We start from the raw sequence: 72,089 nt of genomic DNA on the forward strand, positions 1-72,089 counted from the left end.
CGCATAATTAGGACTAAATTGTATTCAATTTCCTATTCAATGTATATAAAAATAACCAAAATATTATTATAAAGAATTAATAAACATTTTTATTATTGTGTAGTATTTCAATGAGGAGCCATGATTTATGTTCATTCCATTCCTACTATGGTGATGAAAGTCTTTGAGCATAAGATGAATCACGGCATGATAGAAAAAGCACTAGCCCTGGAATTAGACAAATACAATTTCAAATTTTGTTCACTTCTTTGAAAGACTCTGTGATCTAGGATAAGTTAGTTTAGCCTTTCATAATCTCAGATAGCTTACACTTCAAATGGATGTTATTTCTACCTGGTCAGGCTATTGTGATAGTTAATTAAGACAATATTTTTAGAATATCTAGAAAAATTCCTGATATTTATTATTGTGGTTAAAGTATTTTATTTATTGCTATTAGCATCTTCATTGTCATAAAGACCTAGGATAGATTCCATAGAGTAAGCATCACTGAAGGATATTTTTAGTAATTTACCATTCCTATCTGCTATGTCCTTGGAACCCTTTTTATAAACTTGATCTGAAATGTTGATTTCTCCTTGTATTTCTACCTGTTGTTGTTTTATATATTTTAAGATAATTAATATTATATTTTAATATGACATTTGACACACTGGAGTTAATTTTGGTTAAGGCTTCAAAATGGATTATCAATTTATAGTGAATATTCTACTTAATGTTTTGGTCTTGGAAATGTATCTGGGACACTTCTACCAGTATTTGCCAAATAGATCTTTACCTTATGTCTTTATTTGCAACCATGCTGTGCCACATGTCTTAATTATTCACTGTGTATGGCTAAGTTTTGTTCTTTAATTCATACGAGTGTTCTTATCTTTTAGTGAGTTTTATTTTACATTTAGTTTCATAACTTTTTATAATATTTTAACTGCCATGGAGTAAGTAGGAAAACAGTTATGGGCATTGATGTTTCAGAGGGCTCTAGGAGTCGGGCCACACAATGCTGAGACACCATTGCTGTTATCATGGTTGATGTCTCCAGGTGGGGAGACTAGGGCAAAAAAGGTAACACTATGAAGGAGACATGAAGTGAGATGTAGAGATGGATGGAAAAAATGAAGAGCAGGGCCAAAGGATGCGTGTGATGAGGAAAACTCCCATTCTATTTTGGACTAAGTCTGAAAATATGTAATAAACAGGATTCCCCTTTTACACTGCTCCTCATATATAATTTGGAGAGCAGTAACGTTTAAAGGGCTTGTTTTCATTTGGACATTATTGTCTTCGTGTAGGGTATATTTCTTAAAGACCACTTCCCCCCTCGAAGTCTATTTGGGGGAGGGGGAGGGGTTGTACAAACTAAATCTATTTTGTCTATAACTTCTGCATTAACTTAGATGGCCCGCATTCAATTTTTAATTTTATTAGTAGGTATCTTGTGTTTTTAAGTGCTCAAAATTATATTTATCTAATTTTGAAATAAAATAATAAGCAGATTTTTAAAGTTTATAATTATTTAAGGAGACTCTCAGGGCTTTTATTTTCTTTCTATATCCATCTGGTCATCATTTCTCACTCCCCTGTAATTTTCCTGGTTTTCTGTAATGTAATTTAGGGTGTTAAATCTGTATTTTTAAAAAACTCTTTCCAAACACAGGGGTTTTTTTTTCCCACATAATTTTTATGTACTTAATTTGAAACCAAATTCTATAAATATTTAAGTAATTCTATTGGCTTATCTGGCTTAAATATTTATCATTAGTCTCTTATCTACAACCTCCCATTCTTAGATTCTAATCTTTGACTCAGTAATTGAAAGGCATCTATGTAAGAAGGATAACTTGATAGAAATTCTGCTTTTATTTCTATAAACATCTAAAATATCTTGCTGTACATTTCACCCATGAAAATTAATTTGGCTACCCAAAGATAGTAGAGGTAGAAATTTTTATTTTATTGTTATCTGGAAGCTAATCCTGTGGAAAGAGGTCTAATGTCAATGTAAGTTATACTCACTTTCTAATTTACTTGGATATTTACAAGGTATTTTTAAATATATTCCAAATATGGCTAGATAATCAAGCTTTTCACAGATTTCTTGAACCATGTTATTTTCAGGTCAGGAACTATTTCTGCTATTCTTTTTTGTTATAGGTTGTGTTCATGAGCTCTGTTATTGCCTTTTTTAAAAATCTCTTTTGAATTTTTTAAATTTAAATTCAATTAATTAACACAGTGTATTATTACTTTCAGAGGTAGAGTTCAGTGATTCATCAATCTTATATAATACCCAGTGCTCATTACATCACATGGGCTCCCTAATGCCCATCACCCAGTTACCCCATCCCCCCACCTCCCTCCCCTCCAGCAACCCTCAGTTTGTTTCTTATGATTAAGAGTCTCTTGGCATCAGGGAAATATAAATAAAAGCCACAATGAGATACCACCTCACACCAGTCAGAATGGCTAAAAGTAACAAATCAGGAAACAATAAATGTTGGAGAGGATGCAGAAAAAAGGGAACCCTCTTACACTGTTGGTGGGAATGCAAGCTGGTACAGCCACGCTGTAAAACAGTATGGAGGTTCCTCAAGAAGTTAAAAATAGAGCTACCCTGTGACCCAGCAATTGCACTACTAGTTATTTACCCCAAATATACAAATGTAATGATCCGAAGGGGCACATGCACCCCTACGTTCATAGCAGCAATGTCTACAATAGCCAAACTGTGGAAAGAGCCAAGATGTCCATCGACAGAGAGTGGATAAAGAAGATGTGGTATATATACAATGGAATATTACTCAACCATCAGAAAAGATGAATATTTACCATTTACATCAACATGGATGGAACTGTAGGGTATTATGCTGAGCAAAATAAGTGAATCAGAGAAAAACAATTATCATATGGTTTCACTCATATGTGGAACATAAGAAACAGGGCAGAGGATCATAGAGGAAGGGAGGGAAGACTGAATGGGAAGTCATCAGAGAGGGAGAAAAACCAGGAAAAACTCTTAACTACAGGAAACAAACTAAGGATTGCTGGAGGGGAGGTAGGTGGTGGGGTAGTTGAGTGACGGTCATTAAGGAGGACACGTGATGCGATGAGCACTGGGTGTTACACAAAACTGATAAATTATTGAACACTACATCTGAAGCTAATGATAATACTGTAAGTTGGCTAATTGAATTAAAAAAAAAAGAAGAGTCGCTTATGGTTTGTCTCCCTCTCTGATTTCGTCTTGTTTTATTTTTCCCTCCCTTCCCCAATGATCCTGTTTTGCTTCTTAAATTCCACATATGAGTGAGATCATATGATAATTGTCTTTCTCTGATTGACTTATTTCACTTAGCTTGGATGGAACTAGAGGGTACTATGGTAAGCGAAATAAGTCAATCTGAGCTCTGTTATCTCTTTAAAAGAGACCTATTACCTTTGACTCATTTTCTCCCTATTTATTATCATCAATTTTATCTGTTTAAACTTTTTGTCTGTGATCCAGAGAGGTATCTCCAGTTAGTCTGTTACATCATGAATTGGAATTTAATGTTTCTGATTTACTGAACCTGGATATACTATACATTCACAAGTAAATTTTGCTCCTAGTACCCTGTTCTGATGATCTACTACTATTCATAGAGTTGGTATTTCTTTATACTGTGTCATTCAGAATCTAAAATGTTCTTATTTTGCTTGCAGTAAATTTATTTCAGAAAGAGAAGATTAACACTAGGACAATGAATCTTGCCTCTTACGTTGCAATCCCTGTAATTTCATTTGTTGTCTACCATTCCCCTCTAATTCCACACTTCATTTCTGTACTGAAAAGGAAGGTTCTATTTAATCAAGGTTTTGGCATATGGGCAACAATAGAAGCTGTAAAGATTGCTCTGGGCTCCTCAAGAGTTTTAAATGGGGCTTTATACAAATTCTCTAACTCAGCAACTCAATCTAGCACATTATAAGATCAGAGATGAAGTATTAAGAGAGTGTTCTGGAATTGGATAAGCAAGTCATGTCTCATCACCAATTCCCATTGGATGGTCTAGATAAGGGGTCACCAAACTACAGTCTGCAAGACAAATATAGCTCATCTGCTTTTTAAATAAAGTTTTATTGAAACATACCCATACTTCCTCATTAATATATTGTCTATGGCAGCTTTCAAGTTGCAATAACAGAGAGGAATGGTTACAGCAAAGACAGTAAGGCCCGCAGAGCCTAAACTATTTACTATCTGGCTCTTTATATTAAAAATATTGCCAACACGTAATCTAAATTCCCTACCCCCGGTATAAACAGGAGTGCTAAGGAATCTGACTCGCTTTTCTTCTGCACTGTCATCCATAAGTAATATGGTCTTTTCCAGTAAGCAGCCAGAATAACCTAGGGCATCAAAAATATCTATTTATACCTTATCACCAAGGTATCATTGTTAGGGTTGCCAGATAAAATATGGCTGCCCAGGGGCACCTGGGTGGCTCAGTCGTTGGGCGTCTGCCTTCGGCTCAGGTCATGATCCCAGGGTCCTGGGATCGAGCCCTGCATCGGGCTCCCTGCTCCGCGGGAAGCCTGCTTCTCCCTCTCCCACTCCCCCTGCTTGTGTTCCCTCTCTCACTGTATCTCGCTGTCAAATATAAAATCTTAAAAAAAAAAAATATGGCTGCCCAGTTAAATTTAAATTTCAGTATATGTCCCATGAAATATTTGTCCATCTGAAATTCCAATTTAACTGAGTATCCTGTATTTTTACTTGTTAAACCTGGCAACTCTATTTCTGATGTATACCCAGTGGATATATGCAGATCAAATAAAACACTAGGTCTCACTGTATTAAGGGAACCAAAATAGCCCGTGTATAACCTATTCATGAGCTAGTATTTTTTTTTACTTCAAATAAGAAAAGAGCCAATTCCAGTTGGATTAAACAATAATGAAATATATTATTTTACAACATGGAGTCCACAGTCAGAGACTCCAAATTTACATTTCTATGATTCCTGTTGATCTCCCTCCTCTTTGTGCTGGATTAATCCTCGAAGTGTTGCAAGATCGCTGCAGAAATTTCATGTGTTACATACAACCAGAACTACAACTTCCAGAGTCAGCAATGAAGCCATATAATTTTTGCATATCTTTTGAAGAAGCAGGCAACCATTTTCCAGAAGCACCATAGTAATATTACACTGAAGTTTCATTGCCTAGGATTGACAACGGAAATGAGACATCATGATTATCTTGTGCCAATCATTTGGAGTGGGATATTGAGAAGTCAACCTTGATGACTCTTACAGTTCACCTCTGGCTGCCCAATATCTACACATATTTTTAGAAATGCTGATACCTTCATAAACATTTTTATATCCTTTGTGAAGAAAGTCTAAAATCTCTTCTGTGCCCAGATCCAAGTACAAAATCTCCAGCTATGCACAGTCCTCAGGTGCAGATATGGCTTCTTCCAAACTTGGACTAAGAGATTAGGGATCCAAACCGAAAATAATGAACACAAAAAGGGCAGAAAGGACAGGTTAACAATAATAAAATTCCCACTTGGGTAAAAGGGAGAATAGGAAATTAAACATAAGAGGTATTAGCCCATACTGTGTATATTCTGTTGGGAAGAAAAGAGGAGATTCCCTGCCCCAGGAAAAGAATATTGTCTTGATCAGCCGGTCTGACAGCATTGTTCTGTTCTGTGTAAATATAGCCCTGTACATTTTTCTCTATGATCACACCTGAGGTGAATGGTATAAAAACAGACCTTGCAGAATATCCCAATGCTTTGGCAGACCACTTTAAGTGGCTGAGATTTTAGTGGCCAGGATATTTCCAAAGGAGAATACAGTTCTCCTAACAATTTATTAAGCTTCTGGTATTTTTGCTTCCAGGCCATAAAGATCTTCATTTAGATATGACCTTTGATTATAAAAATATTTGGTTTCTAGCCCTATATTTCTGTCTCCTTCTCTTCCCTCTTGGTCTCAGATCAACCTCTGCCTTGAAGGAGTGTGAAACAGTTGCCTTTTCAGTGGGGAGGCATCATGAAGAATCTGATCTTTTACCCAGGATTGGCCTTTTTCCAGGCAGAGTGACTAATAAGAGACACTCAATGAAACCCAAATATTGTGACCTGCTAAATTTCTGCCTCTCTGTTGCTATTTAAACTAAGGTTAGCTAAGATAGAGTATGTGGCTATACTAACCATCAGTGGACTTGGTTATAAATCAAAGGCACAAATGACCTCTTTTTGAAAAACCATGTTTCTTTTCTTATATGTATTTGGTTAGACCACTTCATCCAAATCTTTTCTTTTAGGAATTTACCAACAGCATTAGGAAGAATTAAATCATCTCAAATCTTAAACCTCCCTTGTGGTTTTCCTTACACTAGAACTTGTATAGGAATTGACCTATGTCCCAGGGTACAACAAGCAACAGTTTAAAGGACAGTGGGTGAATGCTTAACTTGGATTAGCCACTGCCTGGGTATTCTCACTTAGCACCACTACTGTCTCCCCTCAGCAGATACTCCCTTTAGGGTATGTTCTTTGTAGCACTCCACTTCATTTTACCACTTTCTGTGTCACTTAGGAAGATTTCAACACCAAGAAACAGAAAATGCTCTATGCTCATTTTGTTATTTTATACCTATCACTTCAATGAAACAAAAATCTGCAATATTAAATTCAAATAGAGATGCACATTTTTTTTTGGTGGCAAAACAACTCAAACATGTAGAAAACATTTGCAAAATCTGTCTTTTGAGATTTCGAGGAAAGAAAGAAATATTCAACATCAGAAGTTATAGTTTTCATTATATAGAAAGAATGAAGAGGGACACAGAAGGGACCTTCTCATTCATAAAGGTAATTATTTTCTCTGGTCAACAATGGTCACTACTGTGAGGTACATGAAATGTTTCTCTCAGATTTTATTCTAACCTTTTTCTATTTCCTATTATTTTCCTTGATTTCCACAAGCCCCCACATGCTGCCTGTCAATTCAAGACACTGGAAACATTTATACTTAATATGGGGGAGACAGAGCCTCCAGATTTCCGGTGGTAGGACGAATATCTGAGTCACAGAGGCCTCTCAAGTGTGTAGGGTTACATATGCCCACAGGGAGACACCTCATGAGCTGGTAATGAGCATCCTTGGATAATAATGCCAATTAGACATTCCATACATCTAAAGTCACTTTTTATAAAAAGGCAAAACCTTAATGGGCCCATCACACACAGTTTTCTTTCCCTGCTTTCCAGGGCCATTTTTAGACCAGCCTGAGAAGGCTGCCTTGCTTTCCCACAAAGCCTTGTTATGTGAGTAATACACCTTTTCATACCCTCTTGCTGTATGTATGGCATCATCATTCTTGAATTCAGTGTGGCTGTGGGTCTGTCCTGTTTCTGCAGAATGTTTACATCAGGTATAAATAGCAGGAGATGGGGATCCATGGCAGTCACCCTAGGATCTATTCATCACCACAGCTTTAATGTTGCCACAATGAGAAAAAATGCATAGTCTCTCTACTTGAAGCCTTTTTTAGCCCTTCTGTCGTGGGAGGCATAGAAACCATGCTATCAGGAAATTCTGCCTTGCTGCTATGAAAATATGTTGGATTACTATAGATATGAGAAAAACAACATTTCTAAGATTTCATATTTTCAGACATCAGTAAGAAAAATCACAAACTCAATTATATGTGCTATTGACAAAGAATATTTTGAAAATGAAAAGTTAATGAGAAATGTTTAAATCTTGAAATAGCATGAAATATACATATAAATGTGTCACAGGTAAAAATAGAATGTAGGCTCAACAAAGCAATAAATATATGGTTACATAGGGTTACTGCTATAAAAATTATATGTGGTGTTACATGTTCCCAGCTGCACCTGCATAGGAAAAGTCCAAATGGATTCCACCGGCTCCACCTTGGTCAGCAAGTGAGGAGCTTTTTATATTCTCATCTCCATATAAGGTTTCCAAGACCTTTTCAATTGGTGAAACTTACAGTCTCCAGGATTGTGGAACTGTAGTTTGTCCCCAGGCAATGGGTGACCAGGCAGGAGGAATATATATATATTGGAGAATAGCCAATAATAAGCCTCTTTAGCTTTGCTCCCCAATGCTTGTAATAGAAAAATCCAACCTTTTCCCCCCCCCACACCTTTGCGGAATGAGGCCCCTCTACTCCTCCTTTCTAGGTGGAATCCCACTTTCCCACTACCTTTGCCTTATGAATCTTTGATTATTAAAAACATACCTCCATGTGTGAGTGTCTTTCTTTTTTTAATCTTTTTTTTCATTTCAGTGTTGGCTTAGGAGGTAAAAATAGCCCCAAGCATACCAATAGAAAGAAGAGAGGGGCAAAAACTGAGAAAAAAAGCAGAGATTAATATTTTGAGCTATACCTCTGCCCCCAAAACAGATTTGTTTGTTTTAAGTTAGGTGCTTTTCCTAAATCAATGATAAGATAGATACTCGTTAAAAATACATGAACACAATTTTTTGAATATAGCAGCTGTATGGGGAGCTTATTGTATGCAGGGACTGTTTTCTTCCTTATAATTACAGTGTTCTTAATGATGCCTGGGACTGAAGGCACTTAATTAATATGGATACAATTGAATTTTGTATGGTATATTTAATAGTAAATAGTTTAATAAGAACAGAGGTTCTTATTTATATTAACATACTATTATTTTTTATCCTTTGACTTATAAAATATAGTCATTATACAAATCTTAAAACTGAATTTCTTTTCACAGAAAAAATTTTAAAATATATTCTTTTGGTAGGGTCTAGGAACTGGAATAGTTTAATTTTTTATCTTTTGGTTGGTAATTGGTTAACATGGTATACTGACTTGTGACTCTGTCACCCAACGTTCCTTTTTTCTTTGTTACAAGATTGTATTAGTTTTAGCAATTCCTGCATAACAAACCACCTCAAGACTTAGTTATATAAAATCATTTATTATGAAATCTCATAAGCCACAAAGCTAAGTGTTAGTTATCTTGATGAGCTGGCTCATATTTCTGCAAGTTAATTTTATTCCATGGGTCTTTCATTCTCCTCCTAAGACCTGAGGGCCAGTCTAGGCATGTCCTTCTTGCAGGATGACAGAGTCTATAAAGAGCACAGTTTCTCAACTTCAACACTATTGATAGTTGAGACTGAATAATTTTTTCTTTTGGGGAGTTGTCATGTCTGTTACAGGCTTTTCAGCAGCATCCCTGGCCTCTCCTCACTAGGTCCAGTAGAATTCCCCAAGTTGTGACAACTAATAATGTTTCCAGATATTGCCAAAATTGCCCCCAGTTGAGAACCACTTCTCTAGAGCATAAGCAGAAATGTGCAAGGCTTCATGAGTCTTCTGCTTGGAGTTGACACACTGTCACTTCTACTTATTCCATTGGCCAAACGAGTCACATGGAGAATGAGTCAAGAGGAGGGGCAGGCCAACCTGCTCATGACAAAGTTATACAAGAAGGGATATGAATACAAGGAGGTAAGAAGAACCAGACTATTAAAACAATAAATTTACTTCAACAGTTACGAGTTCAAGAACCTCACTCTGATATTTCATCCAAAGCTATAATAACATTCCCATTAATTGCAATCTTATTAGAACAAAATTCCAGGACTTAGGACTTGTACTATGACTACTTTCCTTTTGGTCTGATTGTTTACAGCAGCTTCTAGACATAATAAGTATCACATAGATAAAATAACATTAGCGCCTTTATACTTTATATATTAGGTTTTTCCGTTATAACACACAAAAATACCCAATCTAAAAATTCTTTATACTGTAATTTTAAGTTCTAGAAATGATCATTGTTATTTCTCACCTTTAAAAAGGCATATTCATATAAAATATTTATAGAGCAACATGGAATAGCCTGCTTGAGGTAAAGCGAGATAAATGCAGTGTTACGCTCTATGAATCAGAACTCTATGCATGTGCAATGGACGTTAAATAGCACAATTTAAGATCTCATTGTTTTCAATTTAGGGAAAAAAAAGGAAAACAGGTTTCAGATATTGGTAAATACTTTTTTTTTTAAAGAGAAACAACTATGGTTTAGGGGAAAGAGCACATTGAAACTAATTCTGTCTTTTACATTTAGGTGACCTTGAGCAAAGTCACTTATTCTGTCTGAAGTTCAGTTTATTCAGCCACCAAGTATATTATTAGGCTGGATCACACGAAATAGCTAGTATTCAACTATTTTTTTTTTCACCTTCAAACACAGCAATATTATGCAATTCAGTACAACAGAAAGCCACGTCAGCCCCACAATGTTTTAGAGAGGGTCAATAGTAGTTGATTAGTAGTGGATTTTCAATCAAACTAAGACATATACAATGGTAAATAATCAGATAAATACAGAAATCCATGATGCTAATACGGAACAATCTCTAAAAGAAAGACACAACAGCGTTTTCCAAGAAGCATCTTCTCCTTTTTTAATAGCTTTGATCAAATTCCAAATTATAAAAGTGAGATCACATAAAAATTAAAGTGCCTGAAAAAGTTGGAGATGGTGAGGAGAGGGAAAGGGAATAAGAGGGAGAAGAAAATTTTCTTTACAAATAGAACAAAGAATAGCATAAGAGAGAATAAAAATGAAATCGGGGTCTGTTATTCTGAAATATTCCTGTGGGGGAAAAATGAATCTATTGTTTTTTGATTCTCTAAAGCAATCAAAACTTACCCTGGAAATGAAACAAAGACTTAAACGTTTCTTCTGAAGCTGAATAAAAGATGAGTCATGCTTCAAGGCAAGTTTCCTAAACAGAGAATTTTAAAAGAATGAGGTGATAGAGAGACAGTATGAGCACAAGATTTTATTAAATTCCTTCTTAATTATAAGACAAGATGGCTCAGATGTGAGTCACTTTGACCACCATGCATTGTTATGCTCATCTTAAGAAGAATGGACAATAAACAATGTCTTTCTTTAAAAAAACAATAAAAAGTAAGCACTATAATACTTAAATTAGTGGTTCCAAAACCCAATTAATCATCGGAATTACTTGGGATGCTTTTTTAAAATAAAGCGCAGAGACCCTACTCCCAGTTGACAAAATTAGACTCTCTAGCCTTGAGGTTCAAGAGTTTGATTTTTTCAGAAGCTCCACAATTTAATCACTTAAGTTTGAAAAACAAAAAAAAAACCCTGATAAAACTTACATCCTATTGTTAGTTTCATTTATCTAAATTGATCTTACTTCCACACATCAGAGGTCAAGTCTTTTTTTAGATTCTTACATGTATCCTTGCTTTGGTGTTCAACGAGTCAACCTTTGTCCCCTGTGCTCTGAGCTCCTAACATTAGGTTAATACGATTAATCTGCTCAGGTTGCCATAACAAAATACAACAGAGTTAACGGCTTAAATAACAGAAATTTATTTCCTCACAGGTCTGGAAGCTGGACGTCTGAGATCAGGGCGGCAGCATAGCGGGTTCCTGGTTAAAGCTCTCTTCCTGGCTGGTAGACAGCTTCTCGCTATGTCGTCATGGACCTTTTCTCTGTGCCAGTGGAGAAAGAGAGACAGCAAGCCTCTTTGGTGTCTCTTCTTGTAAGAACACTAATCCTATAGGATTGGAGTCTCACCTTAATGATCTCATTAAACCTTAATTACTTCTTTAGAGGCCCTATCTCTGAATAAGGCACACTGGGGGTTAAGACTTCAACATGTGAATTTTGGGGATCGAGGGGCACATAAACATTCAAGCTATAACAACCAACTACCTCATTCAAAAGAATCAAATTTGTTGATTTTGATAGGTGTTTAAAAGTACCACTTGTGATGGAGAAAAGAACCTTAAACCAAAATGAACTATCTTTATATCTTTTGTCCAAAATGTACAAGTATCCAGAACATTGAGCACTGCCTAAAACATTAAATAAGTGTTTGTGTATTGAATAATTTTATTCACCTTAAAGGACCAAGGAGAATATTTATGATGTCTCCCCCCGCCCAAAACGCTAGCCCCATTCTCAGGCCTCATATGCTTTAGAACCCTAAACATCCTTCATAGGCAGGAGGTGGGAGTTATTGTGTTCCTTATGGAGGAATCTGAAGAAAGAGCATGTGGAGATGCATATGCATTTGGAGAAGTCTCCAATTTACAAAGACAAGTTTTTTTTACAAGTAAGTTACAAAGACAAGCTATTGAATTTTTTTTGGACAAAGAAAAGCTATAGTAAAAAGGTCTGCTGGATTTAAGCCATCCATGCTCTCTTCCTGATTAATCCCAGAGCAGACTAGATAAAGAAGATTGAATCTTGGTTGAAGAAAAGGAAAAAAATCCCAACTTTAGTCACAGCAATTTCTAGGATTTTATCTGAAGAAAATAATCAAACATAAGATCAAAGATATAGGTAAAGGATGTTCATCAAAGAGTAAGCTCCTCCATCATTTATTTTCCTTTCTCAGCTTCTCTCCTAGTGCTGGCAGATCTCAGAGTTTGGTTCTTTGCCTTGTCCTCTCATCTGATAGGCTTTAAAAGTAGAAAAATGAAATTGGAAATATCGAAAGTACCAACAAAGAGAGAATAAAGAGATAAATTATTTATATCCAGACCATGGGACACACTGCAGTCACTGTAAGTGGTAATTATAGGAAATTTTAATGAAATAAAAATATTCCCTATATAATATTAAGTAAAAACAGCAAAAACATTACGTTTATAGTCGGGACAAAATTTTTATAAGGAACAAAAATAAAACAGAACATATGAGTCATAGTGTTACTCCTTCCAACACTTGGGCAGATAGGATGAATTTTATACCTACCTGGGTCTATTGACCTTCCTATGGTAAATTAACACTTAACTTTCATAAATCTGAATTTCCTACATTCTAAATTCTTCATCTTTCTTGGTGATTTCTTCCTCTTGAAGCAAAAGAATTGACCTGAAGTGTTAAGAATATAAAAATAACAGCTTTCCATCTCCCATTTCTGTAAGTCAGCTTTGAACACCTTTAGTCTGAGGTACCTGCAGGAGAGATCAGTGGCTCCATTAAAGAATCAATATTCTTCAAGACAGATGTTAGGACTAGAGATGCAGCAGTAGGGACCATTGACTGGAGGCGGTAGTTGAGAATAAGAAACAAGTAGGATCAAACAAAGAAAACCCACCAGACAAGAGGACAGGACAAAGGACCTTGAGGACTGCCAACACTCAGAGAGGGGTTGAAAAAGGAAAATAAAATGATAAAATAAAATAAAATAAATAAAAAGATTGCAAAATTGACAGAGTACGAGGCAAAAAAAAAGGTACAGTGGTGACTGAAGAGGAGAAAAGGCTTTGCTCAGGAGGGAAATGGGAGCAGATGAGGCAGGTGCAGAGAGAAGGGCATTTAAGTGTAGGTAAGTGATACTAGCAAGAATAAAGAGATGGAAGTCTTTTTGGACACAGAGACTTTGAAAATGGAAAGATAGGTTGGAAATCAAATTGTGAAAGATGTTGAATTCTAGGTTAAAAAGACGAAACTTCATTCTCCAGGCTGGAAGAGCTGGAGTGTTTAATTAGTGAGTCTTGAAAGCATGGAATTGATGAGAGAGAGAGAACAAAAAGTATCCTAAATCCCACAGCTTCCTTTTATGCATTAAGAATAAAGCTTGGGAGTCTAAGAATATAATGACTATAAGTTCTACTCTACAGAGGAGATGTTGAGACATGCCCTTGGTGTGAATTTTATACCTACCTGGGTCTATTGACTTTCCTATGGTAAATTAACACTTAACTTTCAACAACTCCTTCCCTTCCTGCCTCTTCCAATATGGCATAAGAAGATGGTACCTAGGGGATTCTGTGTGAGGCAACGCATCCTGGCCCATTGCCTGTGTGTAGGTATTGGAATGAAGCCCCCATGATACCCAAGTGGGGTGCAGAGGCTTGAAGGGACTGGTGAGTGCCATGAAGCCAGGGAGTGGGGACATCAACTAGAAGACTGATGCAGGGACCACAACTTTCAGCAATGGATGTCAGCACAGTGTCTAGAATGACAAAAGGATGGGGCCACATCTCCAGCAGACTGCAGTAGAAGATGCCCAAGGACGGGGAGGAATGGAGGCATTCTGTAACCCTGAGTTTGGTGCAGTCCCAAAGGACAGAAGGAGGACAAAAGGCCTCCTTCCACACCACCATAAAGAGAAGTGAGCTTCCACCAAAACCCAGCTGCACTCTTGGAAAGAAGGGAAAGACCAAACCCTGGAGGAAAAAATAGTCTTCAGAAGGAGCTTAAATTAACTAAATATTTACCATGAGGAGACACTTCTAAATGAGACGGATTTCTTTTTAAATGATAAAGATGAAAGTTTCCTGCTTTTGGAAGGAGAGAAGGCTTATGAACAAGGTGAGCTCAGCTGTAGAAAACACGGACAGTGGCAATTTCAGTAGTCTGATGTGAAATGATCATGACACGGACCAGACAAAAGTCAAAGGGAAGTAAGTATTTTTATGGAAAAAAAGAAGAGTTTTGAAGACCGAGGAAGTGATACTTGGAATGAGGGAGTCTATTTAGAAGAACTATATTTTTCTACTAAATATTATACATAGTCTCAAGCTGCTCAGTGTCTTTTAGCCACGTGACCTTTTGAAAGTTCCTTACAGATTTCTTGGAAGGATGAAATTACTTTATATAAAGCATTTGGAATAATAACTATAATATAGTAAGCACTCAATAAAAGTAAGCTTCCATTAATATGATAATTATATCTTGATCACTTTTTGATGTGAATGCAATTTAGTCAAAATGTTGGGCTCTGAGGAAGTAAAACTGAAGCTACAGAGGTGTGTAGCCTGATGTCAGGCATTTAACTTCTCTGTTTCCCATTTCCACAATGCACAAAAAAGAGCACAGTAAATTCCATTACCAAGGAGCTGGAATACCCATTAATATCCCCAGAGGAATAGTCTGAGTGATGAGGCCATTAAATAAAACCAGGGAATCTTCATGCTTAAACCATTATGTATAGGAAACATTCTAAATGCTTCCATTTGCACGTAACTGGGAACAAAATAGAAAGCTTTTCAGGAGTTGACTTTGCCAACAAAATCCCAGGCCTGGCTGCAAGAGCTTGTGATTTTTGAAACCCTAAATCCACCTCTAGGTCTCCTAAATTGCACCCATGGAAGAAGCCTTAGAAAGCTGATCAACCCAGGAAAAGGCAGCCTCCCCTAAACCCTCCTCAGAAGAAGCAATAGAAGAAATGAGCAAGCAGGAACAAACCCCTCCTCCACCCACCCCCAACACACACATAGGCTGAAGAAGCCAAAGAAAACAAAAGACGAGACTTTCAGGGGCGCCTGGTGGCTCAGTCGGTTAAGCGTCTGCCTTCAGCTCAGGTCATGATCCCGGGGTCCTGGGATCGAGCCCCACATTGGGCTCCCTGCTCAGTGGGGAGTCTGCATCTGCCTCTCCCCCAGCTTATGCTCTCTTTTGCTCTCTCTCGCTCTCAAAGAAATAAATAAAATTAAATTAAAAAACACCACAAAAACAAAAGATGAGACTTTTTTTAAAGAAAAGAACCGGAAGTTGTCAGAATAGCTACATGATGCTGTTTGGTACCCACCCACGTCTCCTTTGTGAGACACAGCTCTGTGCTGTTGGTTGTTAACGGCTGACACAGCTGCTCCCTCCCCCAGCAACTAGTTCGCCAGCCAGAGCCAACGGACTCCGAGATGTCTGGGTGGCTGCACAAAACCCTGCAACTGAGTGGTGGTCAGCAGCTAAGGGCTCACTGATACAGGTATAAAAGCCTAAGCCCCTTGCTCAAGGCGGGACAGCTCTGTGGTGCCATTTTTACTCCAGAACTCGGCTGGGGATGAACATGAGGCAAGAGTTCAAGGTAGAGTTCATACATCATACAGTAAGAATCCTCTGGTTCTTTCAGGACTACACTTATAATTCCAATTCAGAAAAGGGGACAAAGGGAAACACACAGTGGTTACCTTTTAATAACAAATATCAAACCCTTCAGGGCAGCATAGCAAGGACTTGATGGATGTGTTGGAGGCTGGTAACTCATCTTTTAGATTGTAGGTCACCAGACCATGAAAGGGTTTACGGGGAGCACTTCCTTGGAATAATGGTAAATAGATTCTATGTATGAAAAGATGCGTATCAGTGTTAGGGAACCAAACTGGTGTACACCGGAAGATTTTGAGGCTGCTTCTGCACTCCACCCTTCCATAGTCCCTTATCTACAGAACTCTGATTTTGTTTGAAGTGGCAAGAATGCTGTCTATAGCTACATTCTTTGCTTCAGAGAAGCGAGGGGTCACTGCATGACCTAGTTCTGAACAGCGAGATACAAGCAGAGGTTGCAGGACAAACAAAGCTTCCAGAAATACTTTTAAACTAGGGAAGGCATAGCTGGTATAAGCCTTTACCCCATCTCCTTCTTGCTGCTGGAGGTAGAATAGCCATCTTATACCAGAAAGTGACAATTATTAGATGAAAGCCACATGTTAAGAATGTCATAATTGTGGAGTCACAGTATCAGTCTTTACCTATTTGCATCACTCTGTGCCAGATTTCTTATACATCAAATACAATCTTAATTCATAACTTATGTGAAAAGAAAAATGATCAAAGGAAACAAATCAATTTACCAAAAAACTCCAATGCAAATGTATAACAAATTTCCATTGCAAATTTCCAATAATCAATACAATTTTTTAAAGTTTTATTCTTGAAGAAGAGACTGGCAAAGGTTAACATGGAGAAGTATATAGTAGCAGAAAAACTATGGCAAAGCAGCTACTCGTGCACTGTTAGAAAGATACACTGATATAACATTTCTGAGGGAAGGGTTAGGGAAGTATCTCTATGTAAAATGTGCTCACCAGATTTCTGGTGCAAGAAGTCTAAGTAAATGCATTTATGTTTTCATATGTTTTATGAAAAGCTTCATAAAATAATTATAAAAATCACTATTCACAAACAAACTGTATCGGTAGAAAATTCAAAAGAATGTACAGATAAACTACTAGAATGCATAAATGAGTTATAGAGTCCCTATTGATAAAGGCCAAAAACTGAAAAAATGTACATTAACAATAGAGAATTAAATTATGGCATTTCATGCCATGTGATAACATAACAAAGAGATTAATCACAAATGTTGCAGCATGATTGGCTCTCATAAACATAATGTCGAGCAAAAAGAGCCAGACTCAGAGTACATACAGCATGATGATTACATTAAAATTAATTCAAAAGCAAACAAAATTAATCTGTGGTGTGTGAAGTTAGGATAGTGGAGAGCGGCTTCTCAGGAGATACCAAAATTGGGGGCTTTTGCAGTGCTGCTAATGTTTTTATTTTTTTTTCCTTTATAGTTTTTCTTTTTTTCTTAAATTCAATTAGCCAACATATAGTACATCATTAGTTTTTGGTGTAGTGTTCAATGATTCATTAGTTGCTTATAACACCCAGTGCTTGTCACATCACATCCTTTTTTTTTAATTTAATTTAATTTTATTATGTTGTTAGTCACCATACAATACATCATTATTTTGATGTAGTGATTCATGATTCATTGTTTTCATATATCACGTGGCCTCCTTAATGCCCATTACCCGGTTACCCCATCTCCCCACCCCCTTCCCTTTCCACAACCCTCATTTTGTTTCCCGGGGCCCAGAGTCTCTCATGGTTTGTCTCCCTCTCTGATTTCTTTGCATTCAGTTTTCCCTCCCTTCCCCTATGATCCTTTGTGCTCTTTCTTATATTCCCTATTGATCTAGGTACCAGTTACATGGGTGTTTTCACTTAGGAAAATGCATTGATTTGAAAGGTCTACATACATTTCTGCAACTATATTATGTTTCCTTAAAATGTTTACTTGAAAAAACACGACAGCAAAGACATATTCAAAAGGCTTAATATAAATTCACCACACAATGGAAGCTGAGAGAATCCACAAATTTCTGAAGAAGGAAATCAGCTGGAGTTCCAGCCACAGGAAGCCGCCACATGGAGACACGCCAGCTGACAGCCTCCAACAGAGCTCCCAGCTGACGGCCAGCATCAGCTGCCACCTTACGGATGAGTTACTTCGAACGTCCAGCCTAGCTGATCAGATAATGACAAACCCAGCTAAAATCTGGCTGCATCTGCATTAGAACCCCCGAGTGAGACCTGCCTAAGGTCTTTCCAAAAATCCTAATTTTTCGGGTGCCTGGGTGGTGCAGTCGGTCAAGTGTCCGACTCTTGGTTTCAGCTCAGGTCCTGATCTCAGGGTTGTGAGATCCAACCCCATGTAGGGCACCGTGCTCAGCGTGGGGTCTGCTTAAGACTGTCTCTCCCTCTCCCTCTGCCCCACCCCGCCCCACTCTCTCTCAAATAAATACATCTTAAAAAAAATCCTAATTTAGAAAATCATGAACAAAATTAGAAGGTTGTTTTAAGGAACTAAATTTTGGGGAAATCTGTTGCATGAATAGAGTAACTGAAGAAAAAAAAAAGAGTATCTAAGTTCTGATTAATAGGGCTCCCATAAAGAGAAAAGAAAGAAAACGGTGAAATTGTTTTTAAGATAAGGACAATAAGGGGGGCGCCTGGGTGGCTCAGTCGTTAAGTGTCTGCCTTTGGCTCAGGTCATGATCCCAGGGTCCTGGGATCGAGCCCCACATCGGGCTCCCTGCTCAGCAGGGAAGCCTGCTTCTCCCTCCCACTCCCCCTGCTTGTGTTCCCTCTCTCGCTGTGTCTCTGTCAAATAAATACGGCACACTTCAAAGCTATTAATGTGGATTGGTTTGACCGATAACCACTGCTTGCTCTTTACAATTAAATTTTATAACTAAAAAAAAAAAGAAAGATAAGGACAATAAGAAGGAAATCTTGCCATTTGTGACAACATGGGTGGGCCTTGAGGGCATAATGCTAAGTGAAGTAAGTCAGACAGAGAAAGACAAATACTGTATAATCTCACTTATATGTGGACTCTAACAATAAAAACAAAACAAAACAGAAATAAGCTCATAGATACAAATAACAGATTGGTGGTTGCTAGAGGTGGAGGGTGAGGGGTAGGTGAAATGAGTTAAGATGTAAAAAGGTACAAACTTCCAGTTATTAAATAACTAATTCATGGGGATGTAAGTTATAGCATGGCGACTATAGTTAACAATACTGAATTGTATATTTGAATGTTGCTAAGAGAGTAAATCCTGAAAGTTCTCACCACAAGAAAAAAAAATTGTGATTATGTGTAGTGATGAATGGTAACTAGAGTTATTGTGATCATTTCGCAATATATACAAATAGAAAATCATTATGTTATATGCCTGAAACTAATATATCATTTGTCGATTATTATATATCAGATTTTTAAAATGAAAAAAATTACAGTATTATAATAAAATTACCCAGTGCTCAAGGAAAACAATAGTTATTAAATTGAAAGGGACCACCGAATACTAAGTAAGTTAAGTGAAAACAAATACTTTCTTGGATATATAGGTGGGAAATTTCAGAACATCAATATTTCCGCCCCTGGATCAATCATCTAGGCCAGGGACCAGAGAGCAGAGAACATTCTGGCAGTCACTCCCATCCTCCTGTTCTGAGAAGCAACTGGTTAATTTCAAAAATATTCTACACACTTATATATCAGAGACTATACATTGGTTAAAAATGACAATTTAGCCCTATATTTCTTGTCTGGGCAAAATGGCCACAAAATATTAAGAGAAAAAAAAAAAAAGATTACAGAAGACCCTGTGAAAAAGTTGTTAGATAGTTTGCAGAATAGAAATCAACATTTTTTAGAGAAGGTGATAAAATAAGGAGCAAATAGGCTTAGTGGTAAAAGAAAACAGTAGTGATTAGGGGTGCAACAATTTTCTAGATTAGAACTGACAATTGAGTATAGTGACAAGAGAGTTGGATCAAGAGGCAGGAGACCTTGGATGTAATATGTGAGTTTTCCATTAGTTATTTGTATGTAAGCAAGTCAGAAAAACCCCTCGGACACGGGAGTCCCTTGTTTGTAAAACAACAGAGTTGCACTAATGAGTCCCCAGGAATGAGATTCTGAAATCCTGTACCTGCAAGAAGTCATAGGGGTTTCCCCAACATTGGCAATATCGAGGAGTTCTTGGAGGAATAGACTTCTCTAATCGACCAAGAAATTCGCATCTACCAGCTACAGTATCCTGAAACACTATTACAACCGTAGCTACCCAGATGAGGTAGGGTTGAAAACTGACGTAGTTACTTGGGTAAATCAAGCCACTCCCTTATAACTGCTTGTTAGAAACAAACATAAATTGGCTTAATTCTTTACTCTTTTCAGCCATACATTGAGAATTCTAGATTTACCTTTTTTAACACACAAATGCAAATTACTTTCATAACATTATACTACCTTGTGTTGGGGATGAAATTGTTGATAATGCAAAAAGTTTCTTATTCTCTCATTTATGCTCTTGAGTCTTTCTCTCTATAAGGAGTTCCTGGTACACACCATAATTTAAGTGAAATAAAGGAAAGTAGAACAGAAATTAAAGGTTAAAAAAGCAATTGAAGATCAGGTATTGTGAGTTAAAATACTGCACACCACTTAAAGTTTGTGCACTGTATCAAAGTATGGAGGGCAATCCCTCCAAATCTTATCTTCTTCATCAGTTACTGCAGAAGCTCTCCTAGCCATCCACAATTTAATTAATTTGTTTTATTAGCTAACACTTTCCATTCCATGCATAAAACTTAAATATAGATGCGTACAGCACATAAAATGCTCTCCAATCCTAAAATGTCCATTTGTATGCTTGAATGCTTCCTATTACAAGTGAATTGTACGCCTATTAAGAACTTATCATATTCAGTCCCAAACCTTTTTATGTCTGTTATATTTGTATTAGGATTACATTATTCAAGGGAATCGTATATATGCACATGAGTACAAAAATAAGGGGAGGAATCTAGAAGGATCCTGTGCTGAGACTGATTATGCTCCATTTCTGAGAAATCATAACTGTATATGAGATAATGAATTATGGGGTTGATTTATTCAAGAAAGATGGCACAGACCTGTAACCACTGACTCCACACTCAAAGAAAATGCCTATTGAAATACAGGTAAATAAAGTTACTTTTCTATGCTTTCGGTCAAAGCCAAAGGTTTTATTTTTGTGTGTTTATCAATCAAATGTCTAGGTTATGCTGGAGTGACAATCTTCAAATTCCAGTCATTCAAACAACAACAGTTTATTGCACACACTATATATCTACTACAATATGCCTAGAAGAAGGAGACTTTAAGTATTTATGGATATTGCTAATTAACACCTGGGTTGAGTTTATGAGTTTAGCCAACTGTTATATTAGAAGGAACACAGTGTACAAAGGATTACTCTCACTTCTAACACCACCTTCAAATTTGGTAAGGGTGAAGGGGAGTCCCAAACCACTCAGGTAAAATAATTCACTAGAAGGATTCACAGAACTCACTAAAAGCTGCTATATTCATAGTTATGATTTACGACAGGGAAAGGTTATGGGCCAAAATAAGCTAAGGGAAGAAAGCATAGGAAGGAGAGAAAAGAACCACGTGTGGAGTTTCTGTTGTCCTCTCCCCATGAAAAGATGAACGTGTTACTTCCCCAGCTTTGATGTATGACGGTATGCACAGAGTATTGCCCCCCAGGGAAGTCCACCAAAGCCTTTGGTGTTCAGAGTTTTTATTGGGACTCTATCACACACTGCCGACATGGCTGTCCATTAGTCTCCAGCACCTACCAGAGTTCAAGCTAACATCTTTAGTCTTCAGTTTCTTCCCCAAAGCAAACAAAGACACTCCTCCTGGGAAGCACACCCCAGGGGACTAGAAATCACCTCCCAGTAGCCAAAGGCCAAGGCCAGAACTCTCTGGAGTTAATTCTTCACTGCACAAAACTGTATTATTATTTCACATTTGACAGACTTTTGGGTTAATTAGCCAAATATATGACCCAATTTCCTTGGAGAAGAGGACTCCTGCTAAAATCAATTTATCCTAATTAACCTTTTAGTGTCAGTTGCGTGCTAATGATCTCAAATATACATTGTCCACACAAAATGAATACAAAACATGCTTCTCTATCCCAAATAGGGTGGGTTGTTTAGAAAAGTAGAGTAATTTCTACACAGTGAAGAGAGTATCTAATCTGGTAGCTGTCTTTTCTTTTCTAAATAGTATCTAATCTGGTAGTTGTCTTTTCACACTAAAAGCCATGATCATTTTTGTTACAATTCATACTTCTTGACTTCAATTCAGAAAGCACATTGTGGGAAAAGTAAAGCCACTCCTGAGTAAGAGGCATTTCAAAGATAATGCATCGAAAGAAAAGAAACCTTTTAAATTGAGCATTGCATGAATCTGTGAAGAAGCAAATTGGGGACCATAAAGAATTATGGTTAATGACAACTCAGCATTCAACATGTGAGCAATTGCAGATAGAAAAACTGAGACCTCTTTGCAATTCAAATAAAAGCCTTGATAAAGGCATAGCCAGATTGTCCACATGCCAATGAATATATAGCTGTCATTTCCAGGAGTTATGATTGGGGTATTTGGAGAAAGCTTTATAAACCATGTGTGATATGCGCATGGATTTTGAAAGAGATTTATAATTAGACATACAGAAAGGAAAGGACAAGATACTCCAAACTAGAGGAGCATTATGGTCCAAGACAAACAGGTAAGCTGTGTCCAAGTACCTGTAAAAAATCTAATAGATCTATTTGGGTAAAAGGGAGAATCTTGCCTGTGGATGGGGAGGGAACTTAGAGTTAGGGTCGGAGAGAATTACACAGAAACCCAATTGTGGAAGGTTAGCATGAAGTCGGGATCTTATCTATAAACAAAGGGAAACCCTGAAGTTTGGGCAGATTAAGTGATGTGTGCAAAGAATCATTTTCTAAATATTCTCTAGATCGTAGTTTAAGGGATAGGTTGCAGTAGAGACAGACTGCAAGCCAGGATATCACATGCCTTTCTTGTGAAAATGTTAATTTCCACTCCTCATTTGTGTCTTGCATAGATACATTTAGCATAATTGGAGTGTCAAAAACATAAAAGTCTGGAGTTCACAAATGTGAATTTATTTTCCCTAACCAAACTATTTCCATCATAAGTCTCCATTATACTGTTGGAGGAATATTTCACCTCAATTAGGGTGTCTTTAGTCCTTTCACTTGTTAACTCTCAAAATCAGGATTCTCCAACTCCCTTCCTCTCCACAGGGCTGGCTTCCTGTTCCCAGATAGCCTGATTCATTCATATGCCAGGGCTGGGACAAGTGATTGGTGTTTTACACTGCACAGTTCGGCTCTGGTCCTTAAAAGATGTTGTCTTTGTCAGCATCAATCCTTGTTGCCGTCTACTGCTGCTGGCCTAGCTTCTTTATGGTGTGGGGTCCGTACACCACATTCATAGCTGCCATCACCTCGCCATTATCATGATGCGTCTCCTAGCCTGCTGAACTTTCTCGGAAACTTGTATGGTCTTCTAAGGGCAATTGAAAAATTCTGTACACGCCTCTCTGAGATTAAGGTGGCCCACTTTAGGAAGTGGAGCAGTGGGGACGTCTCAGCAACATCCTCTGCCAAACACCCCCTGAGGTAAGCAGAGTCTCAGCCTCGATTGTCCATCCTGACCTACCAAACCGGTGTGCAAATTTCTGTGTGAAGCTCCTCCCCAGGCTGGTGAAATATAGGTTCACTCTGTTCTCAGATATCCCCAAACCCATCTAAGATTTCTATCTCCATTCTTCTCACCTGGACCTCTCTCTTTCTACCTGTCTATTTTATTGTTTTCCCTAGGCCATCAAAAACCATCTCCTTTACGATTGGACAACAGGCTCTTACACCATCATTCAGTTCTCCCAATCATTCTCTTGATGGTATAAACTTCATTTTCTGAGGACTCCAGGCCTTTTGCAAATCCCTTCCAAACACTTTTCTCTCTCTGTGAGACTCTTGCAATTGAAAGTCTTGGAAGCTGGCCAGAGTGGTCGGGTAAGTAAATTCTGGAATTAGATCTCCAAGGGTTGAGATCTGGCTCCACCACTTGCTGTCTGTAAGAATTGATGCAAACTGCTTTACCTCATCATTATAGAATGAAAATTATAATTACCTATATTCATTGGATTGTTCTGAAGATAAATTCATATATATGTGTATATATGTATATTCTTCAACCAGCACATGGCACATAATATGCACTCAATAAAATCAAGCCATCTTGGGCGCCTGGGTGGCTCAGTTGGTTAAGCGACTGCCTTCAGCTCAGGTCGTGATCCTGGAGTCCCGGGATCGAGTCCCACATCGGGCTCCCTGCTCGGCAGGGGGTCTGCTTCTCCCTCTGACCCTCTTCCCTCTCGTGCTCTCTGTCTCTCATTCTCTCTCAAATAAATAAATAAAAAATCTTTAAAAAAAATAAAATAAAATAAAATAAAATCAAGCCATCTTCTTTCATCAAAGAGTACTTTGTCAACTCTGGGTTTTTCAAATATCTCTAGATCAGAGTTTCTTAACCTCACCACTATTAACATTTGGGGTCAGATAATTCTTTCTGTGGGAAGCTGCCCTGGGCTTGGGGGGTGTTTAGCATCTAACCACTAGGTTCCAATAGCATTCCCTTCCCTGATGTGACAACCAAACATGTCTCTACACTTGCCAAACATCTTGTGGGGGCAAATCACCCCTGGTTGAGAACCACTACATTACATGGAAGTCAAAAGCCAATGATTTTTAATCTTTTTCTTCTCCTTTTAGCCTTTCTTTTAGGTGATAAGCCTCATACTTGCAATCTAATTTCAGTGGGTGGCCTGAGGGCTATTATGGAATCACAGAGAAAAATCAGTTAATATCTCAATATTATAAGCCTCCACTCAATAAATTTTTAAATTATAATCATACTGGAGGGCAGTAAATAGACAGGAGAGCACTAAATTCTCCCAGTTTTGCTTTCTTTGGTTGATTCAATGTGAAGGTAATTGTAATATTTCTGGGTGATGGTGGGCATTTAAAAAATGAATAACATCAGTGCTGTCCAAGATACAGTATTATAAGGCATTAACCCATTTTTTAGAGTTCAACTCATTGTAATGACCACCGGAATTAATTAGAAATGTGTCGTCTACATGCATATTAAACAGCCCATCCATATTTCATGGCCAAACAAGACCCCTGCTTAATAATATCATTTGTACTGCAATAACATAAAATCAGTTCCTTTTTTTAAAGATTTATTTATTTATTTGAGAGAGAGAGAAAGAAAGAGCATGAGCACAAGCAGGAGGGGCAGAGGGAGGAGAGAGAATCTCAAGCAGACTCCGTGCCAAGCGTGGAGCCCAACACAGGGCTCAATCCCAGGACCCCGAGATCACGACCTGAGCTGAAACCAAGAGTCAGACACTTAACTGACTACAGCACCCAGGAACCCCTAAAATCAATTTCTAAATGTTACTGATGGTTTATAACTTAATTTGCTAGTAATGTTTTTCTTGATGTATTATTCATTGCTCAAAGTATTTTGAACACAAGTTTCTTTCAATAGTTGTTTTCAGTGTACAAATTATTGGGGCTTGAAATCTGTTTTTGTTGTTGTTGTTTTTTTTCCTAAAAAAGACTGTGGCTTAATGATTTCTTTCAAAATGACTTTTTATTCTACTTTTTGATAATTTTCTATTCATTTTTCCTTTTGAAGCCTTCTATTTCTTTTAGCTTACTATTATATTATCACCTGCAATACAGAGTATCCCTACAATAATAAATCAAGTGTTCAAAAGTTGAGATGAAGAGTGACGGGAGGGGCACCTGGGTGGCTCAGTCTGCTAAGAGTCTGCCTTCGGCTCAGGTCATGATCCCAGGGTCCTGGGATCAAGCCCCACGTTGGGTGCTCTATGGGGAGCCTGCTTCTCCCTCTGCCTGCCACTCCCCCTGCTTGTGTTCTCTCTCTCTCTGTCAAATAAATAAATAAAATCTTTAAAAAAAAAAAAAAAAAGAGTGAGGTGAGAATAACTTGGTCTGTGTGACATTAGTCATGTCCTTAAACTCTCATTGTTTCAGTTTTCTCATTTATAAAACAGGGGAACCCAAAAAACAAATAATCAAGTCAAAAAGTGGGCAGAAGAGATGAACAGACACTTCTCTGAAGAAGACATACAAATGGCTAACAGACACATGAAAAAATGTTCATCATCATTAGCCATCAGGGAAATCCAAATCAAAACCACACTGAGATACCACCTTACACCAGTTAGAATGGCAAAAATGGACAGGGAAAGAAACAACAAATGTTGGAGAGATTGTGGAGAAAGGGGAACCCTCTTACACTGTTGGTGGGAATGCAAGTTGGTACAGCCACTTTGGAAAACAGTGTGGAGGTTCCTCAAAAATTTAAAAATAGAGCTACCCTATGACCCAGCAATTGCACTCCTGGGTATTTACCCCAAAGACACAGATGTAGTGAAAAGAAGGGCCATATGCACCCCAGTGTTCATAGCAGCAATGTCTGCAATAGCCAAACTGTGGAAAGAGCCGAGATGCCCTTCAACAGATGAATGGATAAAGAAGATGTGGTCCGTATATACAATGGAATATTACTCAGCCATCAGAAAGGATGAATACCCAACTTTTCCATCAACATGGTTGGGACTGGAGGAGATTATGCTAAGTGAAATAAGTCAAGCAGAGAAAGTCAATTATCATATGGTTTCACATATTTGTGGAACATAAGGAATAGCATGGAGGACATTAGGAGAAGGAAGGGAAAAATGGGGGGGGGATTGGAGGGAGAGATGAACCATGAGAGACTAGGGACTCTGAGAAACAAACAGGGTTTTAGAGGGGAGGGGGGAGGGGGGATTGGTTACCCCGGTGATGGGTATTAAGGAGGGCACGTACTGCATGGAGCACTGGGTGTTATACAAAAACAATGGATTGTGGATCACTATATCAAAAACCAATGATGTATTGTATGGTGACTAACATAACATAATAAAATTTAAAAAATAAATAAATAAATAATAAAACAGGGGGAATAACAATGCTTACCTCAGCATTGTTATGAAGATTGATTCTATGAGCTAGCATATGTAAAGTGATTTAGAGTAACACCTGGCCTATAATGTGTATGATATGGGTTAGTTATTAAAAGTAAGAAGAGCAAAACAACAAAATTCTAACAGTTAAACACATTGAGTTATAAAGCCTTTATTCTAAGACTAATCCAAAACAGTACTACTCACCTCTGGCTACCCATTCAAATCAATCAGGAGGCTTTAAAATATACCAGGGCATATTACCAGGCCCTCCAGCACGGAGCTTTCAAAACTCCTTCAGATTATTACAATGTGAAAACGTTGATTGAAAACCAGGATCAGGGCAATAATTACCAAACCCCTCTCTTATGCCATCACTCCATGCATTTCCACAGAGTGATTCCTATTTGAAGACAGGTTAAGTGGTATAGACATCAGTATTTTTACAAGAGGAGATTCTCCCACTCAAACTTCAGTGATACTACTTCCCCAGGATAATTTTTCCTGCACTTTCAGGAGCAATATAAAGAAAAGACATTTTCCACCAGCTCCATTTGCTACCATCAAAACCAGTGGCTGGAAATCCAAAGACAATTTCCATAAGATATTCATCCCATATGTGACCCCAAATAATATAATGAATTTTGTATATTTCATAATTCACGTTCACACAAAAATAGTTTATTGAATCTTCAAAAATCCCTGTAAGATAAGAATAATTCTTATTGTTATCTGTCATATATAGCTCAAAGGGGACTAAAGAACCATTTTTTAAATTGCATTACTTCTTACCAAAGAACTAGAAATCATCTCCAAATGCTATGACACCTACTCCCATAGATTTCCCAACCACACACAGCCCCATATGCCCTCCTCATGATGCTGATGATGAAATAAAGTGAAAAGTCACCTCATGGATATTGAGTGTAACCAGTGCCTAAATAATTAAAATGTAAAAATGTCAATCCCACTATTTAAAATAATAGACACACAATTTTGTGTGTGTGTGTGTTTATTATGTTATGTTAATCACCATACATTACATCTAGTTTTTGATGTAGTGTTCCATGATTCATTGTTTGCGTATAACACCCAGTGCTCCATTCGGTACGTACCCTCTTTAATACCCATCACTAGGCTAACCCATCCCCCCACCACCCTCCCCTCTAGAACCCTCAGTTTGTTTCTCAGAGTCCATAGCCTCTCATGGTTCATCTCCCCCTCGGATTTCCCTCCCTTCATTTTTCCCTTCCTGCTATCTTCTTCTTCTTCTTTTTTTTTTTTTAACATATAATGTATTATTTGTTTCAGAGGTACAGGTCGGTGATTCAACAGTCTTACACAATTCACAGCGCTCACCATAGCACACACCCTCCCCAATGTCTACAGTTTTATGGGTGAATGGGTTCAACGTTAAAAAAATATTTAGGCAAGCTCATTTTTATGGTTTGTCTAGGTGAAAGTTTTTGGTGTAATGTATATGACCTCTATCGGAACTGCCCTGGGTTTTTCTTAAAATGTAGATGTGACTTAACACGTTGTATTGTCTTTTCATGTCCACTTATCTCACTTTAGCATCTGCAAGAAAATATTAATGAAGAGTACACCAAAGAGGACAAATGTCAGATTGAAGACAGGACTGGGGTAAGATTTTATACATCCTTCTGTGTCAAAAACAAAAACAAAAACAACACAACCCTCATTTTTACCTGTAGGAACTTAACATTGAAAATTTTAATTCAACACAATTAGTGAAATATTTATTGAGCACTCACTTGATGGAAGGCATTGTAAGATATTCCTTAAGGAATACAAGTAGGAGTGAGACATGACAGACTTAATATCCAGCAAGACAAGATGAGTAGATAAGTACACACTGATAACCATGGTACAAGATGGCATGTGAACCATTTCTCAAGAGTTTGTAAATAGAATTTTTCAAGCCTTTTAGAGATTAGAAAAGGCTTTATGAAGGAGCTAACATTTGTTTGGTCCATTTATAGGTAGGATCTTGAGAGGGAATGGAGGAAGGGTATGTCATACATAGGGAGCTTCCTGGAAAGAGCAGCCATAAAAGCACAGGAATTGAGGACAATGGCCCAGGATGAGTGCTGGGTTTCCTAAATGGGACCTAGGTGTAGGTTTTTGAAGTAGCTGGTATTGAGACTAAAGAATAAGATTTTATAAGACACAAGAGCAAAGACAGGAACTTATCACCAAGGATAGTAGTAGGAAATATACTGTTCCATTATTGAAGTAAGAGAAAGATAGGGCTAAGAAGGAGGCTTGTTAAAAACTCATGCCATTGGGGCACCTGGGTGGCTCAGTCGGTTAAGCAACTGCCTTCAGCTCAGGTCATGATCTCAGGGTCCTGGGATTGAACCCTGGGTTGGGCTCTCTGCTCAGTGGAGAGCCTGCTCCTCCCCCTCTCTCTGCCCCCCTTCCCCCCACCCCCGTTCTCTCTCCCTCTTTCTCTCTCTCTCTCACTTGTGGTCTCTCTATCTCAAGTAAATAAATAAAAATATTTTTTTAAAAAAACTCATGCCATTTAAGCAGTGTGGCTCGAGGTTTTACTTGGTGGTTAACCACTGGGAGGTCTAACCTGGTCTTAAAAAAATGTAAAATGTTCCAGTTTCTCTGAGATAGTGGCTTATTCTCATTGGTCCAAATTTCCCTCAGATCTTTGAGGATACAGAACTGTTTTCAAATGGTTAATAAGTTTTGGAGGAAATGAAGTAGAAACAAAAGTCTACCAGTGTGCTGAGTCCAGTCTCTCTCATGAAGTCCCAACTGAGGTTCCTACAGAGTGTTCATCTAGGGCCATAGACAGGAACAACCTGAGGGAAAGATAGCAGGAAACCTTTGGACAAACTCAGAGAACAGCATGTGGTTTTGTGTGTCTGCAAATTAGGGAAATGTAGCTTGAGGTTGAACTAGGGAAAGACATTAAGGCAAAGGGGTTTTAAATTTGATTTGGTGGATAGTGGGTAGAAATCGGAGTTTTGTTTATTTTATATTTGTTTGTTTGGGTAGGTAAGTGATATCAGAATCATCCATTTTCAAAAGCTGAAATACTAACTAAAATGTTCAGCTTTTATTTGGAGCTTTGACGCATTGAGTCATAACCTGGGAAACCATGAAGAATCTTCTAAACATAATATTATTAAGTAATAGAAATATTTATAGAAAAAGAATAACCATAATAATTAACATTTCTAGGGTAATAGTGATAATAATAAACCTTTGAGCACTAGATATATGCCAAATGTTTTATTAAGTCCTTTATATTCATTATTTCAGTCACTATTCACAAGGAGTCTGTGAATAGGTGTTGTGAGCCCCATTTTCCAGATTGGAAAAATGAAACTCAAAGGTTAAATAATTTGCCTTGGATGAGACAAAGAAGTGGGACTGAATAAGCTCTCAGTAGCCTTCTACCTACTGAAATCTATGAATTCTAACCAAAAAGCAAACCCTTTGCCCTTACAAATCTTTTATATTTGTTTGATCAGTCCTCAGATATACTTTATAGTTCCCCAAACTTAAAGATGCTTTCAGAGTTGATAAATTTTGCTATATTAAGTTTGGTATAGTTTATAAGTTATTTATCTTCTAAAGATTAGAGGTGAACAAATGATCTCATGGACAATGATTCAAACAATGTCAATGGCGAAACAAGAGCAAATACAAGATCCAAATGATTGAGTTCTTGTAAAAACAGAATCCAGTTTACAAGTAAGACATATATATTCTACAGTGTGTGTGTGTATGTATTACTTATGATCAAGTCCTTTTTTTTGGCTAATAACTTTTGATTATGGCATGTTTGAAATTTAAGCTCCCCTTTCATCTTATTATGTGTTTTAAGAATTTTTAAAGAATTATTTCAGGAAAAATAACAAAAAAAATCTCTTCTTTCTAAGATCTTGAAAGTTTTTGAAATCCCCTATTCCAGGACTAAAATTTTCATTTCCTGTCTTTGAAAATCACCAAGGGGTGCCTGGGTGGCTCAGTCAGTAGAGCAAGCAACTCTTGATCTCAGGGTCAGGAGTTCAAGCCCCGCATTAGGCATGGAGCCTACTTAAAAAAAAAAAAAATGACCAAAAATAGCCAGAAATGAAGTATGTTATAAAATGATTAAGTTAAATTCTTTACATATTGTGTATGAATAAACTTTTTTTAAAATTGAAATTTTAAATTGAATCCTCAAAGATAAATTTATTTACAATAGCAACAAAAGAGAAGTTGTTTTACCTGGTTATAAAATAAATAATACATATTAGAACTTCCTTGCATTCTACAAGGATTATTCATGAGTGTAAAACACTTAAAAGATAAGCTTTATGTATTTTGGAAATATTTTTATTTTTCATTTGCGGAAAAAGAGGAAAATTCATTGTTCAGTTGGTTTTCTTAAATTTAAAAAAAATCAAGCTGATATTTTTTCAAATATTTATTAAAAACTAAACTAAAAATAATATTTTAGCCAGGAAAATCCATCATATAAAGTCAAAATTCTTTTTGTAGATATTTACTGATTTATGTCATAATAAACATGTCTCTCAGAATAGCTAGCATAAAAGAGCATAAATTTTCCAAAGGACAGTCTTGCTAGGTCATTCTTTAGGGACTGCTATTCCCAGGAGATTGCCCACTTTGCTTGCATTGGCTTCCTATTGCTGCTTTTAACACATTATCACAAATTTAATGGCTTAAAACAACACAAATTTGTCTTCCAGATCTGTAGGTAAAAAATCCTAAATGGGTTTCATTGAGCTAAAATCAAGGTGTCAACAGAGCTTTCTAGGAGAGAGTCTACATTCTCGTCTTTTCCAGCTTCTCGGGGCCACCTGTTTTCCTTGGCTCATGGCCCCTCTTCCACCTCAAAGCCAGTGCCTTCGAATATCTCTGATTTAACTTCTATCAACACATCTCCCCTGTAATTCTTTTAAGGAAACTATAATCAGATTGGGCCCACTTGGATAATCAAGGTTAATACCCAAGTATCAAGGTCCTTAATCACATCTTCAAACTCTCTTTTACATATAAAGTAACTTATTCACAGGTCACAGGATGTGAACATCTTTGGGAGGACCATTATTTTGCCTATAACCTTGTCACACTAAAGTTCCCATGGTTCTGAAAATGTTACCTAAAGCTTTCAGGTCCTGGCCTTCTTCCTGAGCAATATTTGAAGTTGCTTTCATTTTTGTTTTATTTTGTTCTATTTTATATTGTGGTGTTATAAGGTCAACAAAATAAGTAACTAAACACCTAATGGAATGTAGTTTACAGAACATTTATATTAAACAAGTTTTATGGGTGTGTGTGTGTTTGTTTATGTGTGTGTGTTTATGTGCATAACTCATTCTATGCATCCAGCAACAACCTGCAGTTGATATACAAACATAAATAAGGTATAGTTCTGTGATACATAAAAGGAAGTGGCTAAAGCACATGTTTCTGTGTTAGTTCTGGTCTGAGTTTCCTTTCATCTCCGTGGCTCTCTTCCATCTGACTTCTTCAGGGTTATCTGCTGATTGATGTCATTTCTAAACTAACAACTTCTTTGTATCAGAGCTGAAATACCAGTTGCAAAATTTCCCTTATGTACCTACAATGACTCAAATTTACCTCCCGTAGTTGATTACCTCTACACGTTTCAGGAGACAGTATGGAGGAAACAGACTTTGGAGTCAATTCCCTGGCCTGAATCCATGTGACTATGTGTCTTGGAGCAAATTAATCTAGCTCTGCCTCAGTTCTATAGAATCTGTAAAATACAATAATGAGAATAATTACCTTCGAGGTTATTGTGAGGATGAAATGAAATGACTACTATTTTGAGCTAATAGCTGCACTCATTAGTTGTTAGCTGACATTTCTTTCCCTATTTGCTACTACCCAGATTCATGTAAATGTGAATGCTTGAGTAGGGGTTGCGAGAGACACAATACACATTTATAAACATGTGGTTTGGAGTTCAGGAAAGAAGTCAGAGGTTTTAAAGACGAAAAGACGAAGGTTATGTATTTTTTATGAAGTGTCCCCTTCAGATTACAGTTTATATCTGAAAACTGGCATTTGAAATTTGCAAACTTGACATTGCTTATTACAATTTTATAAGATTCACATAAGTCAAAAACATTATAGTCATGTAGGCAAACAAAATCATTAGGCTATACCACTTCTTAATTCTAAGATGGAGTTAAAAAGATGGCCCAACCAGAATTGGAGAAGTGATATGGTCACAGTGAAGAATCATCCATTACAAACATATTGTATATACAAACAAAATCAGAAAGCAATCAAAACCCAGCCCAGAACATTGCTGCACAATATAAAGTTTCTCAACCTTTTTAGTCCTAATCATCACTAAACCAGCTCATATATGTAGCTTTTGAGTACAATTTCCTTGGGAAGCCTATTCTGGGAGGCTAAAAAGATGTTAGCTTATTTCAACAAATAGGGGTACTTTAAAAAATTAGATGTCAAGCTAGGTTCTATCCCATTTTACCAAAATGGTGACAAAAGGCAAATGAAGAGGAATAAAAGCATGTCCATATTCGTTAAGGAAGTGGAAAGATAAGTCAAAAAAGAATCCTTCTCTTCAATCCCCCTAAAAAAGAGATTAGGAAAAAGTAGAGAAAGAGAATTTTTGTTTGGTTGGCTACTTCACTGAAATCCAGAGGCATTTTCCCAGTCATTTTATAAGTGAATCTAAAAAGAAATCTAGAGATGAGTTGGATCCATAGGTAACCCTTATATTGGAAAAAGTGCAAACTCAAATCTTGTCAGTCATAAGGTACATGATGTGTATGAGTGAAAGAGCTGGGTATGGGTCTATAAGGACTGATGGAGACTGTATTCTGAAGAACACATGCTCCATCTGAAGGGGGCAACTATTCATTGCTCCTATACTTTGTTATGATACTTTCTGAGTATCTCTAGATATTCAGTGTTTTAAGAGAAGGTAATCTAGATTTCCATTTAAATTTTTACATTTTTTAATGATGGCAACATTTATATCTTTTTAGAATATTGTAAGGGCCAAGATTCTGGGAGACAAATAAAACGTGCTTGCAGACCATAACCTATGAGTCATGAGCTCACAGCCTCTGCTGCATGTGCTAAATAACCTCAAAGTTAATTAACATTTACTTATAAAAAATCAGTTATAAAGGACTACTTTCTTTTCTTCTTTGCAAATATAATATCTTTTTTTTAAAAAAAGAAATGTTTATTCTAGAGAAGTTTAAGTACAAAAATTTTCACCAATAAACCAGAGTAAGGAAAAGGTATGTAAGAAAATTATTTAAATAAGTAATTAAATAGATTTTCTTTCCAAATAAATAATTTTCAAAATTTGCATGTCACCATATATATTGTTTTTAGCTGTTAATGAAAATAGCAACTAATCTTTGTGTATGGTTTAAGAAAATGGTCCAGTTTCATTCTTCTACATGTGGCTGTCCAGTTTTCCCAATACTATTTATTGAAGAGACTGTCCTTTTTCCATTAGAAAAATGCAAGAAACAGACAAATGCAAAATAATAGTATGAGATTTCTTTTTTTTTTTTTAGATTTTATTTATTTGAGAGAGCACGAGCATGAGCAGGGGGAGGGGCAGAGGCAGAGGGAGAAGCAGGCTCCCTGCTGAGCAGGGAGTGCTATGTGGGCCTCCATACCAAGACCCTGGGATCATGACCTGAGCCGAAGGCAGATGCTTAACCAACTGAGCCACCCAGGTGCCCCGAGATTTCAACATTTCTGTCTCAATAATTGATGGAAGTAGACAGAATATCAATAAAGAGATGGAAGTCTTGACCAACACTGTCAACCAACTTGACCTAAATAACATTTACAGAACACTCACTTAATAACAGAATACATACTTTACAAGTACACACAAAGCATTTACCTATATATACCATACACTGTGACACAAAATATGTTTGAATACACTTCAAAAGGAATTAAATCATACAAAGTATATATCTGATCACAGGAAAATTTCATTTTAAATCAATAATAGAAATATACCGGAAAAATCCCCAAATATTTGAAACTAAATTGCACATTTCCACACGTACATTTAAAAAGTATCTTGAACTGAATGAAAATAAAAATATAGCATATCAAATTTGTGGGATGCAGCTAAAGCAAAACTGAAAGGGAAAGAGAACTAAAATACCTATATTAGAAAAAAGAAAAATCTCAAATCAACTACTTCATCTTTCATCATAAGAAACTAGAAGAAAAAAAAGGACAAATGAAAATCAAAAGTAAGGGACGCCTGGGTGGCTTAGTCGGTTAAGCAGCTGCCTTTGGCCCAGGTCATGATCCCAGGGTCCTGGGATCGAGTCCCACATCGGGCTCCTTGCTCAGCAGGCAACCTGCTTCTCCTTCTCTCTCCCTCTGCTTGTGCTCTCTGTCAAATAAATAAAATCTTAAAAAAAAAAAGAAAATCAAAAGTAAGCAGAAGAAAGGAAATAATAAAGATCATAGCAGGAATCAATAAAATAGAAACAGAAAAACAATACAAAAATTTTCTTCCAGAAGACTGAAGAAGAAGGAATACTTACCAACTTGGTCTATGATGCCATGACTTTTATACCAAAACGTGATGAAGACATTCCAAGAAAATAAAATTACAGACCAACATCCCTTGACAACCTTAAAAATAAAATAGCCAGTTAGTTTACTAGCAAAATGAGTTTATTCAGGAATAGCAGAGAAACTGCAATTCAGAACATGTAAATTATGGCAAACTATAAGCAAGTCCAGAGAACAAAGAAGAGGAGTGTTCTTTTAAGAGGAAATGAAGGAGTTGGAAGGTGCTGTTTTGGAATGAAATATCATTGGAAGAGAGCTAGAGTTTGGAGTTATAGCGACTTCTCATTGGCTGAGTTGTAAGGGTTCTGATTGTCTGGTTCTTATTGTCTTATTGTCTTATTTTCTCCTTGTCCTTCTGGTCAAGGAGAAAAATCTCCTTTCCTCCTGCTGAGGTAGTAAAGTAAGCTTTTTCCTATTGGGGTATATAAAGTAGGCTGTAAAAAGTAGTACATGCGTGAAAGCTCCCCATTCCAGACTTCGTGACTCCATTTTTTTTCTAAAGGTTTTATTTATTTATTTGACAGAGAGAGCACAAGTAGGCAGAGTGGCAGGCAGAGGGAGAGGGAGAAGCAAGGCCCTGGGATCATGACCTGAGCCAAAGGCAGACACTTTACCGACTGAGCCACCCAGGTGCCCCGTCCTGACTCTTTTGAATGAGGTTTTCCTTTACTCATTTTCACACCCTCATGAACCTGGATGGTAATTCCTTAACAAAATTTTGTCAAACTGAGTCCATTATTATATAAAAGAAAATGTTATCATGACAGAGGTAGATTTATTCCAGGAATGAAAGTTGTTTTAACATTTAAAAAATCAATCAATATAGGGACGCCTGGGTGGCTCAGTTGGTTAAGCATCTGCCTTCAGCTCAGGTCATGATCCCAGGGTCCTGGGATCGAGTCCCACATCAGGCTCCCTGCTCAGCGGGAAGTTGGCTTCTCCCTCTACCTGCTACTCCCCCTACTTGTGCTCTCTCTCTTTCTGACAAATAAATAAAATCTTTTTAAAAAATCAATATAATATAATGTATTAACAGATTAAAAAGAGAAACCATATAACTATCTCAATAGACACGGAAAAATATTTGATGAAATCCAACGTCAATCCGTGATAAAAAATCTCAGCAAACTAAGAATAGAACTTCCTCAAACAAAAATATCTACAAAGCGATTATAGTTCACATCATACATAGTGAAAAAAGACTAAATGCAAAAATGAAGGAAAAGACAAAAATGTCAGCTCTCACCACTTCTGTTCAACAATGTGATAGATACTATAATCAGTGCAATTAATCAAAATAAACAAAATGTTTTAATAAAAAAATTAAAACTGTTTATTCACAGGCAGGTACATAAGAAAACTTTTGGGAGAGTAGATATATATGTTCATTATATTGATTGTGTGATTTCACAAGTAGGTACAAATATCAAAAGTTCTCAAACTATATACCTTAAAGTACAGTTTATTGTATGTTAATTATACCTCAATAACACTATTTTAAAACTTTTGTAGAAAATAAGGTAAATTTATTAACTCACATAATAAGTCCCAAAGTAGAGCATCCATTAAGTCAGCATTTTTGATATTAAGATTGCTCTGTTTTGACAACCTTAGCCTTCACCTCTCATTGTATTAGGATGACTATAGTATCTATAGCCATTGTGTTTCTATGTAACAAAATCCAAATGTTAAAAAAAAAAAAGACATGTGTTGTCCTAAGTATCTTTTTAAGAGTGGAGATAACCTTCCTAAGAAACTACCCCTCACCTGTGATTAGCCAGAATTTCATGACATGCCCAATCTAGCAAGGGCAATGATATTGGCTTAAAGTATTTACTTCATTCCCTAAAATATATGGATCCCCCAATTTCTGAATAAAATCAGAGTTCTGATAACAAGAAGATGAGTGTAAATGTCTTTTAGGAGAGCTGTATCAGTGAATGACAATCATTAAGTGGCTACCTAGTTAGGATTATTGCATCAGCTCCTTGGTTGGGCTAAAAGAATTCTTTATTGCTAACAAAAGATACATGCATTTTTGAAACTCTGTGTGGGGCGGGGATGTCAGAATGGCACAACCCTTGAAAATTCCTCATTTATTCAAAATTATTTTTAGTGGGATATAATGAATTTTAAACAGCTTTTTTTCACACCCCAAAGATGAATCAGATATACTATTTGTATATCCTGCTAATGTCTAATACTAATCAGAATTATGTGATGTCTTAAAAATATAAATATGCATTAACCCGAGATAGGTGAAAATGGAACCAATGAAAATTCACTTTTAGAATATTCTTTTGTGCATCGAATGCATCTGTCAGGCCAAAGGTCATAGCCAGGAAAAATACAAAGAGTCAAAGGAATTTGGTAAGTATGCTTTGGAGGGTATACATAAAATTACAAAAGTTGCCCCATTGAGAAAAATTGAAGAAAAAGACAAAGATATTTGTCAGACAAATTTGTAGAAAGCAAATAAATTCCCAAAGTGGAAGGTCTGAGAATTAGTAATAAAATTAATGGATGTACTGTCAAATACGGGACTATTTCCAGGTTTCAGCACAGATTCTAGATTAGAAACTGGCAAATCTTTAATCCAGCTTCCATCTCTGACATCAACAAAGCAGAAAAATAAGGCTACAAAATCTCTGTGCTAAATCCAGTGGGCAGGGCCAGGCAGTTGGGTTTCTCACCAATTTCTGGAGATAAGGGTCACGCCCATCACATCTCCTTCATTTGCCTTATGGGACAAATAGCTTGGAAGATCCAGAAACCTTCAGGTACCAGGAGGATCTAAAATGACCAGTGTCAACACCTTTTCCTGCATTAATGGGTATGAAAACCTCCACAGACCCTCCTGACTCCTTCTCCTCAAAACAATAAACACTAAGTCTCAGAGCCGGAGAACAAAAGAACATACTACACCTCTTGTTTTGACCACAGTAACCCAAACAAGTGAGTTTCTCTTCTTTTGTACTCTTTTACTTCTTCAAATACAAACTGCTCTTTTAATTTCAAAACGAAGCTGTTGATTCGGAATGAATATATCTGGATAACTGCTCTGATTCAGCACTTCTCTTCACTCTGCATTCTTTATGCTATTTGATTGCGTGCCTATCTCTGCAGAGTCCTGTGATTGGCAAGACTGATTAGGCAGCAGGTAGAGGCGGGCAGGTAATAGTACACAGTGTCTATCTTTAGGAAGCTTTAAATAATGAAAAATGATGCTTGAAGTTTCTGCTAATGGAAAGCATTCCACAGAGAGGACAATAACTGACTATCTCTAGTTTAACTTCAGATGACCTTGAATGTGAGTGTGATGAGGGGTTCCATGGCTTCCTTTGTTCAATCCTGGGTTTGGTGGTAGAGATTCTTTCTTCAGATTTACAGCTACTTTATCCCCTTCTTTTGAAAAGGAGCTGAAAAGAACCATACTATATCCAAATTTTAAGAAGTTTGCACTGAGATCCCTGAACAAATGTGTCCTTCAAAGTATAAGTACTTTAACTTGCTTTGAAAACACCATACAGGATTCTGAAATCACTGTGTGGACAGGAACCAACAGCTCTTGGCTGGTTAAAGCCTGAAACCATCTGCTTCCCTAGTTCTCCCATGTTGCTATCCTTGACACTTTCTAGCTTCCTGGTCAGAGGGGACAAATTCTTCTTTATATTCCAACATTCCTCCCACGCACTCCGCGTGTTTTCAAAATGCCTTCTGTCAAATGCAGACATTATTGAAATGACTGATCAAGTGAGGTGAAAAGGGGGAGCTAGTACCCCAACTCTGGTACCTGGCCAGTGGGAGTGTGCACATCAGTTCCAACCCCTGTTTAATAATAGACTTCACAATGCCCCTCCCCTCATGCTTAGCCCCCACCCCTTCCATCTTGAGGTCACAGCTTTGGAAGAGAAGTCTACTTCCCTTTCACCCACTCATCCCTCTTCAAATATTTCCCCTCCCTAACATATATGTGTTTGCTACAATGTCTTCAAATCATTCCTTGATTCCTACTCATTTTTTTAAAGGATGTGCCATACAGTAGAATGCATGGATACTTACTACTAAACAATAAGCACTTAAGCAATTCTAAGCATTCTACAAGTCTAAATATAACTTTGTGTAATAAAAATTTAAGTTGTAACTTGTTTGGGAACTCACCATTTAATTGGCTGGGAATAACATTCATTCTCCAGATGGCCTCATCCCCACTGGTCACAGCTTATTATAAATGACCATCCATGGAACTTCCGGTGGAATACTCATCAAGGCAGTTCTGCTCCAGCTGTGTAAAAATCTTAAATAAATAAATAAACGCAAATTTTCTCTCTCTTTTGGGAGATTATAAAGAATGGAATGTTCACTGACCCCTACCTCTGAAACTAATAATACATTATTTGTTATTTAATTGAATTTAAATTAAAAAAAAGAATGGAATGTTTCAGTTGCACATATCTTCAGCTTTAAATTCATCCCAAAGAAAAGTGTGATGCTATAAATCAATCCACAGTGGTAATAAACTTCTGACTACTCCTAGAAACCACAAGATTATAACTTTTCTACATTTCCTCAATCAAGAGAGCTAGAGTAGGTGAGAACCCACACACTTGCTCATCAGACAGTTTCCCTAAAGTTTTTTACCAGTTTTATAAAAGCACAGGAAAATGAAAAAGCTTGCATTAGGAGACAATATACATTTGATGTCATACTATGTATCATGAAGAATGTTTTACATACAATATATATATTATAATATATTACATTACTTATATTTTACTTATGATTATCTTATTGAATCTCTATAAGAAGCCTGAGAAGTAGGTAGTATGCACATTTTACAGTTAGGAAACGAGCTCAGCAAGCTCAAGTAACCTACCAACATCACACAACCAGGAGTGATTCTGGTCTATCTATTCCGAAGTCCACATGCTTTCCACTGTATCATGGAAGAGAATATGATCCCTGGTGAAATTTATCTAGTGAAGATCAGTTAAACGAGATCTACCGAAGTAATTTCACTGGAATGTTGGCCGAACCTGAGTTGACTCAGACTCGGGGGGTGTTCAAAGACTTTAGCTCCCTGCCAAGGATGGGTGACTTAGAAACAAACAAGCAAACAAAGGAGGAAAGATCCTCAAATATACGGAGTGAATTAACATCCAGCAGCTCCAAGAATAGGTTAACATGACTACACATCAGGCTGTATGACACAAAATACTTACAAAAAGAATTAGCCTAAACTCCAGATAAAAGGAGGAACATTTCCATTACTTGGGTGCTCTTAGAAAAGATCCAAGATGGTGTTTTCTTTGCAAAAGAAAAGCTTAGCAACCTCTGCCGTACCCTGGGTGTTTATCCACAATATGTTGGGAGAAGTAGGAGTTTAACTAAATGTAAAGATCCATAAATTATCTTCCCCAAATGACAAGCAGCAAAGCTAATTTGCTCTATTTTTCTGCAGAAGCAGAATGACCACCAACAATAAAATGTCAAGTACTATAGAAAAACTCTGAAAGAAAGATATCGCGGAACATAGTTACTGCTAAAGCCATGAGAAAAGCAACCACAATCAGTGCAAAGCGATAATTATAGCATTCTTTCAAATCATCCTTAATGACAGCAAGCACAGCCTAGCCTCATTAGTAAACCACAAGGTGCAGTCCAACTAATGGAACCCACTGGCAATCTCAATAAATATTCCATTTCTGAAAGCCTTTGTAGAGAAAGTGGCTTTAAGGGAGAGGAAGGGGAGAAACAATCAATTTTCTTTAAAGACTCTTGCCGCTTATAAAATTATAAATCAATCTTTCATGTGTTGCTTAAGAGTCTAAGACAATGGAAACAAATGGGAAAAAATATTGTTTCAAAGACACACTTCTATTGTTAACTTAAAACAACAGATCATTAAAGCAATCTGAACCACTGCAATTTTTCTCAAATGCAGAAAAACATCAGAGCTAATCAACTGTCATATTGTCGAGCTCAATCATACACAATCCTATCTGCTTGAGCTGTTTACTTTCTCTCCTGTTATTTCAAACATTTACTTTGAAGTTAAAACAGGGATAAAATCATTTTTGAAGGGTGCCGAATGTATGGGCCTTTTAACAGAAGAACATTTGCAAAAGGGAAAAAAGCATGTGGCACGTTGAAGGTGAAATAACTGACTCACAATCTCTTACCAAGTTAGAATTTTTAGAAAAACAAAAGTTTCAAATTAAAGTCACAGTGTGACATAGTTCAGATTACAAGGGCTTCCATTAGATTTCCAGTACATTTCCCTTCTGAATCATCCAAAACCTAGTATAAAGTCATCTTATGTTTTGGTCTTCTTCTGGAAAAGACATAAAGTAAAGCCCTGCAATTAGTTTAAAAAATATGGCAATCTCAATATCATGAAATATAAATAAGAACAGGTGGTGTATGACCAAACAAAAAGCTTCGAAGACAAAAAGTCAGCAGAAGGATAGAAATGTATCTTCTTACATGGTCAGACATTAATTAGTTTTACTGATTTCAACGCCTCTCTGAAAATATCTATGATCTAAGTTGAAATAGACTGTGTTATTTACCCATCAAGAAGAAATGTACATATTATTCTTTTTAGGCATCCACTGATTCTGATTTTCACAGGCTTAGTAGATAAAAGTGATGTAAAAGTATTTTTTCTAATATATAAAATGTTCTGAAACGCTCAGTATCCAGCAAGCTAGATAGCTCAGAAATCTGCTCCAGTATTTTGCAAACATAAGACATATGGTCTATGAAGGTTCTTCCACACATTTTGGACCAACACTTTTAAAGAAAGCAGCTTAAATAAATTATCTAAAATAACTTTTTAAGTGATTCAGAAATTTGTGAAAAATAACCCAAATGTAGCTGGTTTCAGGTTTCAGAATTAATTTTAAATTGAAGAGTTTGATCAGACATGGAATTATGTCTCATTAAACTTTTTAATCCTGATTACAGTTGCTCAGACCTATAGATGTGAAACCAAAAATTTACACTGGGTTTCAAACTAGCTTCAACTTCCATTAGATTTAAAATTCATAGTAAAATTTGTTTAGTAGATGCATGAGTTTTCTGTTGCTATGTCACAGATTACTACAGACTCGGTAGCTTACAACAACATCCACTTATTATCTCCCAGTTTCAGAAGACTTGGAATCTCTGGGTGCCCTGCTCAGGGTCTCCCCAGACTGAGATCCAGGAGGTGTGGTCTCATCTCTAGCTCAGGATCCTCTTCCAAATTCATTCAAGTCTTGGCCGGCATTGGGTTCTTCACGACTGTAGGACTGAGGTTCCTGGGTTCTTGCTGCTATCCGCTGGAGGCTATTCTCAACTCCCGGAGGCTATCCGCTTTTCCCTACCACACAGCTGTCTCCACAACACAGATGTTTGCTCCTTCAAGTCCAGCATAAGAATCTCTTTACTTTTTTTAAGGAGTCACCTTATTAGATCGAGTCCACCCAAAAATCTTTCTTTTAGTTAATCCAAAGCCAACTCCTTAGAGACTTTAATTATATCTGCAAAATCCCTTCTGCTATATAACATAATATAGGAATGACATTCCATCATACCCACAAATTCCAATCCTAGTCCGTGGGGGAGAATTTTATACATTGTATTCACAAGGGGTAGGAATATTAGAATTCTGTTTACCATAGGTGCTTATAAAAATAACACTACCATAAAATGCTACTATATTTTATGAAAATCTAGACTATTTTTGTTTCTTGAAACAACATGGTTATTTCAATAGCATTTACTTATACATACAAACGAGTGTAAAATGTTACAGTTCATTTCCACAAGCCTTTGGATGTCGCAGAATTTGGTGAAACTTCTGTATCATTTCTGCTATGAAAATGGTTTTGTTCTCTTTCAAATGGAATGCACACCCAACCAGGACGAAAAGAAATCAACCTTGGTTAGGTTAGCCTTTCCCTCCCCAGGCTAGCTCAACCTTCGGCTCTAAGGCTGTGCACTCAAAACATCTAGATCTTTTGTTAGTCTGGAACAGATCGGGGAAACCACTGGGAGCCTTAGTCCATCACAGGGTGAAACTGGAATTCAGAACACTCCTATAGATGTAGTCTCTGGGAGGCCAGTTGCCACATCCACAACCCTTCTACATTTGCTGGGTCCATTTTGCTGGACTTCTGACACCTTTCTTAGGGAAGGTTTATGTTTTCCCTTTGAACAAGCTTATTGGTAGGAGTCTCTGACCGCCTGTCTCAGACGCTGCCAGGCCCTCCCATGAGGAACTGGGCCTCCATGTCCTTGGCTGCTGGCCACGTGCTGTTCCCTGCTGGTGGAATAACCAGAACCTCACTTTAAATATCCCCTCTTATCTGGATTTCTGTTATCTCCTTCTTCTTTTGGAATTGAACCTTCGATAAAAATACCAATCAGAATAGCAAAGTAGCCATGATTTATCTAGTGTGTGCCATATGCCAGGTATTCAGACAGATATTTTACATTGACGTCAGGTTTTCAACAACTTTTGAAGGAATTATTATTTCCATTTTACTGATAAAGAGTGCAGCTCAAAGGGATTCTGTGATCTGCACTAGGTCATTGGCCTGGTAAACATCAAAGCTGGGATTAAAACCAAGGTCTAGCTACTCCCTAACCCCATATTCTTTCCCCCTTTAAATAGAGGGGAATATTACATGTTGCTCAAACTAGGTCACTTTTGATACTAAAAGAGAATCCCATTAATAATTATAATTAATAAAAATTATTGCAATTAATAATTATTTTTACAATAATAATAATCAAAATCAATAACATAGAAGCAAAGGCTGTGCCAAGCACATCAAAAGGTAACATTTCTTTAACTTTAGTTGTCACATCCTTCACATCTTAAGGCCTGGTTCTATAGTAAGATGCCTCTTAGTGGCCAATCCAACAATTAAGGTGACTTCCCCAAGTGGATTTCAGCTTTTCCCCGCTCCACACTGATTAGTGATGATGCACAGTTCAGAGCACGCTTCAAGGCTATGCCTACCAAGCAATTTCCTGTGAGTCTAACAAAAAGACGTGAGTTTGAACTTCCTGGTTGTAAAGCCTGGCGAGTCAATTTCACATTCTTCAATTTGTTTACATGCAATTCCTCTTCCTAATCATTAGCAAGATTTCTCAATTGCGTCTTAGAGACCAAAGAAACTTCAAAGTAACGGAGATTTTCTCATTTAAACCTATATGCCTAGTTCCCAGCACAGTAATAAACACAAAAAAGTTTTCAAAAATGTTTATTGATGATGATAAGTACAGATACCTACACAACTATAATATTTTTGAATATGTAGATGAAGATATGTACATGTAGACAGTTTTTTACACAGGCTGTCTCATATCCGGATTCACATGTAGTGTGTCTCTTTCTATATTTCATTTTAAAAATCCCCCATTATTTAATGGAAGCCTCATGAATGGAAGCTACGGTACAATCGGCACAAAGCTCAGTATGCGGCGAGAACACGATGAAGAATACAAATAAACTGATTTCAACTAACATGGTGTCCCAACGTCTGCAGTTTTCTACAAAGCCTTTAATTATATTCCCAATTAATTTTAACTTTCATTTTCATTAAATAATTTTCTAAAAGAATTCTATGGTTCCCTAATCCTTTGAGATTCTCCTCATAAGTGCAATGTAGCCTGATAACTTAGGTAATTCTCATTCAAGTCTTTGCACTTTCAGACTCCTGTGCGGACAAATACAAATGACTCTGGGATATTTCTTATTGATTTGGCCTTTCCTTCCATAGAGGGCAAGAATATGGTGATCAAATTGTCTTTATAAACTCTGGCATGAATATATAAATTTGCCATACAATTTCCCCACATATTATTGCAGGTAAGTGTTGCTTAAAATTCTCCCATGAAAAGATAACAAATATTTAAATAAATTTGAGAAACATTATACTTTCCATTTCATCTCTCAATACTTGTTAGCATCTTAAAGATTGTAGTGTGTGGCTTATGTCTCCCACCATGAACAAAAGAGAGCTAAAGACAAAGAAAATGCACAGATAAATATATAACTGAAAGATCTCCTCCTAGCTAACCCCTAAGGACGAAGGTTGGACCATAGATTATAGATTGAGTGAGGAGTAAGTTACCATCCTGAAAACTCTTTTATGGTGAGGTATGGGTAATCCCATAAATTAAAGATTTTTTCCTGGGACGCCTGGGTGGCTCAGTCGGTTAAACATCTGCCTTCGGCTTGGGTCATGATCTCAGGGTCCTGGGATCAAGTCCGCATTGGGCTCCTTGCTCAGTGGGAGCCTGCTTCTCCCTCTGTCTGTCACTCCCCCTGCTTGTGCTCTCTCTCTCTCTCTCTCTCTGACAAATAAATAAATAAAATCTTTAAAAAAAAAAAGATATTTTCCTGCTATCCAGGGGACTAGCATCCTCGAGTAGAATACTTTAATATCAATTCCCCATTCTCTGTAAGTAGAGATAGAACCAGAACTTTGCCACTTCTCTAAAAGGAAATCAGAAACAATCCAGCAAAATGACTATGGTAATATCAATAGTAAACTTCAGGGCTGGGGCCACATGGAGAAGTCTGTTTTCAGTGTAATACTGAGAGTGCCAACCAGTAGTGATAGTGATGAAGCAAACAAGTTGATAAAAAACCAATTAACTGGGCCAGAGCTTCTAGGTATTCATTGACATGGACCTTGCAGGAACCCAGGAAAAACCTCAGCCAGTAAACCCAGCAGCCAAGAGGTGAGCATTCATGAGCCAAAATATAAATAAGAAGTCATCAGAAAGATAGATAAAAAGCTTACAAAAGAAGTTTCTAGGCTTAGCCACAATTTGTCATTTGGTACTGAATCCATTTAGAACAGAATGAAATCAATATTCTTCTCTTTTTTTTTTATTTTTCCCCAGAAGCCACCTTGAGGAGGGACTTAGCAAAACTGTAGACAATAGGATGTGCTTCCAATGTTGGCACTTGAGGCCACTTGTCTAAGATTTGAATTGGCTTTCCCAAAGTGGCACCACTGCTCATTTAAAAGGGAAAGGCCTGGAGCAGGACTTCAGAATCTCAGCACTTCTGTGGGCTCTATAATGGGTTCTATAGAACACAGTGCAGTTCTATTTTAACCTCTCTCACATGGGAATCCTTATTGCTGACCATAGCAGGACACAGTTAGCCTGCTGTCAGCAGGTGACGTGCTACACATTTGTAGGATCCTATCTGACTTCTCACCTTGAGGGGTTTTGGAGGAGCTACACTGAGCTGAACTATAGTGGGAATGCCTGTGTTTGCAGGATGTGAAATCCATTCATCACACTCCCTCTTCGTGTTCTTTTTTTTTTTTTTAAGATTTATTTATTTATTAAAGAGAGAGAGCCCACACATGCAGGGGGAGGGGCAGAGGAAGAGGGAGAGAGAATCCTCAAGCAGACTCCCCACTGAGCACAGAGCCCGACATCGGGCTCGATCCCAGGACCCTGAGATCATGACCTGAGCCGAAATCAAGAGTCAGATGCTTAACCGACTGAGTCGCCCAGTCACCCTGTTCCTCATATTCTTAAGGAGAACTTGCAAGTTCCCTAGTGCTCTTTCTTGGCCTGTGAGATGTAATGAACTGTCAGGTATTTCAATATTGCAAAGAAGAATTCAAAAGAAATGGAATGGAAAACCTCGTGTGTTTCCCTGATTGACTGACTAAGTCTGCTAAATGATACTTTATCAGGTTAATTTTGAGAGACAACCCACTTATTGATACAAAAAAAAAAAAAAAAACCTTCTGTCTCCACTGTTTCACTAATTATTGACAAAATTCAAGACGCTTGGGAATGAGAAGTAGATTTGCAAATAGTGGAGTCTTTTTCATACAATTAAAAGCATACTTAATGGTACCATGAAAAGAGTCTTCTTCCCCGTGAGCCAAGTGACCACATGATGTGCATTAGGTGAAATTCCAGAGGTTTCATAATTGATTTTTCCCTACAAATTGTGCAAGCGAGTGCAACAGTAAAAGCAAGAAGTACTTTAAAGTAAGGAGTATAATTAACAAAACAAGCTTATGAAAAAATAAAAAAGGTGAAAACGAATCCCGTTCACCTTGAGAAAAGACCCCGAGTAACAAGTTAAGTAACATGTTCAGGAACTTAATACAGTTGCTAAGGAAACATCAATGATTTACGAAAGAGGATTAATGGTAAGAAGGAACCAGACTCACACACCAGCCTGAGCTCATGTTTTCATTATACAGGCAGGATAACAAATCGATGAGGGCCCATCAGTTGAATCTGCAATATCCAAGCAATGCCACACCTAATCATGTAATACATGGAACAGATGTGGATTCCCACTAGGAAAACAAAAACATACCAGATACAGGCAAAGAAATGTACTGGCTTAAATGTACATGAAATGATACGCTAAAATGACCTGGCAAATAAGGCCTCCTACCCAATACATTTAAAATGGAGATAAATCTAGGGACGCCCGGGTGGCTCAGTCAGTTAAGCATCTGCCTTTGGCTCATGTCATGATCCCAGGGTCTTGAGATCGAGCCCGACGTCGGGCTCCCTGCTCAGCAGAGAGTCTGCCTCTCCCTTTCCCTCTACCCCTCCTCCCACTTGTGCTCACTCTCTCTCTCTCGCTCAAATAAATAAATAAAATCTTTAAAAAAAATAAAATAAAAATAAAAGGAAGATAAGTCTAAAGTCAACATAAGTTTGCCTAATGAAAGTCTAACATCTCACAGAAATAGTTTTTATTTTTCTAATTTTATCTTATATTTGGGGATATTTAAAATTCTCATTTAGGAATGTCATTTAAGGCTGAACTTACATATAAAAAGAAAAGCTAATGCTTTGTTTAGCCTTCAATCCTTTCAAACAACCAGCAACAAAGATTATGACTTATAGAATCACATTGGCCCATAGGATACCGTAGTCTTTGGCAAAGAGGGTGGAGGATATGAACCCCCTTTTTACCTTGAAGGATAGATCAATGCACATCATCAGTCTGTCTTGGGAGAAGTTTATGAAATGGGCTTTACCACCTGTCTGGTGTTGTTTGCTGGTAACCCAGGAGGAGGTCAGAAGGACAACAAAGAGCCCCTGACCTTGACCTCTGACAGAGGTTTGAATAAGCTCTTAAGGAAGTATCAAGTAAGCATCCTAAAAGAGTATAAAATAAGACCAGGAGTTGTCACCTTATTTCATTAACTGATTCCCTTGAAACACCCAAAAGCATCAGAAAATGCAGCTTTTCCATCCAGGCCTTTGGAGGACGCCCTGCCCTATGGGAATTCTCTTGTTCCCTAACCTTATCTCCCTGTTCCTTTCCCACAGTGACACTCTGATCCTCTCTTCCCTTGGAAAGCTCACCTTTCCTCAGACCCCCCTTCACGTCTAGGAAAATTCTACTTGTCTTGCATGAGAAGTCTATAGATGTCTCTGTCTTCCTGCATCCTGCAAACTCCGCCACCTCAGACTTCAGCAAAATTTTAAGAGAAGTTTTCCTTTGCTCAGGCTTTTGCTGGTTCTGAGGAGAACCATGGGCTGCGCGCCCGTGAATAGAAGCCAGTAGAAGGTCTTTACCGATAATGGCTGCAGAACCAACTAAGAAAGGGGCGTATAATCATACAAGAAGAAAGCACATTGTTCCCATGCACAGGGTCTTCCTCCTACCTTTTAAGAAATAAGATGTTGGCATTATTGTATTCAGAAACTACTGCTTCCATCCCGCCTTGCTTTCATAGCAAAGCACTCACCCCTCACATAAAAGAATAATGGCTCTGCCTGAGCCGTGGTCATAGACTGCAATTACTAAATGCATTCTCAGATCCCATTTGCTTCCCCGGTGGTGGGGACGGAGTATTGTTACTTTTGCCGCGTACACAGATTCCTCCTTCTGGGGTCTAAGATGATGTTTTTAGAAATACAAAAATACCTCCACAGAATTGCTTGACCTACAGTCATTTTTATTGACTGGGTTTTTGTCTGACCATCATAGGGAGTTATCAGTAAAATTGTTAGACAATTTTATGACAACTGGTCATAAAACAACAGACCACAGATGACAAAAAAAAAAAAAAAAAAAAAAAAGACCAAAATGTTTATAGTTCCGTTATTGCCAATAACTCAATTACGAGAGTAACTGTAGTCTAAACCATTACACCCCCGGATATTTATTCATTCATTCACAGATATTTACTGGACACCAGCCACATGTGAAGGGCGGGGTAACAGGGAAGAAAAGCCAACAGACAGAGACATTGCAGCTGATGCCCGGTGGAAGGAGCCCTTCCTCTCCTCTCCCACCACTGCCCAAGCTCTCTCTCCTTCCTCGTCTGTTTTATTGCTCCCTAAAGCGAGAAACTCAGCACGGGAGCTCCAGTCGGTGTGGTGTAGATAAGTGCTGAGTCGGCTTCTTCACACAAAGCTGCAGCCTGGGATCCTGCGGAGCACACACCTCTCCTCCCTCCCTGCCGTCTCCCCAGCGTTCGCCACCCACCGCTCTCAACTAAGCGGTGCTGGGGTTCAGCTTTCTGGAAAGGCACCCACCGTAGACACAAACAAACCGGGGGTGATTTCCTCTTTGAATGCAGGTGGGGTGGAAGGCTCGCCACAGGTCTTCTCCACGCCGGTGGGACCATAACACGCCAAGTGCCCATTAAGCTCCCGGCAAGAGTGGAAGCCAGTTCCTATGGTGAACACACATGGCCAAGGCCAACTGGATGGGAAACGAGGGGTTTCTCAGAGGACTTTCAGGGGTTTTTTGTTTTGCTTTGTTTTGTTTTCGTTTTTTAACTTGGGTATAGTTGACAAACAATGTTACATTAGTTTCAGCTGTCCAACCTTTGTAATTCAATGTCTCTGCACGTTATGCTCTGCTCACGACCAGCGTAGCTACCATCTGTCACCACGTGACACTATTACAATACCAGCGACTATGTTCTCTATGTTGTGCTTTTATTCCCGTGACTTATGCTTTCCATAACTGGAAACCTATACCTCCCGCTCCCCTTCACCCGTTTTACCCACCCCCACCTCCCCTTCCCTCTGGCCACCATCTGTTTGTTCTCTATATTTATAGGTCTGTTTCTGCTTTTTGTTTATTCATTTGTTTTGTTTTTTTAGGTTCCACATCTGAGTGAAATTGTATGGTATTTGTATTTCTCTGTCTGACTTATTTTACTTAGCATAATACCCTCTAGGTCCATCCGTGGTGTTCAACAATAAAATGACAGCACCTTGGAGCGGGGAGGGTGGGACCCCCAAGGACGACAGAATCATCGCGTCTGTCGTTACGACAGTGACTTCTGAGGCTCTGAGTATAGACTCGGCGCCCCGGCGCTGCCCTCTGGCTAGTCTGGAAAAGCGTGTCGAAGCTACTGGCAATGCGGACTCAGAGCAGCAAGGACGAGGTCTCCACGCAAGAGCATCTGCCTCGACAAAGCAGAAAAAGCTTTTAAAAATCGAACGGAATTCTCAGCTCCCCCGAGAGTTTGACATGGCTCCCCAGGGCTCCCGTGTCCCCACAAAGCACCTGTATAAGGCATATATTTGACTCAATACAATCATACAAAAAACACATTCCCCCGGGCAGGGGCAATGACGGGCCAGCAAAATGGTGTAACGTTTTCAACCAGAAAATCGTGGCCTCACTTCCACTGTCTGTCTCCCTTCTCGCCAGCTAAATTCTTAACGTCTTTTCCACCTTTCCTGTATTTTCCCCATTCCTCTCCTCTGTGTGTTTGGTGTTTGTTTACAAAGCTATAAAGACTCTGCAACCTTACCTCCGGAATAACTTGGGCCTCAGAGGAGAAGGTAAGTGGTTTGGGTTGCTGACAGAACTTCTGATACCTTCAGAATTCTGTGAGAAATGGTGTCATCTGAGGGAGAGGGTGTCCTTGGGCACATTTCTGGGTGTGATGTTGTCTGCTTTGCCTCTGATTCCAGGGTCAAGCAATGGAGAAAAGAGATAGTGATGAACAAGTTCGGGAAAGATAGAAGTAAACTGGAGGAACAGAAATGCTTCCAGCAGAGGTAACCCAATGTCTTAAGGTAAGAAGGAGAGAAGAGAGAAGACGACTCCCTTCTTCCCTAAACGTACCTCATCTCCAAACTTCAATCTCACATAAATATTGAGAAAGCTACTGTGATGAGCACAAACTTTGGGCAAAAAATTTGATGTGAAGAAATGTAACGTTATTTTTTTTAAACTCAGTTTATACTTTGAATCCTCATTCTCCTGAGGGAGAAGTGCCGTGCCCTTCCTATTCTGAGGTCACACGACAATTCTGGGGCATTTAGCTAGTGCCGAGCTTGGAGGTGTGGCCAGGAGAACAGACATCTGAGTTGGATGGGAGCGTGCTCCTGGCAGCCCACCAGCCAGGTGTCATTTCTGCCTCCCAGGGGCGGGTGCCCTTTGTCCAGCTCGGCCTAAGCTATCTCCAAGTGCTGTGGTTTCCCTGACTAACTAAACCTTCTCTACCTACATCTACATGAAGACATTAATTCCTTCTTTAGAGTTCTGCTATCGTCCCAACTCTGAAAATCAAGGCCCAGGCTTGATTGTCTGCTCTCAGTCCTCCAAACATATCTGGGACTTCTATTATCCTCCCAAGGCTGGGGCCTCATAGAAGCACAGGAAATAGGCCCTCATCCACCTTTATCAAGAGCCCAGTGCTCTTCTCCCTTCCCTTCTGATGCTCTGTCCTATGGCTCAGAAGACCTTTATCCAATCAGATCATCAGAGGAGACAGATTTGTTTTCTTTATTAGGATCTCCCAAACGTAATGTTCATGGCTTTTCTCCTCAGAAGGCTAGGTTCGATTTTTGAAATTCAAAACCCAGAGGAAAACTGGGTTTTTTCTCTTTCTACTGTGTTATCCCTTCTCCAAGGAGGTCATAAACTTGGAATTGCAGCAGGAACACTGAGTAAAAGGAAATACTAGGAGAACACACACACACACCCATATATATGTGTGTGTAATGTGTGCACTTTTACATATCTTTTAATATATATTAGGTGATGGGTGCAGCGTTTTCTTGACACACAGCTTTTGTTTTTGTTTTTAATCTGACACTAGCACATTCTTCATAGAAGCCTAAATTACCAGACAGGGCAGCCTGGGCGCCTCCCTTGTCCGTTGACTCTCTGTCCTAGTGGCAGGCTGGGCAAAGAGCAGCAGTAGGGAGCAGAGAATACATTTTAAAAAACCCAAACCACCTTACATGTCCTCATTTCTTCAAATAAAAGCAGGGAGCCCCTGTGAGACCCTTGAGAGAAAGCTGATTCCAGCTCAGTGCACCAGGGAAGAAGCACAGGGTTCAGGGTATAATTAAACTGTAAGGGCATCCGAAAGCCTCAGAAAGTGAGTCCTGAGAAATCTGGATAATATTTGAATCAAGGTTTTCAAATGCCTCTTCACAGATAACCTACTGCTCTTCTGGATTTATAGGTCTATCGAATCATGGTAAATAATTTTTAAAAATCCAATCTGTCTGGTCATTTTATTTAAAGCTAGTGCCCCAAAGTTTCCTTGTCCTGTTTCTCATTGCATCTGCATATTCTAGTAATTCCACATATTTTGTTAAAATCAGACGTTTCTCGGGGCGCCTGGGTGACATAGTCGGGTAAGCGTCTGACTCTTGGTTTCGGCTCAGGTTGTGATCTCAGGGTCCTGAGATCGAGTCCTGCATCGGGCTCCATGCTCAGCACAGAGTCTGCTGGAGATTCTCTGCCTCTGCCCCTTCCCTCACTCACACATGTTCTCTCTCTTTCTCTCTAAAATAAATAAATAAATAAAATCTTCTTATAAAAAATAAAATAGGGCGCCTGGGTGGCTCAGTTGGTTAAGCGACTGCCTTCGGCTCAGGTCATGATCCTGGAGTCCTGGGATCGAGTCCCGCATCGGGCTCCCTGCTCAGCAGGGAGTCTGCTTCTCCCTCTGACCCTCCCCCCTCTCATGTGCTCTCTCTCTCTCTCTCTCATCTCTCTCTCTTTCAAATAAATAAATAAATCTTTAAGAAAAAAATAAAATAAAATAAAATCAGATGTTTCTCTCTAACATTTCAAAAGCTTCTACTGCTTGGCCACCTGACACACAGACTCCGATAGATGCCTCTGCTATATATATGCTTTCATTCTCTCTGTCTCTATCTATGTATCATCTTTCTAGGTATCGACTATCTATCTACCTACCTGCCTAATTAACTATCCTTATAAGATTCGTGCCTCTCTTCTCGTAAGATTCATTGGACAGTCATACTTGTGAAATACCTGCCTCCCCTGAGAGACGGTAAGTTCTATTAGGACATGGATTGTGTCTGTGGTGTGGTGCTCCCCACTGTTTGCTGGGGTCTAGCAGAGGAGGTGACGTGGGCAAGGGATGAGTCAATATTTGTTCAATGAGAGAATGGTCCTTTCTGAGAGCAGATACTTGTTGTCATTGGTTCTCAATTCCCCAGGATGCTAACTTTATTTTAGTCACCAGCTTACCCTCTGTCGGTCACCAAGCACGTGCCTCTCCCCGCAGGATCCCATCACAATCCCTCAAGTACTTGCTGTGCGGTGTTGCACATCCCTCTCTCTACAGACCCACTTCAACGCTTATTCTTTCACTCGGGAAATGCACATGAATTTGAGTGCTGGTACTGGGTGAAATGGTTCAGATTTGCTCTATCTTTTAAATCGTTCAAAAAGTGTGTATTGTTACTAAGGGTGCATTTGTATTCACCTCACAGCCCATCATGACCCGTCAGCCTGCTGAGGCATAAAAACTGAGAGCAGCTACTCTAGACCCGTGGTGCCGAGCTTGACTGTGCACACAAATCACCTGGTGTTTTTGTTAAAATGCACGTTCTAACCCAGTAAAGCTGGAGGGGTCCCAAAAGTCAGCATTTCTAAAACATCCCCCCACGACATGCCCCTCCTCTGGTCCGTGGACCACACTTTGAGCAGGAAAGAGATGATTACTGCTCATCAAACCAATTGAAATAAAGCTTAAAAAGTGTCCAGCCAACAAAATGTTTACATATGTCTTAAGGATTTTTTTTTTCCTATTTCACACTTTTTTATTGTTTATTTTTACCTCCCCATTTCACTCACATCTCCCAGTGGAAAGTAAGTTTGGCACAAATACTTTCAACAATAAAAATAACCTAAAACTTAGTAATTTTTATTACTTCCAACAGTGCTGCAATGAAAGGTACCTGTCTCCCTGTGTAAACCAGCAAGATTTTCTCTGGGCTTACACTCTGAAGTAGAGTCCCTCGTTCACAGCGGAGCTACAGCTCCAACTTTTGCAGTATGGCCATCTTGCTTTACTCAGTGGTTTACAGAGTTGCAAACCCATGGCGGCATGTGTAGAATTCTCTTTGCTCATGAAGTTCCTGCATGGGTACCTTAGACATAAAATTCATGAGAACCACTCTTTGGGGAGAGAGTGGATGGGATCACAGAAGGGTAGCCAGAAGTCTTAAACTTCTCTGTAATTTCTGATTTAAAGAAAAAAGAAAATAAGTTAAAGTGTTAATATTTGAAAATACTGAGTGCTGCCTGGGGCGCCTGGGTGGCTCAATCAGTTAAGTGTCTGACTCTTGATTTAGGCTCAGGTCATGATTTCAGGGATCTCAGGGTCGTAAGGTCAGGCTCCGTGCTCAGCATAGAGTATGCTTAAGATTCCCTCCCTCTCCCTCTCCACCACTCCCTCCCCCCCGCCCCAACCTCAGGCTCTCTGTCTCTCTCTCTCTCTATCTCAAGAAAAATAAAATAAATTTTAAAAAAATGAAAATACCGGGTGGTGGCTAAGTGTCAGTTTGCTATAATATTATTCTCTGTACTTTTCTACAAGTTTCAAATAGTCCATAATTTTTTAAAGATTATCTATTTGAGAGAGAGAGAGCATGTGCACAACAGAGCATGAGTGGAGGGAGGGACAGAGGGAGAGAGAGAATCTCAAGCAGACTCTACACTGAATGCAGAGCCTGATGCAGGACTCGATCCCAGGACCCTGAGATCATGACCTGAGCCAAAACCAAGAGTCAGATGCTTAACAGACTGAGCCACCCAGGCACTCCTAAATAGTCCACAATTTTTAACAGCTTTTTGGATGTATAAAAAAACAACCCTTCCATATCTCATGTGCAATTTGATGAGTTTGGGCACATGTAAACATCCAGAAAATCATCACCACAGTCAAGGCAATGGACATATCCATCACCTCCAAAAGTTTCTTTGTGTCTCTTTGTTTCGGTTTTCATTTTATTTGAATAGAACTCTAGAATGTATTCGTCTTGCATAATTGAAATTTTATATCTATTGAACAACAGCTCTCTACTGCTCCCACCCTCCAGCCCTGCAGCCACCATTATACTCTCTGCCGCTATGAGTTTGGCTATTTTAGATCCCTCGTATAAGTAGAATCATGGAGTGTTCGTCTTTCAATGACTGGCTTATTTTCCTCAACATCATGTCCTCCAGGTTCATCTACATTGTTACAAATGGCAGGATTTCTTTCTTTTTTAAACCTGAATAATATTCTATTGAATATGGAGACCACATTTTCCTTATCCCTTCTTCTGCCAATGGACACTTGCATTGTTTCCATGTCTTGGCTATTGGGAATAATGCTGCACTGAATGTCTGAGTGCAGATACGCCTTCCAGATTCTTGTTTCCCTTGGATTTATACCCAGAAGAGGGGTTGCTGGATCATACAGTAATTCTAGTTTCAACTTTTCAAAGAGCCTCCACGCTGTTTTCCACAGCTGCTGTAATGTTTTTCTGGGATATGACACCAAAAACACAGGTAAGAAAAGCAAAACTAGATGAGTGGGACTACATCAAACTAAAAGGCTTCTGCACAGAAGAGAAATCAACAGAATGAAAAATCAGCCTGCAGAATGGGAGAAAATATTTGCAAATCATATATGTAATAAGGAATTAATTTCCAAAATATATAAAGAACTCCAACAACTCAATAATAAATAACTGGATCAAATACTCTATAATTTCTTTCAAAGCCTAACACCATTACTATACTGTATATGAGGTCTTTTAGTTATTTTATTTTTAATTTTTTCATATGCAATTCCCTTGGTGAAATGAGAAAACAAAGGGAAGGAAGAGGTCACAGAAAAACAGAAAATTTTACAAGCAAAGGAAATTTTATTATCATTCAGATTTTTACATTTACATTCAATATTGGCAGGTAGAAAATATCTCACATATTTTAGATTTTCTGTTCCCTTAGAACTTAAAGTTCTCTAGACTGTAAGAAAAATATCGGAGCGTGGATCCTTTCACAAAGTGCCTTAATCTGGATGTTCTTCCAGAAGGAAATAAAACCAAACACAAAGGAGGAAGGTGTCTCCTGGCAAACCTGTCCTTAGTGCTAAGCTCTAATTATGTCATCACTGCCTTGCCTTGGTACTAAGGGGAGGACTGATTTAGTTCTGACACTCCCGAAGCTCACGAGCAAGTGACTCACGTTTCTTAATTCCTCCTGCGTGTCTCTCCCTTTTTACTTCCTTTCCCCAATCTTAGAAAACTCTGTTTCTTTTAGCCATTTTAAATTCACTGGAGAACAAAATGTGTTCTAGAATAAATTGTTCTAAAGAATGGAACATCTAGAAGTCACACTATATATTCTTGCACCGTACAAAAAAATACACAAGTGAAAGGAAACTGAAATAGCTCCTCTTTAGAAGCAATGAGTCCCGTTTCCAGTGTTCACTGCTGCACTCAGTACAGGAATACCCTTTCTTCTATGATAGCTGCTACTTTCCAGTAATCTACGAATGCAGTGTATTTAGCCGAGTCGTAGCTGGGAAACACAGGAAGAATCTTCCTGCTAAATCCACATTATGTCACTTCATCTTCACATTTCTCTTGAACTTAAAATAGTTCATCCACATTTTCCAAGCATTAGAAATCCAATTATGTCTAAGTTTAAACTTTGGGGAATTGTCACCTTGAAGTTTTTAAAAATTTGTAATGGTCTGAAGAGTCAAGAAGGTTGTCAGTGAGCACCATCGGAATCCATTAAACTATTCATAAACATTTTGATGCAAAATAACTTCAAAAATCGCCTAGGAGAATCAAACTAAATGTTCACTTTCCATTTAATCCCAAACTTCCAATGATCTCTCCCTCTTGGTCCAATGTCACACCCTTTTGTTGAGACAAGAAGTTAAACCTCCTGGAGGCACTAGTTTTCTTTGCCTCTCCTGTAATGTATTATTCATCTCCGTCCTGCTTTTCTTTTCTACTCATTTATCCATGTGAAAAATGTGTTGACATAAAGTATTTTATTCTGGAAGAAGTATCTTTACATGATTCATTCTTCTCCAGCAGCTATGAAAGGTAAGTGTTCTGTTGTTATACTGCATTGCTCATATTTTCACTCACTGCCTAGGTTGAAACCCCCAAATTCTATTTCTTCATCTGAAGGATCAGAGCCTCTGTTTCCATTAAAAATTCATAAATATAGACTGAGTTTATAGCACTATTACAGTAGACTTGAGAAAATTAATAAATTAGACCATAGAGTCATAAGTTGTCCTTAAAAAAAAAAAAAAGTTGCCACTCCCTTTTCTTCTCAATTTGTTTTGGCAGCTATTTCCCTCTCCTCTACAGAATTCTTCCAATTGTCACCAGCGTTCCAGTTGGACCTCAGGAGCCCGAAGTGCTTCCTCTCCCAGTCCAAGAAAGACCTCTCGGCTTTCAATGTCCATCATTGTCTTCCACATGAGTCTAAACCGCTATACTTCTTACCTGTGAAACCCCTCCCCCCGGATTCTTGGCTTCTAAATACTGTATCTAAAACATGCCACGCATCAGGCATTCAGAATAAGAAAACATCCCGAAAGCTGCAGGCCTCCACATGTCTAGGCTGACTCTTTCATTCCTGACTTTCTATCTCTCAGAAAGGGAGAATGTGGTGCAGCAATGAGAGCACCAGTTGGGGGTCTAGGAAGCATCTGGGTTCAAATCCAGCTACACCTAGTTGTTTGACCTTGAGAAAGTCATTTACCTTTTTGGGTCCCACCTGTGTCCTAAAGGTGATTAAATGAGAGGGGATAGGGAAAATACCCAGCATGTACTAGATACATAAGCCACATCCTAGTGCCTTGATGCCTTCATAATGTACTTTAGAGGAACGTTTAAATAGTGTTTCCTTTTTTCTCATCACCCACAACCCTCATCGGCTCAGTTGCCCTATTCCCTGAAAGCTATCATTTCGGTTCACTGTGTGAGCGCAGTTTAAGTCCTCTGACGTTCCTTTTACCTTGGGTTCTGAATTTATGTTCCAGTAAAAATATGTGTTCAAAATAACTGAAATATAAAATAACTGAGACAGAAAAGCAGTCGTGTCTGTGTCTCATTCGTGCTCTTGGGATTCTGATTTATGGAGGTGACTGAGTAACAACACAGAGGCCAAAGTGACTGAAAGAAGAATTTATTACTTACATTCTCTGGAGAAGGAGGCACACCACATCCTGCCAGGCTGCATGCAAAGCACCAGGGTTTGGTCGGGAGGCAGAAGCCCGAGCCAGGGGAAAGCTGCAGGCTTTTTCTGGTATTTCCACAGGAAAGACAAGGCAAGGCAGGGAAACAATTTAGGACTGGCTATTTTGAATAATTCTGGAGGTTTTCAGCTGCAGGAGCAGTCTCCAGCTGCCTGGTACCTGACGTGGGATGATTTAGGGCAGGGGAAATACTGGCTTGATGTGTAAGTTAATAGAAGTTGGGTGGGTGAATAAACGCCCGGGTTGGTGGGTTTGCATTTGAAAGGTGCACCGCCAGCCAAGCCCTCTGCTAGCTCTAAGAATTGGCCAGCCCTGGGAGGGGCAGTCTCTCCCCAGATGGCAAGATTTTTTAAGATGGCAAAACATCTTAAGATAATGAAAATAAAAAATATGATTAATGCAATAGGGAAAAGAAAAAGGATATCGGTTGTATGACATTAAAGGGAAACATTTCAAAAATGAAAAAATATTAAGGCCACTTTTAATAGAGAAATACATTTCAGCCATGAGGCTTTCTTTTTTTGAGCGTAGTGAAAATGCGAAATATTTTTAATGAACATTTCATCGCTGGATCCAAGCAATTTTGTCCACACAGATTCCTTGGCTGTGAATATTTGATATAAATATGAGGATGAATAGAACACCTTGTCCTTTTTTTAGTCACCTTTGCTTCAACGGGGGTAGTGGGGGATATTCAGTTTCCTAACTCAGGATTGAGTCAGGCTAAGAAGGATAAATCGTTCTTTTCTTGCTACACCTACATCCACATCTCGGCTTCCATATCAGCATTCTCTGCTTCACTTGGGTAACAATCATTCTTTGAGGTCTTAACTTCTGTTAGAAACTCTGCCGTGCCCTAGAACCTTAACATCCGTAAAACCAGGCTACCTTCCTGGGAGCTCAGAGTCACTGAAAGAGGCTAATATGTTACAATGGGTTAAGTAGATCAGTAAAGTTTATTTAAGTAGATAGCAGATTAGCAAAAGGAGATTAGAAGTAAGTAGATAAGTAAAAGGAGACTCAAGTCTGTGCTATGCAATAAAGTAGCAACTAGCTAGCCCATGTCATTAATGAGCGCTGGAAATAGGGCTAGTCCGAGTTGAAGTATTCTGTTAAGTATGAAGTACATATTGGTTTCATAGACTGGGATAAGAAAAAAAGAATGAAAATATCTCATCAATATTGTTATATTGATTAAGTGTTGATATGATCATATTTTTGATTGGAGTTAAAAATTATTAAAATTAAATTTACATATTTTTTTTCAATGTGGCTATTAAATTTTTTATTACACATACTGTTTGCATTTATGACTTTCATTACATTTCTACTGAACGGTGATGATCTAACTCTTAAAAGGTGCCCATTAGATACCAAGCATCAAAAAAACAAAGCAAAACGAAATGAAAAAACACCTGAGGGCTCCGGTTATGCCCAAAGTCTTCAATGCTGACCTGTTCATCTCACCTTTCTGTGTTCACAACAATCGACCTAGAGAAAGTTCTGTTACCTCCAACATGAATGAAACAGTAGATCCCAAATGAATTCTCTTTCTCTGTTTATCCAGTTCATGCTCTCCACTGCTTCCTGAGTTGGTTTTTTTAAACAACAACCTTATAACAGCATCCCCCCCATAAGAACACTTGATTCGCCACATAGTAATGTCCAATTTTTTTTTTCCTAAACACGAACTCTAATATAAATGTCGAGTGTCCTATCACCACTCAAATCCAGCCAGTTCAGATTACTCATTATCTTGCAGAAACTTCTCTCTTACTGCTATGCTTTTACTCTCTATTTTCTTTGCTTGGAAAGCCCTCTCTACAAAATTTATCTGTGACCATCCTACTCAGACTATAACATAGCCCTCCAACTCTCCTATCTCCTCCATAATCTCCAGCTCAGAATTAATCTTTCTCACCTTTAGGTCCCTTGAGGACTTTGTTGGCATCTCTTCGATGGCATTTACAACATGATATCTTGTGGTACAGCTGATTACATGTATTTTCTGCCCCTTCCCTAAACTGTAAGTATCTTGAAGGCAGGATACATTAAATCTTACATCCAGTAAATGTTTGAAAGTAGAATGTAATCTGAAATTTGCAAGGTATCAGGAGAGGGAGAGTCAGTTCCGTGACAAGCCCAGTTTGACCCAGAGCTCCTAGAAATCTAAGATGATTTCCAGGCAACTAGCGGTTCTGTAGCCAACCCACCTGCAGATGATGTGTGGTAACACAGCATTAAGGAACTCACTCAGCAGTCATTTTTCATGTTGGCTTTTCAGTGAAAGCATTCACGGGCTGATCATGAGTGACACAGAAGCGAATCCAGAGATCATGACCGGCAGGGCAATCCCAACATCTCTCAACACCTGCTTGCTTATTAGACTGGACTATAGCACCCTTGAAGAAGTGACCCATTTGATACATACAACAAAGCAAATTGGAGCAATCAATCAATCAATCAATCAACAACAGCTTAGAAAACTAACCCAGAAGAAACATTCTAGAAAAGCTAACTATAAAGAAGGCATCTGCAGGTCATGAGTCACAACTAGTTTTAATCATAGAGCAAGGATGAATGGAGCATTTTTGCATGTTGTGTCATCAAGCAGACTGTACACTCCAAGAGGCCTGAAACCATGTCTAACACATCTCTTTGCTTAAGTACCCATCACATCAATGGGTACATAGTAGGGTGTATAATACTTTTGAACAAGGAAATTATATTTCCATCCAGCGGATGCCCATCTGAAATTACTTAAGATGTTACATCCAGGTGGACAGAATAAATTAATTTAAATAAATTTTAGTTGATTTAAGTAAGTTTTTGCCTTAATAGAGTGCGGATAATGAACCACCATAACCCCAGAAACTTTTTTTTTTTTTAAGGCAAAGATATTCTTTTCCTTGTTGAGATAGGCAAGCTATGGAGAAGTAGAAAAAATGTAATACGAAAAACAATGAATCGTGGATCACTACATCAAAAACTAATGATGTATTGTATGGTGACTAACATAACATAATAAAATAAAAATAAAATTTTAAAAAATGTAATTATCAAAACAGATTGATTTCTTTTTTCTAATTTTATTTTATTATGTTATGTTAGTCACCATATGTTACATCATTAGTTTTTTTTCTTTTTTTTATTATGTTATGTTAATTACCATACATTACATCATTAGTTTTTGATGTAGTGTTCCATGATTCATTGTTTGCGTGTAACACCCAGTGCTCCATTCAATACTTGCCCTCTTTAATACCCATCACCAGGCTAACCCAACCCCCACCCCCTCCCCTCTAGAACCCTCAGTTTGTTTCTCAGAGTCCATAGTCTCTCATGGTTCATCTCCCCCTCCAATTTCCCCCCCCCTTCATTTTTCCCTTCCTACTATCTTCTTCTTCTTCTTTTTTAACATATAATGTATTATTTGTTTCAGAGGTACAGGTCTGTGATTCATCAGTCTTACACAATTCACAGCGCTCACCATAGCACATATCCTCCCCAGTCTCCAACACTTAGCCCCCCAACCCTCCCACCTCCCACCACTCCATTAACCCTCAGTTTGTTTCCTGAGATTAAGAGTCTCTTATGGTTTGACTCCCTCTCCAGTTTCATCTTGTTTCATTTTTTCCTCCCTTCCCCTATGATCCTCTGTCTTGTTTCTCAAATTCCTCATATCAGTGAGATCATATGATACTTGTCTTTCTCTGACTGACTTATTTCACTTAGCATAATACCCTCTAATTCCATCCACGTCATTGCAAATGGCAAGATTTTGGGTTTTTTGATGGCTGTATAATATTCCAATATATATATTCATATTTGTGTGTGTTATATATATATACATATATATATATATATATATATATATATATATATATATATACCACATCTTCTTTATCCATTCATCTGTTGATGGACATCCTGGCTCTTTCCATAGTTTGGCTATTGTGGACATTGCTGCTATAAACATTGGGGTGCATGTACCCCTTCGGATCACTACATTTGTATCTTTGGGGTAAATACCCAGTAGTGCAATTGCTGGTTCGTATGGTAGCTCTATTTTCAACTTTTTGAGGAACTTCCATACTGTTTTCCAGAGTGGCTGCACCAGCTTGCATTCCCACCAACAGTGTAGGAGGGTTCCCCTTTCTCCGCATCCTCGCCAACATCTGTCGTTTCCTGAATTGTTAATTTTAGCCATTCTGACTGGTGTGAGGTGGTATCTCATTGAGGTTTTGATTTGGATTTCCCTGATACCGAGTGATGTTGAACACTTTTTCATGTGTCAAGACAGATTGATTTCTAAAAAGAGAGTCAACTGGTTCAGAGGTGCCTAGGTGACTCAGTCAGTGAAGCGTCCAACTCTTGGTTTTGGCTCAGGTCAGGATCTCTTAGTCATGGAATTGAGCCCCATATGGGGCTCTTTGCTCAGCATGAAGTCTGCTTGAGATTCTTTTCCTCTCCCTCTGCCCCTCCACCTGCCCACGAGTGCACTCTCTCTCTCTAAAAATAAATAAATAAAATATTTAAAAAAGAGAGTCAACAGGTTCAAATTGCAGTCTCCATTGAGTTGATACAGGTTAGTTTATATTTCTGAGAGTCCCAATCTTATGGTGGAGGCATTGCTTCTTTTTTTTTTTTTTTTTTTTTTTAAGATTTTATTTATTTATTTGAGAGAGAGAATGAGAGAGAGAGAGAGCACATGAGAGGGGGGAGGGTCAGAGGGAGAAGCAGACTCCCTGCTGAGCAGGGAGCCCGATGTGGGACTCGATCCCGGGACTCCAGGATCATGACCTGAGCTGAAGGCAGTCGCTCAACCAACTGAGCCACCCAGGCTGGAGGCATTGCTTCTGATGGGGATGATAGGCAGATGAGAAAAATAGTCTTGATTCTAGGGCAGTTGTGTGTATCTGTCTTTGATGATATAAGCCAGTGGCTTCATACAGAGATCAATGAGGGGGAAAAGGGCTCACCCAGGTATATGGCCTCCACCAAGGATTAGGGGATTTGAGGCAGGCTTCTGTCTTAGCAGAAATTTCAAAACAAACCAGGAATGACACAGAACCTTTTCTTATAATCTCAGTGAAAAGAGTAAGGATTAGAGGAGAAGTATATGCCTGAGTAGGCAGAAAGATAGACAGAGGAAGGACGTGATGAAAGGCTCTCAAAAAGGTATATATTTTTATGGGAACTCACAAAAGATGGAATAATTCTACATGGAAGGATCAGAGAAAGTTTCATAGGAGCAGCACAACGGGTATCTGGTACAGCAAGCTGTCTTAATCCTAGCCCTACACACTAGTCTGAATGGAGCTTGGCATTCATTAGTCAAGGACTAATCCAGGATTTGGGTAAAGTCTTCAGAGCCAGGGTAGGCTAGTACTCATGACGGGATTCCTTTTTGACAGAATAATAAATCTGCCCTCACAAATATGTGAGAAGAAGCAAACGACTGACGTTTGTCCTTCAATTCAAGCATTTTGTGGAAATTGCTTTTTCTCTAAATGCAGTCAAAAAAAGAGGCTGAAGTTCTTCCTAGTCAACTAGGTAATACTCATAATGTCTGTCTACCAGGAGTAGCTGTTATGAGAAGGGCTTTGAAGGGATTGTTATGTCCCATAGAGCAAAAATACTCTTTCCTAAACAAAAGGCATAAAGATTGGAAAAGAAGAAATACAATTGTCTCTATTTGCAGATGGCATCATTGTCTATGTAAAAAGTACCAATGAATCTACACACACACACACAAAAAAGAAAAAATCTCCTAAAACAAAATTTGTCAAGGTTACAGAATGCAAGATCAACACATTCCTATCAATCATATTTCTATATACAAGCCACAAATATGTGGAGACCAAAATTTAAAACATGATGCCATTTACAATCACTCCCCAAAAATGAAATAGGTAAGTAAAAACTAAAAAGAGGAAATGAAAAAGTACATACAAGATCTGCATGCTAAAAATTACAATATACTGATGCAAGAAATCAAAGCTCTGAATAGATGGGCATGTTGTGTGCATGGATTGGAAGATTCATCAGAGTAAAGATGAAAATTCTTCCCAAATTGAAACATAGGTTTAATGCAAGTTCTCCAAAATCCCAAGATCTCTGTACATCTAGAAAATCTTACTCTAAAGTTTATATGGAAAGGCAAACAATAGAATAACAAACGATTTTTAAAAAGAAGAAGAAAGTTAGAGAAATAATTCTGCAGATGACTTACTACATAATGGAATAAAGAACCCCAAAATAGAGCCACACAAACATGCCCAGTTGAATTTGGACATAAGAGCTAGAAAATTCAGTGGAGGAAAAATACACTTTTCAGTAACTGGATGTTAGAGGATAAAAAGATAAGCTACAGACTGGGAGAAAATATTTGCAATCCACATATCTGACAAAAAAACTTGTATCTAGAATATATAAAGAACTCTCAAAACTCAACAATTAAAAAAACCTTTCAATTAGAAAATAGGCATAAGACATGAACAGAGATGAATCATCATTAGCCATTAGGGAAATGCAAAAATTAAAACCACAATGAGAAATAACTACACCTGGATTAGAAAGACTCCGATGAAAACTGGTGTGGGAGACATGACATGATCAAGATGCAAGATGACAGATTAGGAATTTCCAGTGCTCCTCTCTTCCCAGAAACATCAGTTGGAACAACTCTTCACTCTCAAAAATAACTTTACAGAAGCTAAGGATTCCAGGTGACGGATTATAGCACCTGGGTAGTGCGAGTAAGAAAACTCACTGAAGCAGATAGGCGAGGCAGTCTCACGTTACCCCTGGCACTCCTCCAGCACCAGCACCCCAGCACCAACAGAGAAACCCTCCCTGTGGGAGAAGGAAAGTGAAATGAGGACCCACTTTACCAGCGCTGGCTGGCTCACTGGACCCCACGTGGTTCCTGTGCCCCAAGTTCAGGGCGGGCTCCCGCAGACTCTGGCTCTGGGCCCACACCAGCACCACCAGGCTCCAGGCAGCTCCCCAGGATGGAAGCTCCCAGCCCACCCCAGCACCACGCTGGCCCCTGCAGCCCCAGCCTCCCGGCCAGCAGCCGTGAACCCAGATGCCAGGCCCACCTCAGCAGTCCTCAGCACCTGGTCCACTCCCCGAGACCTAGGACCCAACCTTGCCATGTGGACCATTTGGATTTCAGGTAAAAGTTCCACCTATCAATTGACTGTTACGCTGACTTTCTTTGCCAAATATTTCTCTCAGAGACCTTCCCGGGAGGCATTGCTATGTCTGGGATCACGTTCATATATTTTGGGCTTCCCTGGGCATAACACAACCATAATAGCATTGTGATCTCATCCCAGTTCTGATGCAATCACCTGTCTTGTTTAAACAAACCTATGTCGAACTGTTCAAAAGAACAATTGTTAGGTGGAACGTTTACCTGAAATCCTAGAGAAGGGAACTCTGGCAAACTCGGCTGCGCCACAGGGAGCTGCCACTTTTCCTAAGTCATTTGCCTTCAGTGATTCTACCTCCTAAGTATAATTCAAACAATTTCTTGAAATCTGTCTCCCAAATTAGTGTTTCTCCTCCTTGAAAAGGAGCAAGGAAAAGAATAGAATGAGGACTTTGATGATATTCACTCAAGAACCTATAGAATTTTCTATTTGAGATTTCATTTTTAAAAGAAAGGAAAATAATTACTTGAGAAGAATTTACTCTGCATCATGAACTGTCTTCATCTACCCTCTGTTCATCAGTTGTAGGTAACATCCTTTCGTCTCTAACTCTAAGCCTAGTTGTGGTCTGCTTCCTTCTCATCGCTCTCGCTCTGAGTCATTGTTTTGATCTGCCTTCGGGTCCTATGCTGATCTGTGTCCCAAGCTGACCCATGCTGGTTCATTTAAGTGAAATCAGTGCTGTTGTGCTTCTTGAAAACAGTTTTTGATTCCTCTCTTCTTGCTCAACTTGCAATCCTTAAATTCCCAGGTCTTGATCTGCATTATTCTAGCTGTGTTGGCTATGATCTAGGCAGTGCTGAAGGGATGAGGCACACCTACATCACTGCATGTGTCCCTCCAGTAATGTGGGCGACAAAACGCCCCTAGATGTGGGGAAAGGAAAATTACTTTGGATGGTACTTAGAAAACTTCCCAAAGTCTTTAGATAACAGCTCCCTCCTTCCACCTGACCCATTCTCTGGGTAGAGGCAAGGGAAGAAAATTAACAGTTGTTTTTTTTTTTTGGTGGGGGGAGCCATTTTTCATTTGGGACCCTCTTGGTTCTGTGCACTCCTTATGTTGTTAAAGTCTGACTCTACTTTTTCTCACCTCCACTCTAGAAAGTCTGTGGAGATTTGTGCTACTCTCAGAGCATCAGGTAACTCTGGGCACTTCCTCTGTTTCCTCTGGCCCCTGTGGTTGGCTTATGTTTGATAGTCACCGGTAAACTAAGGCTATTATTAGTGATATTGAGAAAAAAGTGAAATCCTGAATCTAACAGGGATAGAGGTCAAATGAAAGGCAAACACACACTACATATAATCAGAGATGAATGACAACTATGGTCTTAATAGGAATTTCAGAAAAGATTTTGTGTGACTCCTGACTCAGTAGAGGGAAAGCAATTTACATGTCATGTCTGAGACAGAACAATCTGTCACTTAGAAATATTTGGGTCAGTAATATTGGCTGAGAATGAAATCATGATGAGAACATGAGAGTGATCCCAGATAAACTGGATAACCAGAAAAGTTCCAAGACCAGAAATCTTCCTTCCTTTTCCTTCAAATTTATATATATATACATACATACATACACACATATAATGTGAATTTATATATAAATATATATATGTATATTTATATATATATATGTATATATATATATATATATATATATACATATATATATATATCCTGCCACTATAAGACTGGCAGATGATACGTGGTTTACAAATTTCATCTGGATTAGAAAATAATTAGATTCTCTGCATCTTTACCCTATGATGGAATTTTACTTACAAACATTTAGAATTGTTAGCAGGAACAAAAAAAAAGGAAAAATGGTTTCTTAAGGAAGCATACTGTGATATAGAGAAAAGATAATTTAGGCATATACAGGTATGAAGAAAAAGAGAATAAATGGAAATATTTCATTTTTCAGCAAAATGACTACAGATGTGTCTTTCTAAGGATTTTCTATTTAAACCTACATTTTTAAAAATAACATACTTTATAGATCTTTTGGCTCAAAAATAATGGTTGTTGCTATATACAAATATTTTGTGATAAAAAAATTAGAATCACATATGTGCAAACATTTAGGGCTGGTTATTGGCTGCAGAACTGTCTCTGTTTACCATAGATCTCAGACTCAAATTCTTCCAAATTCATTTGTGCTAAAAAGGATGTCACACTTCAGTTCACCACATCCTCACAGTGCGGCTAACAGAGATTTTTGCCTATGACCAAAACTCGGCTGCATTGTCTAGGCAATGCTTTATTGTATCCTAAAGCATCCCTTCTACAGAAAAAACCCTGAGCTGCCTCGTTTTTGCCTCTGGAAACTGCTCAGCTGTCCTGCAGTTTTCTATTTGCACTCTGCAGCCTGGGAGGTTGCTAAGCAGCAAGCGGTGCTTCTCTGCTCAAAGGCCTGCTATGTTTAAGTGCTCCTTGCTCTAGATTTTCTGTTTAATGATAAAAAAGACTTAATACAGCAATATTGGTCTAGCTTTTACTTAAAATCTGTCCAACGTCCTTGATACAGTGACCATTTTAGTAACAGCACTTCATTCGTGGTGGGATCATAACCTGTTAGATTTCCAGTGTTATTGAACAGTTATCATGTCCACATCTCCAGTTTATAGATGAAGAGCCTGAAGCTCAGAGAACTGAAGTGAAATATCTCATTTGTGGGAAAGTAATTTTCTTGTATTCCTCAGAACCCAGACGCCGAGTATAAACCCTACTGTCAGGAAAGTCATCAGGGAGAGTGAGTTGCTGAGAGCAGATCAACATTGGATAAAGGATTCCCTTGGATACAACCAAAAAAAGCCCTTCTAAACAGCCCTTACTTCTTTTCTTGGTCTCAGGTCAAGAAATGGATGAACACCAGATATCCAGAAATATGCACATAACGCATATGCATTTAAATTTATTTAAACTCAGAGTACATGGGTTCTCTGAAGTTCATCTAAAAATACAGTAGGTTAAGAATCCCGATTCTAAATGGTTTAGATATCAAGAATATTCTAATATATTCTGAACTAATCATTGCCTTGTCCTTCTTAATATTTATTGAGTGCTTACTATGTTCTAGGAGCTTTACATGTATTTAGATATTCAGTCCTCTTAAAAATCCTATAGATTGTTACTATTATAATCTTCAACTTACAAATGAAGAAATTGAAACACAGAAACATTAAGTAATTTGACTAAGATCACGGAGCCAGTAAGTGTTAGTATCAAGACCAAGATTCAAATTTACATAGTCTGGCTCCAGAGTTGGAACATGCTTTTAACCACTGAGTAATGTGATTGATCAAACATCTATAACATGCCAATCACTTCTGCTGACTGTTTTCAGTTTTCCAAACCTTCCGAAGGAGGTTATCATTATTATTTCCATTTTTTAGATGAGGAAACTAAGGTTTATAGATATGAAGTCCGATGTTGCTAAAGCTAGTAAGTTATAGAACTGAGAAATGGACCCAGACCTCCTAACACACAGTGCAGCATTACTTTGTCTATAGCAACACTGTCCAATAGAACTTTCTACATTGAGGGAAATGTCCGGTATGGTAGACACTACTTGCATCTTTATTATAATTGTCCATACTAATAATAAAACTGAGGATATATGAACAAAGGACAAGAGTTTGTATGAGAAATTGAAGCATGAATTCCAATCATTAAAATAATGTCAACTGAGCTGTTACCATAAACATCTTTATTCTAAATAAATCAAAGAAAAGACAAAATAAGGTTTAAAAAATAAGGTTAGGTTAAAAAAAAAAAGTCAGACCTACTGTTACAATTTCCAAATATAAGAGAAATAAAGTGATGTTCTTTCTTGATTGTATGTACTCTATACATTTTTTCTTGGAATCTTTTTTCCCCCCTAGTTAGACTTCAGGACAGCCTAGTTGATACTTTCTTTTAGATCCATTGCTCAGGTCTGCTTTCTCAGCACAAATACACTGATTCCATGCTCCTAATTATCAATCTAGTCACATATTAAAGAACTTGAACTGAACTATCAGTTTGACTGGTATAGTAGGTAGAGACGCGACAATGTTCTCATGCCGTTCATTAAAAAGATGTGCTTTCAATTTCCACACCTATAAAGTAGTAGATAGGCCAGCCCAGTCATAGTTAACGAAGTTGGTACAGAAATATGGGTTTATATATGTCATGAAATCCAAATTTTATCTTCCTCTCTCCTGCCCTGCTCCCATTAATAGTTAAGTTCATGGCTCACCAAACTCCATGCTTAGGACTGGCTTGTCTCTAGCTCTGGCTTCAGTTCTTATTTTGATTAACATTCACAGGTCAGCTCTCACAGCAGCTCAGCTTTATGATTACCATTGCACAGACTTCTGAAAATTGGCCATGTTATAGATGGAATGTTTGTGTCCCCCACCTTCAACTGAATGTGGAAGCCCTAACCCTCAATGTGCCTGTATTTGGAGATGGAGCCTCCAAAGAAGTGATTAAGGTTAAATGAGGTCATAAGAGTGGGGGCATGATCTGATAGGATTACTGTCCTTATAAGAAGAGACACCAGAAATCTCTTTCTCTCTCTCTCTCAAATACACACACACACACACACACACACACACACACACACACACACAAGCTCAGAGGAAAGATTATGTGAGGACAAAGCAGGCATCTCCTAGCCAGGAAAAGGATCCTCACCAGAAATAGAACCCTGTTAGCACCTTGATCTTGTACTTTCCAGCCTCCAGAACAGTGAGAAAATAAATTTCTGTTGTTCAAGCCATGCAGTCTGTAGTATTTTGTTATGGTAGCCAGGTAGAGTAATATAGGTCCCTTTCTGGCATGGGCAAAAAGTGGTTGACATGAACTCCCAAGGAACAGAGATCAGGGACCAGTCCTCTTCACAAGTTCAGGAAAAGTAGAAGAAATGGACTGATTGTCAACCAAGCCAATATATAGATAGATGTCACCCACAACTCTGAACCCTGGGAGCAGATGACAAGGAGTGGGCACTCAACATACTGCTCACAAAGTTAATAAGCCTCTGGAAAAGGCTCCACGAGGACCAGCACCTGGTGGAGGACTAAGAGGCTCCAAGAAGGGTCCATGTCATTGGGGTGAACATGGCACATCTAGAGTAGAAGAAGCTCATTACCATGCGTTGATATTTGAATCCAGTTTTAGCTAGGCACAAGCTATCAATATCCCAAGGAGAAATTAAAGAGAATAAGCAATGCTAATTCAATTCCACACGTATTTATTGGTACTTACCCTGTACCAGGATAGCTCATAGCTACTGCAATAACATATATATGCACAGAGAGGAGTATTGGATCACAGAAGACAAACAACTGTGGTAGTCATGGAGGAAGGAGTTGAGTAAAGAGATGCTCTTGAATGAGGTGACATCAGAATTCAAAATGCAAGGATATGAGAGAAATAGCTAGAAAACAAAGGGAAAGGGCAGGCAGAGATGGCAATGTGAATATAAGTTTGAAGAAGAAAAAGAACATAGCAGACTGGGTGACCTCAGGCAAATTGATATCACTAAAGAGTAAATCATAACATGGAAATTGGTGATATTTATAGCTGGAAATCTTGGTAAAAGTCAGATCATGAAGAGATGCATGTGTCATGCTAAGAAAATTGGACATTATCCTGTTGGTAATGGACATCTT

Source organism: Phoca vitulina, unplaced genomic scaffold (genome assembly GCF_004348235.1).
Source record: "Phoca vitulina isolate PV1807 unplaced genomic scaffold, GSC_HSeal_1.0 scaffold25, whole genome shotgun sequence".
In the NCBI taxonomy this organism is placed as follows: domain Eukaryota; kingdom Metazoa; phylum Chordata; class Mammalia; order Carnivora; family Phocidae; genus Phoca; species Phoca vitulina.